The sequence below is a fragment of the Musca vetustissima genome, unplaced genomic scaffold (assembly GCF_032173495.1).
Source record: "Musca vetustissima isolate MV318-11 ecotype Yass unplaced genomic scaffold, APGP_CSIRO_Mvet_v1 utg2928, whole genome shotgun sequence".
Classification (NCBI taxonomy): domain Eukaryota; kingdom Metazoa; phylum Arthropoda; class Insecta; order Diptera; family Muscidae; genus Musca; species Musca vetustissima.
This window is the reverse complement of record NW_026872991.1, coordinates 72,852-140,365: the sequence shown is the minus strand read 5'-3', so window position 1 is coordinate 140,365 and position 67,514 is coordinate 72,852. Positions and strand designations below refer to the sequence as shown.

Sequence of the window (67,514 nt, the reverse complement as noted above, 5' to 3'; positions counted from 1 at the left end):
CGAAGTCGACTTTTGATCTATGAGAAAATCGTAAAGTCGACTTTTCAAGATCGACTTTCGATTTTCTTCATAAATACAAATTTTTAATCGATTTCGCAGAATTCAGTAAAAGTCGAAAATCGATTTTGAACAGTTTTTACAGAATCTAAAGATCGAAAAGTCGACTTTTTAGTCAAAGGCAAAAATCGAAAAGTCTACAAATTGACTATTTGGTCAGAGGCAATCGAAAAGTCAAAAAGTCGACGTTTACTCTCGACTACGTATCCCTATCCACGTTCAATGCGTTACGCGTTCAGTGCGTCTGTAACAGCTGTAACAGAAGGCGTTGGGCAACACTGAGTGGGTGGTTGCAGCTAACTTCACACTAAGTGAAGTTAGCTGCATTACCAAGTTTTCGAATTTCCGTCATAATTCGCATAATTCGCCATTGTCCCCCATTTTGTTTTATCTAAAGAACACTCAAAGAACGCTTTACAAACTTTTAAACTTACAAACTTTAAACGTACAAATTTGATCACCAGAATCACACTAAACGATTTCAGGTTTGTTAATTTATTTAATATTTATTATATACATACATGTCTTAACATTACGCGTTCAATGCGTCGTTTTCTATGTTTTCTATTGAGGAATGTCTTAACACTTGCAGGAAGGAAAATTACAATTTATTTTTTTATATGAGAGATTTATATGATTAATAATCTTTAAAACAGTCTAAGGACAAACACTTGTGCGTATACGTCAAAATCGTGAATCATATATATTTGTCATCATTGATGGACACCTGGGTCATGTCCCACATTTTAATACGGCATAATTCCATTCAGGTCTGTGTTGTCTGTGTATTGTAACAATCTAAATGAAATTTACATACATAGAACACGATAAAACATATTAAATACATCATAGGCTAATTTAGATAATTAAGGTTAATTTAAGATATTTTTTTTTATTTTATTATTATGTTTTTTTTTCATAGCCATAGGCAGATGTAATATCGCCACTTGTTCTAGTGACCATACATAGGGTAAGTGCTCCTAATGTCGGCATGTACCAGTACTCGCCATCCGCTATATATAATTTCAAATAACTAAAAAACTAAATATGAAAACTGCCTTAAATAATCTTCAATAACTTCTCTTTATAAAATTTCATCGATGAAATTTGAGTTTTTCTCAATCTGGTTCTTTCACCACTGTCGACAACACACGTTTCTTACGGAAAAAATAGTTAAAATTATTAAGAAGTATAATTATGATATTTTGATGCCGCCTTTAGGAACAAAAAATTGATGATTTTCCTATATTCGGCATATGGGTGAAAAATAACCACATAAATTCAAAATTTGTTTATGCCATCGGGAAGTAAACTAAATTTCGAATCAAATGAATCATAATACAAATAATACAATATAGTGGAAAAAAATGCACCCGGAGTGTCGAAAAATTTTACAGTTTAGATACAGTTTGTCCAAGGGAGCGTATAAGTTTGCAAAGTTCTAATCAAATATTGCAAATATAATTGGTATTGAACGATGCACCATTTTCAATGGTCTGGTGAATGATCTTCACTCACACTCACTTATGGATATTAAATTTTTCATTCCGTTTCATTCCACAAAGTATATACATTCTTAACCCTTTGTGGCCCAATGTTGCCCACAAGCAACAAAATGTTTTAGAGCTTATATTTTATATGCAGCTAACGTTAACACAGTGGGTTTCAATTGTCAATTTCTTTGCATATATGTCAAATAAATCCTGATAAAGTAGGTTAACCCGGTAAAAAGTTCTAATGTATATGCCGATTTATGGACGAAACATATCAAAAGAAAAATCAAAAAAATTCAAAGGTATAGTTATGAGCTTTTCAGTATAGAGAAGAGGGTGAATTAGTGTACAGTACTAATTTGTGTATACAGTCCAAGTAATTTGGCTGTAATTTGGTATAATGTCTTTATTTTTCAAGAATTGTTTGTATATAGTAAATACATATATTTTACAATCAATTTATTAATTTTATTTTGAGTGCTGGGGTACTGTACTGGGTTCTGCACATCTTCTAAATAGTTTAACTGTAAAGTTTGTCGTTGAGGCTTCTTACGTGTTTCCCTTTTATATCTGCATTTCGACATACACATGTCCCCTCGATTTACAGGAATCGAATTGGATTGTATGATATTGAATTTCTTATAATGTTTAAATTTAATGATATTGATGTCGACTTACCTATAATATAGGACGATGTCTCATATTAGATCCTGTTGTGTCCCTGATTGTGAAAATGGACAGAAGAAAACAAACCGAAATCCAGAGATTTCCATGCACGCAGTGAGGCCTTCATGGAAGGGAATGCAGGAGGACGTGTATGGAATACCAATAAAAAATTCGTCACATTTATGTTACCGACATTTCAAACCGGATATGTTTAGCGGAAGGAAAAATCGAAAGATGCTTCTAACTACAGCTTGGCCTTGCGTATTTTTACCAACTCCTCTGAAGCATTATGATCATAATTTAAATTATTTAGAGGACAAAAATGAATGTAAGTCGTCGTCAAATATGTAATTTGTCTTTTAAATGATCAATCAATATATGAACTGTTTGAAGACATCTGTACTAAATCTAAGCTTTCGAGCAGAACATTGAATTTAATTTTATAATAAAATGGTCTGTTCCCTTACTGCAAGAATATACTAGTTTTTACTATTTTTGTCGATATCATAAAGGCAAATTTGTTATCGTAGTAAAAAGTAGTAGATTCTTGCAGTACGGGAACAGACCTATAATATTTACTCACCCCTATTCCGTATGTCGACGACGTTTCGACTGTTTCTCAAAAAAAAAATAAAATAAATAAAACGTTTTTGAGTCGATTTATGGATTTATGCATGTCCCTCCGTTTATATATTTTTATAAACAAGATACAGATCACCTTATAATCCGAATGGGATGAAACTTTATTTGGCCCAAAGACGAGGGCTTTTGAAATTGTTCAAAATCGGTTTGGTGTGGTCTTCGGACTTTGGAATTGTTAAAAATATATATATACAGCTTACTAGGTTTTGTAGAAATCGATTTAGATTTATTAACGTATTGAATAGAGTACAAAATCATGTATCCCGACAGACCATTTTTTTAACTTTCATAAATAAAAAATCTTTCAAACCCTTCAGTCGTCAACTAAAATAACGACGAAGAAATCATCGACATCTGGAAAAGGGGTGATTAAATCCATAATATTTTTTTTGTAATATACTAAAAAATGCACTATAGACAGTCGCATACAGTTTCCCTATATTTTATATGTATATAATTAACCACTCTCCATTCCCTTACCAGTTTCTCCCTGCATTATTCGAACGCCGTTTCTATTTGCATTTAAAGTTATCGTTAAAAAAGAAGCGTATCTGATGTATTCCTGTTTCCCCTCTATTTACACATATTCCTTTAGTTGATACCACAGTTGCCATTTGTAAACAAGATGGCACAGATACTGGCAATAATAACGTTCATGCAGATATTTCAAATGTAGATCATTTCACTGCGGAAGATGTGACATTAGATCCAATGTCTGTTCTTGAAGCAGAATACGCCACTCTTCAAGAAAAATATGCTGCTCTCGAAGAAAAACATGCCATCGCTGTGGAAAGTAAAAATTTACTTCAAAAGAAATATGATTCCCTTCTTCAGAGTGCAATTTTTCCTTCTCAAGATGTCAGTGCGGATAGTGTAGCTTTTTCACGAATAATTTGCGGCTCCTCCATTGCACCATATACAGAGACAGAGATTGATGTTATTCGGCATGTATATCTTCTTTCGCACGAGAACTATGATCACATGATAAATGAACTAGGATTATCTCTACCCAGCGGAAGTACCGTACGAAGTTGGCGACCCAAACCCAGCCTAGAGCAATTTAATGAAACTGTATTGAATACGTTGACCAAAATATTCGAGGGAAAGGATGAAAGATACAGACAGTGTGCATTGCAATTGGATCAGCTAAAAGTTACAGATACGGATGATAGAGATGTATCAACATATTCATTGGGTGTAGAACTAATTGGGCTATGTGACGGCTGGAGGATATTTGTTGCGTTTGTACTCACGAAGGAGTACAACACCTTAGTGATAGATGACACAATTAAAAAGGTCCTGAAGAAACTGCAACCATTAAATGTAAACATTATTCTGTACATTTTTGACAGACACCCCGTCCAAGCAAAGTTTATAGACCAATACACTGACGGAAGAACAATGAATGTGATGTTTCCTTCCTATTTTGAAGATGGCATCCGGATAATTTATGACATTACCCACCTCCTTATTAATATCACAAACGCTTTTTTTGAAAATACCATATATATTAAGAGCAATCTGGGAAGACAAAGAGACCTTGCATCAACAACATTTCTTAAACTAGTCTTTGATTTGGATTCAGAGCTGGATGAAGATGAAAAAATGGCTCCACAATTGCTAAAAACGCAATTTTGTATAAGTTATTACAAAAACTACAACTATCAAACATCTCCCTTTAAACGAGTAGCTGCGATCTACAACCATGACGTGCTTGCCGCATTAGAGAACCTCTCTGTTCAAGATGATGAGCAAAATAGTTTGACAGCTACAAGAACTGTTATCGCTGCCTTAGCACCACATGTGACCATGTGTTCAAAAAATCTAAGCAGTGATAAAGTGCGATATTTGATTGCGGAAGCCGAATATTTTTTACAATTTTTTGATTCCGACAACCAAAAACTTCTCAGAGCACTAAAATATACTCTACTAACCTTAACGTCGCTTTTATATCGAATTACAGGAGTTTTGGAGAAACTGAAATTCCTCTTTTTATCCATATCCAGAGGAAGGAAAAACATTCATGCTTCAAGCTAGAAGTACATCAATAAGTTTTGTTGAATTTGATTTACAAAACAGTCTATATGGATGCAAATGTTGGGTATTCGAGATATATGGCTGATGTTGAATCAATTTTAGCTACTACCAACAATACAGTTCTCTGTTCTCAGTGTGTGTATTAAGTCTCCTTTACTTTACATTGAATTTGTGGGAAATTGCTGGCAGCCGGTTTAATTGTTCGTTTAGCCGGTCTAAGTGGGGCAACTGCCGTTATAATGGGTGCATATGGAAAACATTATTAAGTCAAGATTATCTATGCCCAAGAACAAATGGAATCAAAGGCCGTGTTCGAGACTTCTAATCGTTTTCAATTCCTGCATTCATTTGCACTATTGGCAATGCCATTGGCCTGACGTCCGGTATTGGTAAGTTGAATGTAATTGCTAATAACCATAAAAATGTAGGTACAAAAAAAATGCGATTTTATTTAATTCGAAGCTACACTAATTCAAGCTTATCCCTATTCAAATGAAAATCTCAACAACAAAGTGCTTTTCAAACTTTAAATGCGTTCTCGGAACAGTGGTTTCACGAATGGAGGGCCAAATTTCCAAATTTTAACACGTTATTCTGTAGATATCTTTCGTATGATAAGTGTAATCGATCAATATCATCCTTATTATCTAGCTTGGATTATGGTCAAAAATCAAATTTCATATCGATTATCATATCAAATTTATCAATATTAATAATTTAGTTCATATCGGAGCTACATACATATGTACTCATGGGATGCCGATTGAAATTTTGGATTCTAACGTTTCAATGCTCCACCGAAAACAAGGACATATTAGTTACAAACTACTACAAAATAATAACACCAAAATTATGTCAATTCATTTTGTATCCTTTAAGTCTTCATACACATATGTGCAAAGTTACAAGTCTTCAATACATACATCCAACTTGACACGATTTTCTGCATTCAATACGACGCAGTGTGCTAAATTTCGTGAAAATCTATATTTTTTTAATTTCAGCGTAGCTTTACTAAAAGAAGTTGCCGATGGCTTGCGTATTTATTTCAATTTCACGATTGCTGATTATTTGCTGTACAAGGAATGGTCCAACGATGCAACAAATGCAAATGCAGTTGAAATGTGACATTAGAAAATCCCAGTGGTGAAACACAACAGCAGCTCTCAACAAATATAACAGATGCAACCAAGGTAGATATACAAGGTAGCCGCATCGGCGAATTTCTACAACAAACATCGGATGTTGTATTTTGATATGTCAAAAATATTTTGCCAAAACAAACAGATTGGCAAGATTTTTTTACACAAATTCTTGTAGAAAATGTTAATAAAAGTATTGCCAAAAAAGCTCTTCGAAATTCGGAGATTTTCATTCATAATTTTGTTTTTTAATTTTTTGGTTCAACATTACAACAGCATTTTTGACATTTATTTGTCCAACAGCTGCGCCGATGCGGCTACCTTATTAAATATACCTTGGATGCAACCAAACAACAACACCACCACAAGAAGAACAGCCACAACGTAGAAAATTACGATCACATCGCAGCGAAGAATTGGAGAATTGTTTTGCAAGTATTGCTAGCACGAATGCGGGTGCAGCTACACCATTAAATACCAATATTCCGGCATCTGGATTAAATCACTTGAAATCCCTGGCAGCCATTTCACCACAGATACGTGATTTTTTACAAAATGTCTTATCATGGCGTATATTACCAGCAAATGCCCCTCGGCACACTCAATGATATTCGGAGCACCACATTTAGCCAGACTTATACGTATGTAATGAAACAATCTGGTTATAAATTTACGGCCTTAAATTTAATAAATACTCTTGTACCACCCCATGTATAGTATATATAGTTGAACTGCCAGAATTTCTTCTAAATGCATCTACAATGAGTGATGAAAAAATTTATTTTTATAATTTATTTTTTAGCCCCTTGGCTTGCATTTTCGCCTTTGTCAAAGAAAAACTGTAAAATGTGCCGAATTTTCTCTTTGTTCACTTCCATTTTTAACATCCTGTAACTCACAACTGAGTGCCCAAAAAAAAAACAGCAAAATAATTTTATTTACTGCGAAATATCACCCTTCCAAAGAGCATAAATCTGAAATTATTTGATCGATACTTTACGAGAAATCTATTAGTACAGCCATCTGCCGAAAAAATAATGGATTTCTTTTTCCCGAAACTAATATATTTACTAGCAGTGTATTAAATAGAGGCGCAGCACACATCAATTTCAAACGTTAAGTCTGCTTTTCCCCAGGCAGATTTTTATTTGGCAAATTTTTTAGTTTTCTCTTTTGAAATTTTCGATTGCTTTTCCATTAGCAAATATTTCTTTGCCAAATTTGCGAATCAAAATGTTTGCATTTTAAAGATTTGTTTAATATTTTATTTATTTTATTATATAAATTTCAAAAATTAAAAATTAAATTTCACTTGCACAAATTAAAGCAACAGGTTTGTAAACAAAAGCCGGCTGTGTGTCAGTAAAGCGAATAGGTTCAAAAGGAAATGTCAACAAAATTGTTTTCAACGAACAGAGCAAAGCAGAATTTGCGTGTACGGCAAATTCTGAACAGGCAAATTTTTGTTTTTCTTTCTCGCACCCCTCTCGCCTACAAACTCAGTATTTGCCAAATAAAAATTTGCCTGTGGAAAAGCAGACTGAGTAAATCTTACTGGAAAAGTAACCAGACACACCTATTTTCTTTACATCCTCTATTTCTAAGTTTTAGAGGCAGGGAACTTCAAAATATTTATAAATATAAATTATATTTCAATTTTTGCCACTGAACATATAATATGCGTACATTTAGAAGAAAGATATTTTCATTTAAATTTTGAAAGCTGGATACTGTCATAGGCAAATTTATGAAAAAAATTCAAAACATCTGACTGCATGAGGCTAGCTTGTATAAGTATGCCATGAATATTATAAAGGAAAAAAATATAAATGCGTTAACATTTTAACATATGTGTTTTAAATCACAACATTATTTGACAGCTCATTGCACCAACAGCTGTTCCGTTCTATCTACCTTATTAAATCTGCTTTGGTTCCGATCGTTCTCTTTGCGGAATAATAATTCCTCTGAACTAGCTTGTTTCGGAACGACATAACTCTACTCTACGTATATTTGTGTTGTTAATTTGTAAAGTGCATTGGAGTAATCCCGAAATTGAAAATCAATTTTAAACAACAACAAAATGGATAAAATATATTTGAAATTATTCTCGTGAAATATTAGTACGCTTTCTCCAATGAAATCAAATCAAAGTTAAATGGAACCTATTCGAAAATAAAAGCAACTTCCTGTGACACGAAAACACACAAAAGCAGCGAAAGTACATAAAAACGAAACGAAGAACGAGGAGGAACACACATACATTTTTTTTGGGTGGAGATTATCAGAAATTACACAGAAAATAGTGTCCAATCTGCGTTGTTTAGTTAGAACCGTGCTTAATTCTGGTCGCGTTTGGTGTCGTCGTTGTTGGTTGTGTTCTTTTTTTGTAGTATTACAGATTTAAATTAAAAAAGACGCCAAAATTGATTTAAAATTGTGGAAGCATACAAAAATTATTGATATGAACAAAGAAATTTACTATGAGGGCTGGTTGATCAAATCACCGCCCACGAAGCGTATATGGCGTGCGGTAAGTGAAGATATAATTCTGAGTTTGTTTTTTAGATTTAATATGTATTGTTTTTGTTTTTCGTTTGCTTTACTTAATCTGTTGGATATTTGGACAACAGGCGGAATAATAGCTTGTCACCAGGGTTTAAAATGCTAACGCCAAAATAGCAAAAACACAGAAAATTGACGCACTGCTAACTAAATTCATCCTCAAACTATGCAGCACAGCCAAGCACAACTGCAACAAATAGCAATACATTACGAATAATTTTAGCAAGCAAAACTAAAGCTTCTTGATCTTGTCAGCAACTACAAAATAGCAATGAACAACTACAACATAATTGTCAACGCGACTAACAACCAAAGCTTACAATGAAGACTAAGCACCTTGACTGTGGCTGCTTAGCAAGATTTTTAGCAAACAAAACCCGAGCATTTTTCGAGTTCAGTGTTGCCCATTGAAATTTTATAAATTAAATGAGATAATTAAAAATGGCGATTATGATAATTTCATTTTTTCGAACAAAGACAATTAGTAATACTTGCTAAAGAGTTTAATTTAATATATTATTTAGTTTTTAGTACTATTATTGACAGTTTTAATTGCGATTTGACAAGTTTAAATTAAATAAAAACGCACAAAATGAAATGCCGTTTTTCTAATTCTGCGTTGGCAACACACAAACATAAAAACAACCCTCGGCTGATTATTCGACGGCAGCGAAATATGAATATGTAGTCGTACTGCCGATTAGTCATAACAAAAAAAGCTCGCATGTGCAATACGTGCTTAGCACGGATGCTACGAACTAAAAAAGCTATCCGTTTGCTGATTTAGTCATAATGTCAATATTTTTTAGCAGTAGCTCTGTAAGACTAATGCTAATATTTTTTGATGCTGCATTTTAAACCCTGCTTGTCACATTTTATTGTAGAAAACACACAGATTCAATTCCAGATGTTACATTTGCAAGAAAATAAATCTAGTGCTTAAATTGTGGTCTAACAATACATGTATTGAATGTGTCCATTATATGGATACCTTTCTGCATATTGAAATTTGCATAGTTTGTCTTTATCCAAAATGTTCGTGTTGTTCTCTTGCCAATAGCTGTGAGAAGTGATGAGATATTATTATTATTTTCATTTTAGTAAATAATTATAATTATTTAATTGAATGTTTGAATATTTAATCATCACATTGCTACAGACAAACACAATGTTGTTGTTTTACCGCCACAACCAGGCATTTGGTATTGTTGGTATTGTTGTTTGTTTTTATTTTATAAACATTTAAAATTTATGAATGAATTTTTGTTGTTTTTTTTTTGCAATGAGTCAGCTTTGTTTTCTTAGAATTCTGAAGCACTTATTTATTTACAATTGTAGATAATATTTACATATTAAGTTTATTCTATGAATGAACATAGTTGTGGAGATAATTATTATTAGTGAAAGTATAATGTACTGGACATAGCCATATGTTGAAAAAAAAATCAATATATGTAGTGGGTTGGTGCACGTCTTGTGCGTGGTAGATTTGTTTCCTTATGCTTAACCCTTTGAGCCCCGAATTTTTTCCGCAATCTTAGAACAAATTTCTGTTCACAGATTTAATGCAACTATCATAAATAGGATATGCACAAAATTTGACATCGATATATCCTTGCATTCGGGAGATACAGTACATTCTTTCGGAAAATTTAATGTCAAGATAACCAAATGCAAAATCGTCAGAAAATCATTTTAAATTATTCTTTATATTCAATTTTACAAGAATCAACAATAATTCTGAGGACAGAATTTGTACAATTTTAATACGAAGAGATTTAAATAATTTGGGCTGTATACACAAATTAGTACTGTACACAAATTTACCCTCTTCTCTATATTGAAAACCTCATAACTTTACCAAAATTTTGAATTTTTTTGATTTTTCTTTTGATATGTGTCGTCCATAATCAGGTCTTGACATATGAAATCCAAATAATACATATCTAATAGCTGCATATAAAATATAAGCTCTAAAACATTTTGTTGCCTGTGGGCAACATTGGGCCACAAAGGGTTAAGATGGTTCATAGAAATTTCTCATGTCTCATCTCATCGGATTCGATCTTTTTTTTAGATTTTAAAATTCTTATAGAGAACAATAAACCCCGATCTCGGATCCTTTTTTAAATGTTAGGGTATAGGGTAAGTGCTCCTAATATCGGCATGTACAGTTTCGGTCAAAATAATAGCAGCGCAATAAGTTTTTATGATGAAAGTGGATCCGAACAATATATAAGACGTCCACAGAACAAATCTGATCCCTAAAACTATCGAAGAAAGTGAGTCACATATGACGCTTTGAGCGTTTTTCTTGTACTGCGAAGTTGGACCTAGATATTGGATATTAAATACAATGGATGCCGCTCAATTTTGCATCATATTATGGTTCTTTATGTTGAATATGAAATGCATATAAAATAGAAATTTCAACAGGAATGGTCCAACGCAAACCAATCAATTCAGAACAGCAATATAGATATTCAATTCAGAACAGCAATATAGATATTATGGAAGGGCCCGCGCAGTCACCGGATCTAAATCCAATTAAACATTTGTGGTGCAATTTCAAAAGGAAGGCCGTTATAGATAAACCCAAGAATAATAATTAGTTTTGGAGTGACATTTAAGAAGCTTGGTTAAAAAATTCCATATACAAAATTATTTGTTATAATTACAAAATATATATTTTCCTATAGTCGGCATATGGTTGAATAATAAGCACCTTTTGGCTCGAAATGGGAAACAAATTTTTAATACGGCTCTAAATACCGATTAAAAAAACTGTTTTGAGTTGTTTTACATAATGGAACCCATGGCTTATCTTAAATTCGTTAAAACTCTGAAATGCCTAATTTAGCTCGAAATGGGAAACAAATTTTTAATACGGCTCTAAATACCGATTAAAAAAACTGTTTTGAGTGGTTTTACATAATGGAACCCATGGCTTATCTTAAATTCGTTAAAACTCTGAAATGCCTGATTTAGCTATGCCGAGAATTGGATAATAACTTCCCAATATCGGCAACATATTTAATAATTTTAATAAGGTAACATCAAGTGTTGTTGTACAACAAACGATACAACAACCACATGGAAATTTGTTGTTGTAAATTATACTAGTGTCAACGTCATTTGACAGAAAAATGTAAACAAACAAACAAATTATCAAGAAATTATATTTATTTGGAAAATGAAATATTTTCGAATCCTCAAAATAAAATTGAAAAACATGATTGAAAATCTATCAAATTTATATTTCTATCGCTTCCACATCTTTCCTATTATTGAGCCATAACCACTTATATGTGTATAAGTATATATGTAACATATGAAAATGCAGGGAATTGCGAGTTATTTCATGAAGAATGATTTGCTACCTCAAACTTTCCCAGCAGGCAGATTGAGTAAATTTAATACGCTTTCCCAATTTTCCTGTTGGGTGATTTTTAAAAAGATAATTTGTCAAATTCATATTGACACTAGCATTACGTTGGAATCAAATCTGCTGGGATTTGCTGTTACCTTTTATTATTTACCATGAATAAATACATTTATTTTTTATAACATTTTCAATACATCTCTGATGTAATCGTCTGATAATATTAAGTTATAAATGTAAATAACAGTAAAATCGATTAAATATAACATTTTTAAACTAAAATGCGATATGCCGACTTTTGGAACATGACATGCCGACTATTGGCAAAAAATCACTATTTTACCTAATTGTCGATTTAACCAATTTTAATACAAATTAATTCAACGTTTAACGTTGCGAAAATCCCTAAAGTGCTGATTATAGGTACACTTACCCTATACACATTTTTAAAGTAAAAATGTGCCTCATCGATATATTGGTCTAAGATTCCATGTATCTTTGGACCATATCCGTTTTAGACTATTAGGAGTCGATTTCGATCAAGTTCGAATATGTGGAATATCAGCCCTCTTCTTCTGGACAAAACCTTCATATCTTCTCTTCTCACTTGAAGTATCATAATTCAATTAATTAAAAATATTTTTATAATATTACAATTTTTTTTATTTTTTCCTCTATTTGTGGGACGAGTTATTTTCAACTGACCAGATATTTTGACCAGCATTTAGCTAACTAACTTACATTGTTTCCTTCAATTAATGTAGTATAAAATTACATGAGGAACTAGTAAAAACGAATAATAAGCATCAAATTCTGAATTGGTGGATTTTTTGCTCTCAAATACCGGCAATTAAAACCAAACCAAAAAATCACATAAAAATAAATTTAAAAAAAGATCAAAAACAACGTGAGCTATTTAAATCTTAATAATTGATGATGAGAATACATGGCGTTGGTGAAACATTTAACTTTGTGCTGCTTAAATTTTTGTGTACATTTATTCAACGCAAAATAATCAACAATAAACAATTATATATGTACATTTATTGTATATACTTATGTGCATAATATTGTATAATACGTACTACATACATATATGGATTGTTGTGTTATCGCAATCAATGACCATTACGTCTGTCCGTGTGTGTGTTTGTATACTTTTTCAAATAAATAAAATTTAACCGCGACCGTCTATTTTGCATTCTTGGAAAAGCGTTATTAGTCATAAACAGCCGTCAGTTACTTTCCACAATTTTCCATAATTATTTGCATATATGCGGGGTAGAGTTACATTTTATAAGTACATACTTAGTTTTCAATAAGGTGTCGTCCATTTTTTTAACCATAACTTCATAATGTAATAGATTATTTTTTTCAATATTAAAAAGTAGAAAAATAAACATTCTTATTAGAAATTGAATATTTGAGAGCTTTTAACAAAATTGCAAAAATATGCAATAAGGCATACTTGGCAACACATAGGTTAGGTTAGGGATGTACGGTTGTTAGTAACAACTGTCCACTCGGAGACTATGTGATCATCCTTTTCTTACCTGCAAAGAAAAGAAAAGAGAAAGTGGATGAGCAAGGAGAAAAGATAGCGAGAGAAGAAGAGCGGAGAAAAGGTTATTTTAGCCATGTCAAATTTTCGACAAAGCTTAGGATCTGGTTTGGGTCTATTTTAGAGAAGAAGGCTAGGCTATATTTTCCAAACGGCTTATGTCTTCTGCTAATCAGCGATGGACATTTACAGAGTATATGTTAAATTGTTTCTAGTTCTTCTTCGTCCTCACATAGACGACAGTAATCCCCTCCACTGGAGTCCCACTTCGAAGTGAGATATATAATCTTGCAGTGACCTGTTATGATCCTAATATGACTATTCCCCTTAAAAAGGTCACATCCTGGGGTTATGTTTAGGATACTAGCATGACCATAGTTCAGCGATTTCTTAATCCACAGCTCTTACCTATGGAGTTCTTGCATGAGTAGAGAGCCAACAGTCCTTTCTTGGAGCGTTCCTCAACATTCCTATTCCACATTAGATTGCGGTCAAGGAGATGCCAAGGTATTTTGCTTCTTCAGAAAGGGTTAGATTCACTTCTCTCAGTGATGAAAGGCGGAAACTAGGAATATTACGTTTCCTAGTGAAGAGCACCAATTCTGTCTTAGTGGGGTTTACACCAAGACCTTTGGCGTATGCCCAGTTAGACAGGGTTGAAAGGGCACCCTCAAGGATGTCTGCAATTGTCATTAGAAACTTACCCCCAACCAGCAGGACTACATCATCGCATAGGCTACAACCTTTATCCTGAGATGATTGAATTTCAGAAGTATCTCATGTATCACCAGAAGCCACAAAAGGGGAGATAGTACTCCTCCCTGTGGTGTGCCTATGTTGTCAGATTTATTCACGGAACTCTCTCCTAAGAATGAGTAGATAATTTTGCTTTCCAGCATTCAATCCATTCAATCCATTCCGTTACGAGAGCAGAATGGATGGCTTTCGGGATGAAGGTCACTGTTACCTCATTCCATAGACTCTAATACGACAGAAGTAAACAAGCCCTTAAAATATCCTGCATAGATTCTAATACTCGTTCATCTGCTGTTGCAGCATTGCCGGTATTATACCATCTGGCCCATACCAGTTTTGGGTAGCTTATAGTATTTTCTATCAACTTCTCCGCGCGCTGCGCACCCTCCCTATTGTCCTTACAACCAGGAAAGTGGGTTGACGATAGAAGATCTAGAGTCTCACTGCCAGAGTTTGTCCACGTTCCAGATTTCGCTGTCGAAATCTGGCAACAATACATAAACTACAAGAAACGAAAATTAGTACTCTTTGCCTGTGAAGAACCATAAATATGGATAGCTGAACATAGGCGTTTATGTCTTATCACTCTGTTGTGACTGATATATTTTTTGGTAAAATATATTCTGTACTACTCGAACAAGCGATTTTATATAATAAATGTCAATATAAATCGATATTTCCTCACATACTACAAAAAAATTCCGGCGTTCTTCCATTAAGCCTTTCGAAATAGAATATTTCCATTAGGTTAATTCCTATCTTTTGATTTTTTATTTTAAATACTTATTTATGTTAGGAAGTATTTATTATTTTCTACTAATTCTAGCAATTTCTGGTACCTTAGGACCATTATTTTCTATATTCAGGGTGATTTTCCTAATGTTAGGTATACTGTAAGGTTTAAATTATGTTGCCACTTCAAAGTCGATGTTGCATGCAATAATTTTCTATTTTCACATTATATCTCTTAAGTGCAGCATATCTAAGTGTTTTGAATCGACGGCTATTGAAAACATTTTTACCACAGTTCATTTTTCAATTACGCTTTTTGTTTTTTATAATTAATCATTTATTCTAAATCTGTCTCAGTGCATTGACCAACGATCTCTTGACTACACCGCAATTAAAAAAAATTAACTATGATATTTATAAATCGGTTGGTTTGTTAATAAATATGCGTAAGTATCGCATTATTTACCATATAATGAGTGCATTTTTAATGTTTAATGATGTTTTGAAAAAAAAAAACCTTTTAATCTGATGAATAATGGTAATTTTGAAAAATGTTAGCAAATATAATAGAACTTTTACATTGTACTGGATTTCGTTAATCCAGTGGGTTTATAAATTGTCAATTACTTCGAAAATATGTCAAAAAACTCAGTACTCAAACGTGATGTGTAGAGTGTGGGGGCCTTAAGTAATGAGCTGTAAAGATGTCGATTACTTCCACAAGTATTTCAGTCCATCATTCGCAAATTGTTCAAATACGATTTGAAAACACTGTGCAACATGATTTGGTGGGAGGGAAATCCCTTTTGGACATGAACGACCCTGGCAATAGAGCACGATTTTGGGTTATGGCATAGCAATCTTCTTTCTAACAAAATTTTGATTTTAGTCAACTTTCTAGGTTAGCCCCATATTTCGGTATTTTGGGGAGAGGTTAGGCATATTTTTCGATCAAATTTAGTGTAATTTTATATTTGGGAATATCATTGGATAATTTTATATTTGGGAATATCAACGTCCAGGGTAGACCCCATATAACTGCACCCCCACTATTCGGTATTTTGGTAATTCTTTGAGAATTTCAGACATGTTTTTAAACTCGTCAATTTCGGCATGTTCAAGTTACTTGGTCAATTATATAACCTGTAGTTTAATATGAAAAAGAATTCTTATGGCAATAGTTTTGCCTTAACTAAAATCGATCGTGAAATTTATATGGGCATTTCCCGATCGGTTTTAGTTATTTCGAATGTCAACAAATTTTGTTCATAAATTTATAACAATTTGAAAGTATGAATAAAATTTAAGTATTATGATGTGCACGTTTTGCACCCTTGTGGAAGGGTACTCCATGTTCCAACTTTATTTAAGTTTAAATAAATCAAAAAGATTTTTTTTACGATTTGCAGGTACCATAACTCGAAAACTATTTATTTATTTATTCATTCAGTAATAAGGAAGCCTTCACGGCCAATATTATATTACAAGTTCAATATATGCCGAAGAATAATTCAATATTAATTCAAAATGTATACATTTATAAAGAAGAAGTTATGAACCAAATACTCACTGATCCCCACCATAAAAAGTAAACGAAAATAATATACAAACTAAAAACTAAGAAGGTCGTGCCAGTAATAGATTCTTCAAAATTTGACCTAACTTAGTTAAGAAAACGCATTAATTTCAGGCGGAAAACATTATTGGAGTGCGAAAAAATCCTCAAGTCATAAGGTAAGCTGTTTCAAATTTGAGGGTTTCTAGTGGATCTAGAAAAAACAAAGAACGAACGCAAAAGAGTAGGCTTACCTGTCTTCACAACTTTGTGCAACAATATTAATTTGCGACATTTGACAAAGTTTTTGAACGAGCAGCCAAAAAATTGTTACATGGCACAATAGTATTCACTACACGCCTTAGCTTAAGAGTGCAATTGCCAACAGTGCCTGAAATAACCTCTAAACCATATACAACTTGCGACAATCGGTTCCAAATTTTAACGCGTTATTCTCTACGTCTTTAGCTATCGTATGAGCTAAGATCTTACATATTTTCCAGCTTGGTTTTTAGTCGGAAATTTGCGATTTAAAAAAATCCTAGGTCCTCCACCATTTTCCTAATTTTTGAGCAATGCTAATAATCCTAGTTCATATCAGAGTCAGATATGTTGTTGTTGTTTTTGTAGCAGCCCTATTGCTTTTACACAATGGGCTGAGGTGACAGACTTGGCCGAGTAATACTCGGGTCGTTTCGGATCGTAGACCCCCCTGTTGTGGAAACGCGTCCAGTGAAGGCATTTTTCAAAAGATATTTTCTGTAATTACAAATTTTGTCAATTTATATATTCTTTAAGTCTTCAAATACATGTATGCTAAGTTAGAAGTCTTTATGGGCACATTTTTTAATAGTAGTTGCTCTAATTTGATATTTTATTTTTTTATTGGTTATCAAATATCCCTTTTAATAACATAAATATAGGTCCATATAACGGCATTGTCTCATCTATCGATGATTATACATCCATTAGCCATAAGGCTGAGGAGTGACAATCGAATGTGCCAAGGATAGCATATGCACATAACAAACCTCCAATCTGCAGCCAGCCAAACAATGAATTGGTTTCCTTTACACCTTTCATACAATTACAATTAAATTTGACATAGTTATTTTTTTCGGGCCAAGAAGAACTTCTTTAATGATACAATGGAAAATATTCGAAAAGTGTTATTATTAAAAGTTTTGCAGAACATTTTTAAGATAGATAGATGAAATTTCTGCGTTGATGTTTGAGAGAACCTTTCAGTTTTTTTTTTTGCTATTTTAACATGTTATTTATCTATAAACATTATGAATACCAAACATGTATATCATCATCTATTACCCCACCTTTGTGTTTATATTCCTCACACAATAATAACCCACCAGGCAGACAGGCAGCCATATGTTTTCCATTTAATATCAACAGCACTCCTAATTAATAGAATTTTCTTCGTTAGATATTTTATTATCTCTTGTGGACGTAACATTGTTGTTGACACATTTTTATTTACCGTTTTGTCCGTCCATGACAAGAAAAATGTAGTTTATACTCAGTTTACGTACCATCCACTATCAAATTACTTCAAATTACTTTGTTGTTGTTCCTCAAATTTTTTGAAGGCAAAAGAACAACGATTCGCTTGTGAGTATCCTGAAATATTATTGGATAGCTTTGTGTCTCTGGTGGTTCTTAGTGAGATTATTATTTTCACTGAGTCAGTTATATGGTGGGTGCTATACAATAACTTGAACCTATATTTCCAATTTTCAATACCAAATATCCTACAAGTACCATTGTATGTTTTCAAAGCTCTTTAAACAGACGGCCTGTTAATTCGATATAGAATTTAATTTTGATCTTCAGATACATTATGGGAGGGTGTTTTAATATAAACTCATATATTTTCCTTTATACACATTCACAAAACTCGGAAAAACCCGTTGGGGATTTAAGATCTTCATCCACGACGAAGATGATTAAAAATTTTGTAATTTATATAAAATTGAAAATTGTCAAACTTTGTATACATATTTGTCTATAGCAACATATTGGACATATGTAAAAATGTATGTATGTATATTGCTTAAATTGTAACATGAAACACCAACAACACTGTGTGCTAATTGCTTGATATTTCCCTTCCATTACTCTAATTTCATTTTTGTTATTGTTGTTCTTTATTTTCTTTTCTTTTTTTCGAAATAGCGTTGGCGTCGTCGTTGGTTTACTTTGAAACAAGGCGAGATACCGGAGCAGTTTTGCCTTGAATACTATGCGGATCCTAAGTGTCGCAAATTGAAAGGTGTCATCGATTTGGATCAATGTGAGCAGGTGGACTGTGGCCTACGATTGGAGAATCGAAAACAAAAGTTTCAATTTATGTTCGATATCAAAACTCCAAAGCGTACATATTATTTGGCTGCGGATTCGGAAACGGTTATGCGTGACTGGGTGAATTGTATATGTCAGGTGTGTCATTTGCATGATACCAAACAAGCACAGGGTAAGAACACACACACATGGAGAAAGACACTAAAAGAGCTATAAATTAATAATTATAAATTGTAATATTCCATTATAGATGAAAATCGCGCCCAAAATATAGCAGCCACCACTGTTCATACCAATACATCGACTGATACAACAACCACAACCATTAATTCGTCGAGTGGTACAAGTGCCGGTGGCAATAATACCCGTCAAAGTTTTAATAATGATATTCTACGTCGTCCATTGAATGTGGTCGAACAACAGCCTTTAATGACAAATAACAATGTCACCACATCATCGTCATCAATATCCTCCGCATTCCAACAACAACAAAGTGCTGAAGACAGTAGTCGGGCCTATGTCAATACAGAATATTCAAATCGTGAGACATTAGTGTGTGACGATCAATTTGAAAAACAACAATTGGCAAATGTGGCCAATATGCAACAACAACAACAGCAGATAAAATCACAACAACAACAGACAAATCAACAAAACACACAAACCGGATCGTCTTCGGCTTTATATCTAAATACGGCAGCATTCCAGGAGTCCTCTCGTCTTGCTGTCAGTGCAAATGGTGTGGTACGAAAAATCCCAGAAAATTTGGTGCTTAATAACACGCCATTGCCCGAGACGCAGCAGCATAGTGTACAACCGTCACCAGCATTGAGTACAGCATCCGGACCATATATACCCATAAGTGAATGTTATTCGGGAAGTCCGAAATTTTTGGTAAGTTTAAATACAGTTTTGCAAACGAATTAAAAATAACTTTTGTTTTTGTATTCTAGTTGGAGGCCACTAATCAACCTTCTACGCCCTTGAATAATTTGGATCCAAAGTTTTATGATACTCCACGAAGTCATAATAATATTGGCTTGAATTTAACTAACGATCAATCGTATTCACCGAAAATAACCAATTGTGGAACGGTAAGTAATATGGGATTAAAAAGCGTGTTAGTTATCATGGGTCAATATATTATTTTAAGGTTATCCCACCCATTCCCGATTTCGATTTTTTTACGAATCATACATAATCACCGGTAGTACAAAATGAAAAATTCGCGGTTGTAAACATAAATTTACAGTGGAAAAAATTCATTTCCCCCTGCGTACGTCCCTGATGGGAGCTATATCAAAATCTGAACCGATTTTCACGAAACTTAACACACATCATTCCAGACCTAATTCAATACGCTGTGTGAAATTTCATGCAAATCGAAAGATATATAGGGACTTTGGTGCACCATTTACATTAAATCGGACAAAAATACAAATCTGAACCGATTTTTCCAAATTTCAATAGGGTTTGTCCTTGGGCCAAATAATTGACATGTTTTCCGATCACTGGAACATCAGAATCTCACAATTCCAACGCAATTAGAAAGAATACATATCTGCCTCTTGATAATACATATCTGAAGAGTTGTTGAGATTTTCACTTGACATTTTAAGAAGACATTCTTGAGAAGTTATTGATTATTGGTCCCCTTAATTGTTTAGTTCTAGTAAAATCTGATTAAATAAAAATTACATTTTCTTTCCTTATATTTCCAGCAACAACCCATAAATGTTTCTAAAACTCGCAGTCATAAATCGGATTCAGATTCTGAAAGTGTGTTTACCGATGATGATGAATGGGCTCATCCTATGCCTCTCAGAGAAAACATGGGTAGGTTGTTCATACAAATATATACTACAACTTTTATGTTCAATGTTCTTTAACAAACATTTTTATTTGTCTTTATTGCAGATCGTAATACCAGACCATCCGATAGTTCGGTGGAAAATGAATCGTTTGTATTAACATATTCACAACGATTTTCAAAATTACCTGACGATGCCAATAGCGAGCTAAAAAACACCGCAACCAAGAGTGGTAGTTTACACAATTCCAACGAATGTTTGGAGAAATTAGCAAATGTATTGAAAAATAAAAATAATCTCATATTGGACTTTAAGGACAATGAAAAGTACTTTTATTTTGAATTTTAATTTATTTTATTATTAAAAATTGTTTTATACATTCCAGATCTTCAACACGTGATATGCCACAATTTTCAGATACTGAAAATACATCACCCGCTATTATCGGGCCACGTGATGCACGCTCCGTGGTCGAAGAAAGCTATGATATACCACGCTCTCATCAATTACCCTATTACAATATGACCAATATAATGGAAAAAGTTAATAGTCCGGAAGCTAATCCCATTGCAGCTTCAACACCAAATCTAATGAGTGGCTCCGATACGGTACCCAGTTCACCGGCTTCAGTGATTTCAGCAACACAATCTCTGGGACCACAAATGTCATCGAGTGTACGCACACTACCACGTCCACATTGCTATACAAATGCGGCGCCGTGTAAAGTGGAGAATAATGTATTTCGTTATGATTTTATTGATCAAACCAAAGTACCGCCAGTTAATCGTAAACTCAAACCAAAATTAAGTATTGAGGCTGATAAACCGCCAGAAGAGTTACCAGCAAAGCCTCCACAATTAGCAGCAGCACAAGTTGATAATTTGACAAGTCGTTTGCAAGCGGCACAAATTCAAACACCAGCCGGACTGGGAAATAGTGTTGGCGGCGGTGAAGGTGGCCAATTGGCGGCCACGGAAAATATTCCACTAAAGCCACCATCGGTTGATCGTAAAAATAAACCAAATGCTTATAAAGTATGTATGATTTTTTGTTGCTGGAAAATTATATCTATTTCACAACGTTTATATAATATTGCAAAAAAAAGAATTAAATGTAAAGTACAGATTTTTCCAAATGTTGGTATATTTTGAAAATATTAGTCCTGATTTACATTAGACAAGTTTACTTGCAGCAATTGTCAGTTTTTGGCAAACCCCAGAATTGAGGCATTTAAATGTGCCAAATATTTGTAAATTAAGACTTTATATGTATATTATTTTTTTCTTATCGTATAAAAATATATTCTTTTTTTACATTCTAATTTTATACATATATTCTAATTTTATACATATTTTTTTTTTTTTTTGCTTTGCAGATTGGAAACTCAAACACACTGGGCAACAATACACGTCGAACAACAGGTGCTCCCCTATCAATGGTTATGTTATCATCTGAAAATGAATTACCCCTCTCATCCTATAACATGGAATCACGAACACTACCGCGACAGCCCAGACCAAATTATGCTCTGGGACATGCTAGCAACACTTCACAATGCAATACACCGACAATGATTAATCCCGCCCTGAGCAGTGGTTTTGTCATACAACATCAACGAACTGCATCGGCAAATGCAGCAATGCAATTTTTGAACTCGAATAATACTCTAATATCCAATAATACAACATTACCCATACAATTACAATTGCCACCTAAAAATGAACATAAATTACAATATTTCGATTTAGATGTTGCCAATGCACCGGCCATAAATCGTCAAAGTACCAGTGTTGGTAATTTGCATAGTGGTGGTGCCGCGGGTAATCGATTAGGTTTGGCGGCTGATCCCTCAGCCAGAGCTCCAGTACAAAGTACAGTGGTCTACAATTCAGTGGATTTCGTTAAAACAGAGGCCTTTAAACGTATTCGCGAAGAAAGAAAAACTCAAAACGAAGGTGTTACCCAAAATACCAACAGTAGTAATAAGTAATCAACGCAAAGTGGTTTCAAAAAATATACAAAATAACAACAAACGAAATTATTATAAATTAATAAAAAATATGACGCATACTACATTAATATGTAATGAGAATTTAATTAAGAAAAAATAATTACTATATAATATATTCAGAAATTACATTTTTATTAAAAAAAAATAGTATTTCATCAGTAAAAAAATATAATAATTATTTATTACAAAAAATATTAGAAGTTGTGAAAACCGCTGACTTGAAATGGTATCCTATTCATTTAGAAGCGTCCACATCCTCCACCAATGAATGTACATTCCTTTTGAATATACCCACATGTAAACACCGTGTTTAAACCTATGTATTGAATATTTAGTATCACGTCATCAAGTGCATTTGGTGTTGTGTGTGTGCGCCATGCTTTGCTTAATCATTAGACAACAAAAACATACCATTATCTTATTGTGTAACACATAATATATACCAGGTATATGGTATATATTATGTGTTACACAATAAGATAATGGTTACTCTAATCTTTTTATTCTGTAAGTTCTGATTGCAGATAATATATATATATATACAATTTGTAGATTTTCCAAACATGTTTTTTAATACAAAAGTCCAAGCAGAGGATTCCCCACATTTTTGATTTCAAATTTCGACGATTTTTAACCTTGTATTTTTTTCTAGAAGAAGAAACGACCTTGTTATAATATTGTTGTATTTGTTTTTTGAGAATAGAGAAAAAAGTCTCTGTTTTTGACGACGGGCGTGATTTCGACGACTTTGGCACATCGGTTTCCTAGTCTATAGAAAAAACTCCTTGAAGTAATTATGCAAGATGTAATTCACATATAAGGATACATTTCGATTTCATAAATTGATTGAAAAAGTTTATAGTTGTTAAAAATGATTTCCCCCGGGTTTGCCATTAAATCAGACATTTCAAAATCGAAACTAGGATTGTAATTAGGGATATATTTATATAAAAACTACAACGGGCAGGTTTTGATAATAGGAAACAGTTCTTCCCCGCCCCCATTAACCAAAAGTGCAATATCAATATAAAATATATAAAATTAATAGCAGTTAAAAAAATAAAACATATATACATAAAGTTTTTATATCAACGGATACAACAAATAGTAAATCTATATATTTTCTTTAAGATATATATGAGTTCCATTTCAGATGAGCCATTTTTTATGGATTCCCTAAAAAATTTAATTTTAAAGACACAACTGATTGGTGGTTTCGTAGAAATGTGAACTGTCAAAATTGAATTGATGTCCATTAAACATTTAAAGGTGCTAAGTGAATTCAACTAAGCAATCATGTTCGAGAAAATGGATTCTACAGCGATTTTATATTGATTTCAAATTTAATATACATATGTATACATTTGTATTTAGAAATAAAGTCGTTGTTGATTTATAGACAAATAAAAATAAGTATATATAATGTGCCTAGTTCTTGAAACAAAACAAAATATAACAAATCCTTTAAAAGCATCAATGCATATTGAAAATTTGGTACAACAACAATAAAGTAGTATGTAGTTAGATATGCTTTAAATTTTATTTAACAAATGAACAAAACAATACAAAATAAAAATTTCACATTTTCGTTCGTAATTTGTTTACACATATTCAGTGCTATAATAGCGCATTTATATAAGAAATATTTATAAATTCAAACTACATACATATTTACATTCTATATACAGTAGACAAAGAAATCAAAAGAAATATTTTTTTTTTGTATACATTTATAATGATAATATTATATATACAATATATATTTATATATACGAAAATATCAAATGTAGAATGTTTTTAAAAAGAATTTATGTACTGCATAATAAAAACATATATAACGCTTGATGTATGTAATAGACAGTTTAATAAAATGCTCCTAGATTTGTATTAATAAAAAATTTAAAAAATTGTTTATTTTTATTATTTAAACATATCTAAAAGAGACTTGTTTAGGCCAGGCGTTTGCTTTACTTCTCGCCGTGTCTGATGGATGGGGGTGTACAAATGCTTAATTCTGTAAATACATAATTATGCTAAATGTAATCGGTCCGTCATTTTGTTATTTTTTGTTCGATGTTAATACATAATTCTAGTTCATACTAGAGCCAGACATGTACTCTTTCGAATGCCGTTGGAATTTTGGGATTCGGACGTTCCAGTTGTCGGAAATCATAACAGCTATCGAAAAAAGGATTTTTCTTTAAATACATATATGCAAACCTACAAATCAATATAATGCGCGTTCATTTGCCAATCGTTTGAAAATCACCAAAATTTCAAATTACATAGGTGGAAAAATGAAGCCATGGTTACAACATGTTGAGTCCTAATAAATATGTTACGACATGGTAACCTTTTATTTTTATTAATAGTATATTCAGCCATTGACGTCGGGAGCAATAGAAAACAACAAATTTTAAATAACAAGAATTTAACATTTTTTTTAATATGTCTCTGGTCTATATAACCTATCACGATGAGAATATTTTCGATGTGGACAATGAAAAGGATTCACTTACTACTCAACGGCAACGTTTGAAATACAAATCGAAATTCAATGAAATGGTTAAGGAACAAACAAAAGCTCGTCATGTCATTGATATGCCAGATCATCGGAAACTATTGACAAGTTCAGCGAAAAATAGTCATCAAACAATGGGTTATGCTATTACACCATTAGAAATGCCAAATAATTTCTTAAAAAAGAATCATGGCATTAAATGGCAACGTTTAAGAGAACATCAATGTCCACCGAAAAGAGAAATACCACCGGTTCCGCATTTTGAACATGTTCCCCATTCAGTGCATTCAAAATCCGCTGCGGTAAGAAAAGATGTCAAAGGTGGTAAGCAATTGTGTCCGCGTACACGTTACTTTCAGGATCATAAGCATCGGGCAAATTTTGTTGCCCTTAATGTGGAATTAATTAAAAAAGCTGAACCCAAACGACCACCACCACGATTTGTCGATACACCCAAAGGAGATCGTCATAATCTTCTGAATAGCGGCTTAATTCCTCAATATATTTGTTCGAAAAATTTCGGTCGAGTTCCCTGCTACATTGATCATCACAAGAAACTTTTGAAGCATTTGAATGAACGTTGTGCCCAGGCAAAAAAGCAATCGGAAAATGCTTGCGTTCGCTATATGGATCGTATGCCAAGTGTTAAGAAACTATCTGCAGAGGAGCGTAATGAGATATTACAGGTAAAGAAATTAAAAAAAGACGTATAAACCGAATATATTAAGCAATGCATTTAAAATACTTTTAATATATATTTTTTTCAGGGTCTTCGCACAAACTTCGCTAGTTTGTTTAAAAGATATCAAAGTCTTTCGGTGTGCACGGATACTGTGGCCAAACAGCTCAAAAAAGGAAAAATGGAAAACGAATTGCGTCAATTGGAACAGGATATTTATCTAATGGAACATAATCCGGAAATATACGTTTCAGCTTATTGAGATACGATTTAAAAATTCAATGAATGCACAAATATAACATTTAAATATACAAACATTTTGAAAAGTCTATTATTATTATTTTGTTAATAATCCGTAGTCATGGAAATCCATTTGAAAACTAGATAAATAAAAAAATATATAATAATAAATACAGAGTTGCATCAAATTCAATTGTCTGAACCATCAAAATGTATAAAAGGTGGGCTATGTGTGATATTAGTGCGGATATGGATGTTTTTGATTCTTTGAATGATTTGCGGCTGGCAAATAAACGGGTATTATATTGAAGGCTTTTAACTTTCCATATATGTATTTGAAGACTTAAAGGATAAGAAAATTAATTGACATAATTTTGTTTTTGTTGTTGTTTTTTTTTTCTTCGCACAACTTACGAATATTTCGCACAACTTAGAATATTTTCTTTTCGATGGCACTGGCATGTTCGAATCCAAAAATTTGAATGGAATTCGAAAGTGTAGATGTCTGGCTATGAAGTAGGAATATGAACATCGCACAAAAATTAACAAAATTGCAGACCTTTGCAATTTGATTTTTGGAAAGTAAGTAAAAAGTGTATGTCAAAGTTGCTTATGGCGCGGTGTTGTGTTGCAGTGTTGCAGTTTTTGGCTTATGGCGCGGATATTTTAAAGAATATTTTCTGAAGCATCAAAAGAGGCGTGGATTTTTTTAAAGAATATTTTCGGAAGCATCAAAAGAGGCGTGGATTTTTTTAAAGAATATTTTCGGAAGCATCAAAAGAGGCGTGGATTTTTTTAAAGAATACTTTCAAAAGCATCAAAAGAGGCGTGGATTTTTAATGAATATTTTCTGAAGCATCACAAGAGGGGAGGTGCCATAAGGAGTTGACCAATGGATCCCATTTTCGGACTTAATATAGGCTTCGTAAAGATAATAGGTTCTGCAAACTTTAGTTCAAATCGGGCATCCCAATCGCCTTATGTTGAATTTATAAATATTGAAAATTTCGATCCGTTGTGGGGGAGGTACCAGAAGGAGTGAACCAATGGATCCAATTTTCGGACTTGATCTAGGCTTAGTAAATATAATATGTTGTACAAAGTTTGATTCAAATCGGGTAGTCTGTTCGTATTATATTACAAAATTAATTTGTTGCACCGTTTTGACCATTTTGTAGGCAGGTACTAGAGGGAGTCGACCGATATTCCCCATCTTCGAACTTCAACTAAGTTTGGAAGAAATATTACGATGTGCAAAGTTTGGATGAAATCTCTTCTAGAGTTATCGTGTCCATCAGCCGGCCAGACAGACGGACGGACATTTGTAAATCGACTTCAAATTGCCTGATACCGATTAGTTCCAAAGGTACATTTGGATCAGGCACATTTGGAGTCTCCTTAAATGAGAAACAAACGTTTTGCAGATCATCTGTTTTTTTCTTAATGAATTTTACTGGACTTTGATTAAAAGGACAACATTCTAATAACATTTATGGTCTGTTCCAGAACCTGCAAGAATGTACCTTTTTTACCACGATAATTTTTTTTTTCCTTTATGATATCGAAAAACAAAAATATTACAAATTAGTAGATCCTTGTAGTATAGGAACAGACCATTAGTAACAATATTAATACCAAATATCTAGTAAACAGAGTGACTTAATATTCCTAGGATGTTTGGTACTGAAAACATCGGTTCACTTTTTGCAATAGTATGGTGGCAATTCGTCCTCTTTTTTAGAGAACTATCATCTATTTTAACTAGCTGTCATCTATAAAATTTATGTCCACTATCTGTCATCTATTTCTATAATCTGTCATCATTGTCATCTATAGTTTTAAAAACTTGATCAATTTGTATTTTTGTAAATTAAAACAAATTAATAAATACAATTAATAGTAAATTCATAAATATAAAAAAATCTGAATCTTAGCAGGAAAAACCATATAACTTCCCTCATTTTCGGTATTTTCAGACACATTTTCCAACCAATTTATCTGTTATTTTATATTTTGAGTATTTTAATTATTAAATCTTGGAATTTTCAGGGTTTCTGCACACGTTTTGAAACCGAATAGGTTGCAATTTGATCATTTGGATTCTATGTTTCTAGGAGTCCTCAATATAAAGAAACCCTCCCTTTAATTTCCTTTAAATTTTACGAAAATTTGCCGTCAACGGTGATTGCAATTTACTATTTCTTATTACATATGAGTTGCAAATTATCGTTGGAAAACATAGTCGACATAGGTCTTCTTCTTTGCTATGTTCCGAAGATTATTCGCTTCGGAAAATTTGGTCCGGTCGTACTTAGCGATTTTTTAAATCTAATTGTACGTTTTATACACATACTACAACTTTTTATTAATAATATATTTTTTTCTTTTTGTTCTCCATTTTAATTCTCAAAATCTGGTCGTCTTACAATAGTCCTCAGCTAACGGTTACGATCTATTTAAGACACTTTAAATAATCGTTTATCGATTGTTAATGTTCATTGGTTTGGAGCCTTGGCCGGGTTTTTTGTTTTTGTTTAAAATAGTTTATATTTAACGCTAAATTGATAAGTCTGGCAGCTACAAACATAATCATTATCTCTTGTTTATGTTTGTAGTTACATACATATAGATGTTCCGTAGATAGATTAAACTTTTTGTTGTTAGTTTATAAAATTCATTCAGCCACATCAGTTCCATTATTTCTATTAAAAATTACTATCCCAAGATGTCAGCTAAGCGTGGAGTGGAGTTTTTAAAATCTATTGCTGAATATTATGGAAAAGCTGGCGGCCATGATTCCCTCACCAATGTGGTAAATTAAATGGTTAATTTTTTTACACAGAAATTTCGCAAATGTTTCACAACATGTTTAATATTGAAAACGATCAAAGTGCTAGATCATTATGTAGCTATGAGTTTGTCGAACAAAAGTGAAAGTAAAAACATGTGGCAAAATCAAAACCATAGGCAAAATAAACTGATAAAAATGTGTGTTCTGATAAAAAAACATATTGGCCCATAAACGTGTTTATCTATAAAATTATGATGAATATTAAAAGATCATTGCTAAATTTTACATGAAAATAATTAGCACAGAGTTGATATGTGTACTCTATAATAAAGTTTAATTTAATTTAATTATGCTGCTTCTGATTTTATTTGTTATTAAATATTTTCTTTGCAGTTCAAAGTGACAGGTGGTGGCGATGGCCGTTGTATTGGTGAATTTCGTGTAGCAAAATCCCATTTAAATGCAGCCGGTACCCTGCATGGTGGATTTATTGCAACCATAGTCGATCATGTTACAAGTTATGCTCTAATGTCGGCCGATTCACATCCTGGCACAAGTGTCGATCTGCGCGTTAGCTATATGTCACCAGCCAAGGAAAATGATGATGTAATTGTCGATGCCAAAACATTAAAGGTGGGCAAATCTATGGCATTTATTGATTGTGTTCTAAAGAGAAAATCAGATGGTTCGATTATTGCTCAGGGTGGACAAACGAAATATGTTAATTTTAAAAAATAAACGTATATAATGTTGATTTGTTATTGTTAATAATGTGAATAAATATTGCATTTATATATTACTATGAATATACACGTTAATATGAAATAAACATAATAATAAAATAAATATATTTGTTGAACTGCCCTGAAGTCCTTCTTGCATCAAATATATTTACACATACAACAATAACAACTGAAACTTTACGACATTAATACTTATAATCAGTCGGTACGCTTACATGGGTTTATATTGGAATCATATCCATCAATAGTTTATTATACAGGATATATTAATTTTGTTTGTAACTTACCTAATTTTTAATTTTCGACCCTATAAAGGATATACTTAAGGGATGCCCCCTCCTACGATTTTTTTATTTTTAAAGTTTTAAATGGGCTGCTAACTTTGCTCATATAAATTTGAAGATTTAAAAAGCAAAAAAAAATCCTTATTTATGATGGCGGGCATGATAACTCCTCACTGGAACATCGGAATCCGAAAATTCCAACGGTGTTAAAAATAGTAGATGTCTGGCTCTCGTATTGATTTCGCACAACAATTAACAAAATGACGGAACTTAAAAAATTTTTTTTTTAGAAAATCGCCTATTTTTACCACAAACTAAGTTAAAAAATAAGGAAGTTCTTCACCGATTGACTTTATCCTAGTTCATACGATAGCTATACACTCCCAGAGAAACGTATCAAAATTTTGAACCGATTGGATTATTAGTTTTTGAGTTATCGTGTCCGCCATTCGCAAAAGAGAAAAACGCGTTTGAAGTTTGAGAAGCCCTTCAGCCGTCACTTGATGCTGACACAATAAATCGGCTATATTTTCAAGAGTTCTTGAGATTTTCACTTTTTTTTTGTGAATTTTCGTTTTGTAGGGTCTAGAATTAGAGTACATTCGAATTAAATAAACAAAATTTAACACCGAGAATGTGGGGGGTCCCTTTAATTAGCTTAAAATTTTATGTCAACATAAGGTTCGTTCGCTTACTTTTTCAATAAAATTAACTCAGTAAGAATTTGCAGAGAGTAAATACGATTTTTTCGTTCTCAAGAAAGAACAATTATATCGACACAGCTGATTAAAACAATAAACAATTTGGCGCGGCAAAAAGCAGAATTTTTATTAGAAAAATGGATAACAAACCTTGCATTACCTTTATTTATAAATACTTACGTTTTCTTCATCCACTTTAATGGTTAATGATACCAAATTAAAATAAAATTCACAGAATAATCAATTTGATTGAGAACAATTTTGTTGTTTGTTTACAAAACATAACAAAATAGCTGATTAAATATCAGCTGATGGTACAAAAAAATCTTAGTGAGTACATTTTTCCTTGTAAGAATTTTTCCTTGTACTGTCAAATGTGCTCTTTCAATTCACTCTCTTTTACTGGACTTTTGGGTAAACTGGTTACTTGTCCAGTAACATTTATTCAGTAAGTTCTAGTTCAGAGAGTAAGCCGTTTTTTGTCTCTTTTGCTCTTTTACTGAGAAAAGTAAACAGACAACATTCAGTAAGATTTAGCAAATAAACAGCTGATTCAAGAAAACCTTTGATTTGCGCCAAAATAAACAACAAACAAAGGACGAACACAATTATTTGTATTTGTATATCAAAAATAAAATGAATAATAACACAAAAATTGATTTGGTATGTTTTCGGGAACATTTAAGCTTCCTGCATGAATACATTGCACTCTATCGGGAACTTGCCTAAAATATATATAAGGAATTAGTTTCTAATTTAATGAACCTTTGCATTAATTACGAAATTTCTTTTATTTTCTGTAATTTGTATACAACTTAACTTCAAATTGAAATTTGCAAATTAAAAAAATGTTTTGAATAATTTTTTTGTTTGGTCATACAGCTGATCCAAAAATGGCTGAATTTGCAAAATCTTACTGCATAAAATTCTTTCAGTAAACTCCAGTAAGTTTGTTGTTCACCTGTCAAACTTGCTCTCTCACTTTACTCTCTTTTACTGGATTTTTGGGTAAACAGACAACATTTACTAACATTTGGTAACAATTGTTACCAAATACCGAGTAAACAGCAGAGTTATTTTGTAATAATTGTACAAATTATTGGGTAAACGAACAAACGGGTTTTAAATGGATTATGTGTAGATCCGATATTACGATACCCCAAACTCACACTCAAGACGCTGATACTACCCGAATTGGTGTATGGATCAGAAGCATGGGTACTTGCGCAAGGGAAAACATCTTCGATCCGATCTGCGACGACGGTGAATATCGTCGTAGAAAGAACCACAAGCTTTACCATCTATACACGGACATCGACATTGTCAGTCGTAACGAGCTGCAGCGACTAGGGTAACACACCTATTACGGTACTTCCAAAAGTTGTGTATTTTTGGAGAGATTGGGAACGTTTTCTATAATTTGTAATTTTGAATAAAATATGTTGTAGTATAAAATGTCCATACCAATAATATTGGTCCCCTTTTTGGGTAGCTCCTATATAACGGCCCTCCCTTTTTGTCATTTTATCTATTTTGAGGATTTGGAACACATCTCCCAGCTGAATTGGCTGTATTACGTTACCCCTTTTATATTAAAAGAGGTACATTTTCGTGCTGAAAATTTTCACTTTAGATCCTACGTTGTATTTTATAGTTACCAGTGGAATTTTCCATTACTTCGGAAGTTTTAACCTCACTTTTCAAAATCATTTATTGTAGTATAGTTTTGTATGGGTATGGAAATTTAAATTCAATTAAAAAGTTGGCCTTTTCCATTCATTTATCCTTCAAGAGGAAAAGTTACTAAATCGCAGATAATAAAAAATACAGATTAGAAAGTTGGCAGAAAGGGGTAGGTTTCTTTATATGGGAACCATGTCCAAGTTCCAAAACAATATCAGTTTACCAACCTGTTGATGAGCTTTAAAAATGGACCTTAGGGCTTCTGCTTTTTACAGAACTTAAAATTCCAGGAAGGCACTAGTGATGGTAACTACAATGTGTGTTCATAGCATAAAAGTGTACACTTTAAAATTAAAAAAAAAAACACATTTTTTTTTTGAAAATGTTCTACACTTTTATTTCAAAATTGCACCTGTATAATTTGTTTTGTTTATTTTTAAATATCATTTGTATAAATAATATACAACATATTAAATATAGATATATTACAAAGTTCATTTAAATACACATAATAAATATACTTAAAATCTAATTTATGTTTGGGTAGTTTATAAATAAATGTAATATACGTGTATAAGAGGATGTTGGGAGGACTTGGGAATAAAGGGGCTAAAAATAAATATTGATATTAGAGCGGAAAAGAGAAACCTTAAAATTTCCTTTTGGTATGTCCAAATCACTATTTTATACTAATATTGGATGGATATTTTAGCAGAAAGGTATTTTTAGTGTATATAAAAAACATGTAACAACAATAATAGTTTTAAGATAAATCAAAACAATTAACGGATGAAAAAATAATATTCTAAAAAAACATAAAGGATGCCTCAACAATTGTCAAATATAAATTAAGTATTCTATGCCTAAGGAAATGGTTTGGCTAAGGTAATGTCTTTAACTATCACTGTAACTCTTATTATCTAAGAGATTTTCTAAAGTTTTCCATTTCGTAAATACTATTAGAGAGTCTGAAATAAAAAATAAATAGGAAGAATATTAGTAAGTAATGAAATCAAGAAATAGTTTCAATTATGTTTGCATACCTTCCAAATGCATTGAATAATGCAACAATTTCGCTGCGCTTCAATCGGAAAATGGGATCAATTTCAATATGTGGTTTCTCCCATAAACCGCTTTCGGTGGCAATGTTTAATTTTTCTGAATATAATATTTTTAAAGCTGTACCCAATCCCTGAGTCTGTAATTGAATAATAAAAAGTTATCATAAAAAAATTCATAATCTATCAATATTATTTATTTTTTTTAATTTCAATATTTTTATTTTGAAATTGTTTAATTGTGTAATTAAATTAATACAAATAATAAAAAAGTGTACATATAAAGTTAAAAAATATTAAAACAATCTTACCTGTAATTTGCCCCACAATTTACACTTATCACAACCAACACAATCCATAATGCGAGAAATATTTCTAAATTTCTCTTTAAATTCATACTTAAAACGTATGCCCTGAGGGCTGTGCGAAAACAAGGCATTCTCATCAAAATGATTTGGGAATGACCTAAAAAAAGATGGATCACATTTGTATTTGTATTATCAATGTTGATAATATGATTTGTTTTACTTACTCTATCACGGATAACAAATCATTAATGGCCATTTTGGTCTCCTGATCCTCCTCAACAATGCCCGTGTAAAAATTCTCCCTTCTCAGATAGGGTGCTGCCTTTTCCAAAGCCCTCAATTCCACCAAATAGATAAAATATAAATTTCTCAACCAATGTGGTCCTTCACCATTCGTTGTCTCCGGACTAAATCTACGTTTAAACTCTTGAATATTATGCCCCCATACACCTTGCGGTGATAGGAAATCTTTCGTTTCCGAGAGTAAATATTTCGAACATAAATGTATATTAATACTGGTGTGTAGACCGGAAATAATACGATAAAAGGCACGCTGTTCCAAACACATTTTGTGTAAATCGATTTGAGCCAAGTAATCGGAAAATGTATTGCTACGATTTTGTACACCAAAACAATTCTCCTTATAGATGCTATTCCAGACACGATGTGCCGATTCGCCTTTATAACCCGTATAACGTTCTGGATTTAATAGTAAATCGACATATTGACTGCCTTCATCATTTTCATCGATAATACAAAAATCTTCTTCGGCTTGATCATGTTTGGCCCATAGTTCGAATTCTTTGTGTGCCTGATCGCTAATACTGGTATCGATAATGCCAAGTACGCTGCTAAAGTCATCGGCATCCGAACAGTCTGCATTTTGTGCTGCTTCAGAATACTAAAAAAACAAAATAAAATGGGTGTAGGTATTAAATTAAAATTTTGTTTGTAGAATTGAACAATTATATATATTGGAAGATATATCTAAATCTGAACCGATTTTAACAATACTTCTAACCTATACTTATAGGCTCGATTAGATACGCTGCACAAAAGTTCGGACAAATCGAATGAAAATATACATGGGAGCTATAACTAAATCTGAACCGTTTTTTTGTATCCAATACCCAATTTTTTTATATGGAAGCTATATTTAATTCTTTGCCAATTTCTTCCCAACGTAGCAAACGTCATTTTAAGCTCAATTCGTTAGGCTATGCAAAATTTTATGTCTATAAAATCGATTGAAAATATGTATGTCAGCTATATCTAATTTTTAACCGATTTCGACAAAATTCAACTCACATAATAGACTTAGATCTGTGTGCTGCTCAAAATGTTGCCTCAATCGGACCAACTTTGTGAGTTTGGTACACCATTTACACAAAATCGAACGAAAATATTTATAGGAGCTATATCCTGTTCTGAATTGCGTTATTTTATACTCCATTTGGTACGCAGTACAAATTTGCATGTCAATACGACAAATGAGATATATCGGAGCTTTATCTAAGTCTTGACCGATTTTCACCAATTTGGTGCAAATAAATGTGCTGTGCCAAATTTCTTACAGTTCGGATCATAAATGCGACATAAATGTATAAAATATTACATCAACAGATGGACATGTATAAAACAATACATAATATAGTCAATCAGGAGGGACCCTGCAGGTCTGTATTAAAATGTCTAGCAGTTAAATTTACTACTTTCAAAATCGGTATACCCAAAAAAAGGCTAACATATAATACGAAAACAATATTGGTCTTATGGTATAAAAAGCAATAAATCAATCAAAGATTGAATTCAAGTTAAAGACAATTTGATAAGAGGACTGACTACCAGTCAACGTAATACATACTCCAATTATGAAATATAAATACGTACATATATATATTCAATTGAAGTGGGGAAATAACACAAATAGATAACAAATAATCAAAGCAACGCACGTTATAAAAAGACCAGATAAATTATAAAAATACAAAACATTATATAAAATTAAGCCACGCTAGCAAATTAACAGAAGAGTTTTATTTTCAAACAAAAAATGGGTTTACGTGTAATTGATGGCCTTTGGAAATAAAGAAAAAAACACAATACGCCCACAACAACATTTAAATAGATATCAAGCAATGGTGGAAGCTTCAGGAAAACTACTGTATAAATATTAACTTAATTAATGGCAATAATGTCAAACATACACGTATGTATGTCTATGGTAATGAAGCTGATGACACAGTAAACTAAATATATGAAGACACTTACCTTATATGCCGTTGGTTTCATAAATGGATGATTATCTCCATGTTCCATTAAGCCCGGTGGTATTGTCTGTTCTTCACAATTTTCCACTTGGCAAAAACGCATTGCACACTTACTATCATCTGGCCAAAAGGGGCAGTCTCGATTTAAATTCACTCGGAAGAAGCGGAAATAGTTTTTCACCAACAGACTTTTTAGTCGGGGATAGATTTTAATGTTATTGAAATGATCCACCGTATCCACCTCACAGCCACAATCATTTATAGAACCCTCCAACTGTAATTTGTTAGAATTTATTAGCAAACACTTATTCAAATATGCCATTGCATGCATTGTGCGCCTTACCTCACAAAAACAATTCTTGTTATTTTCGTCGGCAACATATGAGGTGAAATATCCACACGACAAATGTGTTCCATAGAGGCACACAAGCAGCAAAACCACAAATAATGGTATTCTATTCGCTGTACAGAGCCACAAAGCCATGACTGGTATCGAGGTCAGTTATTAACTAGATTTCAACAGTTTGTTTGTGTCCTTGTTGACGGTCACAACATTGACCATAGAATCGAAAATAATCCGATTGAGAGAAAGTCGGGAAACTAAATGGAAGGTGGTGCAATAAATACAACAATGTCAAATCACAACAAACAATTTATACACCCACCCCCCCTCACAACAGAGTAACAGCACAAACAACCGACGTAAACGAACGAATTAAGATCAACTAAACTGAAAAAAACACGTCAGTTTTTTATCCCCTTCAAGGGCTACACTTGTTTACAATTCGAATTTTTTTTACTTTTGTTTTGAACCGTAATTACCGGTTAGAATGCATTCAATAACATTCACTTTTTCACTATTCACCTGAATTCCTAAACACTTTCATTTATTTTCACAAGAGTTTTTAGTTTGGGGTCTGGAAATTGTGTGCCCTGGCGTAGTCGTGTGTGTACGTGTTTATTTTCATGCGATTTGTTGATACAATGATGCCATACTGCTGTAATGTAGAGTAAAACAAATAACAGCTGTTACAGTGGCTAACGAAGGAAAGAAGAAAGTTCAATGGGATGGTTCATTGAAACGAACAACTGAACTAGTTCATCGAATGTAATGGTGTGTGTCGAACATTGAAAATTCTGGAAAAGAGCAAAAGTTGATTATATGATTTTTTCTAAAGGGTGATTTTTTAGCTACAATCTTTTTGTAGTAAAAAGTGGTTTAAACAGCTTACGCACGTTTTTTTTTTACTTTCAAACACCTTCAGTTTGGTTTATACTTTAACCATATGATACCCTTATGAGACCCTTCACAACTACCACGAAAATCTAACTTTCTCCGATTCTATATTCAATATATATATATATATATTCATATATATTCTATATTCAGAGCCTGGACAATATTTGCAACCTCTAGATCGATTTTATCCTGGCATATTTTCCAAATCCTGTTTTCCCGAAGTGAATATTTGCGCCATAAAATAAAAATTTGTTCACTTTAGGTTTTGGTTGATTTGACCCTCCCAATATTGACCGATCATCATCTAAACAGATTTTCTAAGTATTTTGTCAGATCTCCCCTAGAGCGTCTGGAAAATCTGACAACAATAAAGTTGTCGGATCATTGCAGCACCTACATGTCATCTTAACATCACCGAAAATTACAGGTGTCGTCCTTGACCATAACCGGAACTTTATGTAAAATTTTAAAGCGATCAGCGTGACATTTGCGCCATCTAGTGAGGTAGTTATAATACTAAACCATATCATTACACATATAGACCTTTAAATATTTACGTATAACTCCCACACCCGAGCACATACAACAATATATTGGTATCAATTTAAAGGCCAACCTCCTCTTCGATATTCTATCAACTTCCCGGATCTATGTCTTCAAGAGTAAATATATACGCCACAGAATACAAATTTTGTAATTTTTCATACAAATGTCTGGGTCTATTTGATCCGCTAAATATTGACCGATCTTCATCAAACAGTTATGCTTTTTCTTTGACCATATTCCCTTTCTCTAGTAAAATTTCGTGGTGTTCGGGTCATAATCGATTATTTTCGTCCTTCGTTATAGCCCGAATTCATTAAACTGAAACCGAGCGTTGACTATATACCGATCTCAATCAATTCATCATATGTCAATCGATAATCTATAGACAATCTCATATTAAACGAATATATTTATACACATTATTGTTCCCTTTATATGAAATCGGAATTTTTATCGGACAGAAGCTGATCATTAGGTTCATAATTTTGGTAAATTCTTGGGTCAAATAAATAAGCTGTGTCGGAAATGAAACATGTACTTTATTTACAATATTATATTAGTTTATATATTCTCAAAAGTTACTATGGGTCCATCATGATTTCTTTTGCCTTTTGTGAACATAGGCACAAAAACATAGTACCCTTTAATACACCCTGTTGTGTAAGGTATAATTACGATATGTCACTTTTGTGTATGGCAACGCTACATAAACAAATATTCTTGACACTACTTGCCACAAGATGTCGCCAAAGAACAAAGCATGTTCACAAGCCAAATGAGTGTTTTAGATTTCCATAAAGTAGATCAGGTTATAACAGCTAAGTAATAGAAATGCCATAATATTGTAAAAGAGAGTGTATATGAATATTTAATGTTAAAAAAATAACATGAAATTATCACAAAATGTAATTCAAAAGGTTTGTAAATAATTGAAAATAAATATATCTGGGGTTTTACCAATAAGTTCAATCAAGTTTAAAAAACTGTGGGCGTGAGAATATACAAAAAAAAAAAAAAAAAAAAAATACAGGTGTCATTTGAAAGCATGTCAACGGGTATTAATATCGTAAAAAAGCTAACAAATCCTACGCTACCAACTTTATTGAATGGTGCCAAATTCATTACATGCTTCAATCTGAGATTTTTGGATTACAGAATGGAATATAGAATAAATAAATACAATTTAGGGGTGGGGAACTTCCAAACGACATTATTCCATTCCATTTTCAAACGTCCCCAAAAATTCGCAAAACGCTTTTGGGGCACAATGCTCACTTTTTCTTTAAAGCTCTGTAAAAGTATTAATTCAACAGATATTAAAACTTTATGGCTGACTATTTTCCTCTGATACTTAATTATAAAAGCTAGTACCAAAACCATATAATAAATTAGTAGTATTTAAACATTTTTACAGTTTTGGGGTAGCTTTCATGGGACACATTCGGCACCATAGTCATAGCCTGGTAATTATCACCGCTATCAGTCTGGTTGAAATTTAGATCCTCTTAAACTTATATTTTGTGTTAATATGCGACTTAATGTTTAACTTTTGATGCTATATTTTCTAGATTCGGGCGTTGACGTCTCAAAGCCACACGCACCATCAGAAATAGCCTTTTTCTATCGCATTTTCACAATACAGTCACGTTTGGTCTTATATATGTAATTAAAGGAAATTTATAAAGACAGACTCAAAAAATTTTTGAGAAAATAATGTAGCACTATCTGTATATGGTCAAATTCTTTCAATCTTCTAAAAACATATTTGTTATACCCTTTACCACACTGTGATACAGGGAATTATGTATTTGTGCATATGTTTGTAACATGCAAAAGGAAACGAGATAGACACATGGTTCCTTTTGAGAATATGCATAGAATCACTTTCTAAGTCGATTCCGTCTTTCTGTCCATGTTAAATTGTAAACAAAGTACAGGTCGCATTTATGATCCGAATTGGATGAAATTTGGCACAGCTCATTTGTTTGGCTCAAGGACGAACCCTTTTGAAATTGGGAAAAATCGGTTCAGATTTAGATATAGCTCCCATATATATATATATATATTCGTCCGATTTAAGATAAATTGTGCACCAAAGTCCTTAAATAGCTTTCGATTTGCACGAAATTTGGCACAGCATACTGAATTAAGCCTAGAATAATGTGTGCTAAGTTTCGTGAAAATCGGTTCAGATTTCAAATATAGCTCACATATATATTTTTGTCCGATTTAAGACAAATTGTGCACCAAAATCCTTAAATAGCTTTCGATTTGCACGAAATTTGGCACAGCGAACTGAACTGAGCTTAGTATGATGTGTGCTAAGTTTCGTTAAAATCGGTTCAAATTTAGATATAGCTCCCATATATATTTTCGTCCGATTTAAGGTAAATGGTGCACCAAAGTCCCTAAATATATTTTGATTTGCACGAAATTTGACACTGCGAACTGAATTAATCCTAGAATGATGTGTGTTAAGTTTCCTGAAAATCTGCTCAGATTTAATGTAAATGGTGTACCAAAGTCCGGTTCAGATTTAGATATAGACCCCATATATCGAGCCATATTCGCAAAAAAAAACTTAACCCTCAAATTTGAAATTTTTCAGTAGAAGGTTTGTTTTAATAAATTCAGATTTAACAATGCTATTATTTTGAAATTTAGAACTATAGTTTTGTTATAAACTAGAATTGTTTCAAACTATAATTTAAAATTTCAAAATAATAGCTTTATTAAATCTGAATTTATTAAAACAAACCTTCTACTGAAAAATTTCAAATTTGAGGGTTACGTTTTTTTTTTGGCGAATATGGCTCGATATATTTTCGTCCGATTTATTGTAATTGGTGCACCAAAGTCCCTATATATCCCTCGACTTGCACGAAATCTGGCATAGTGTACGGAATTGAGTCTAGAATGATGTGTGGTAAGTTTTGGAAAAATCGGTTGAGATTTCGATATAGCATCCACATATCCGATTTTACATAAATGGTGCACAAAACTCCTAATGTTTGTCCGATTAACACGAAATTTTGCACAACGTATCAAATTGAGACTTGAATGGCGTTATTGGGTTTTGTTGAAATTAGTGCAGATCCAGCCATAGCTTCCACGTGTATTTCGAACGGGCGTCTGATAGAGATTAAATTTTTAACAGAGATTTAATCTCTAGAGATTTCATTTTTAACAGTACCGAAAAGCGTGTATCAATTTTGCTATAAATCATTTTAAATAAATTTGTCCAATGGTACGCAGACGACTCTAAATATGCAAGGTTGCAGAAAGACATAAGTATGTTCCTTCGATGGAACATTGACATACAATTGTAAGGATACATATGTACAATATACTCAAGTGGTGAAGGGTATCATATAGTCGGCCCAGCCCGACTTTACTACTTTCCTTACAGGTTTTAATTATTTTTATAAGAATATACATTGACATTAACTACTTTTTAATAATATTGCCTTTAATTTTGAAAACTTTTATACATGAAATACTTACGAAATAGAATAGAAATATTACAAAAACGTGTGTAAAAATACAAAAAACCGTGCATCTAAATATGCTTATTAGCTAGAGATTTCAAACTTTGCGACAGTTATTTATTTTGATATTCGACGCTATTGCCGAATGTGTCCCCATGCATAAGATGCCCCAGTCTCCTCTACTGTGAAGCTGTGCCATTCAAAGCCAAAATATTACATACCCAAAATATATATATCAAATTACTCAGGTTCGTGAGTACAACAATCCTATAATTGGATATTGGAAATTCATTAAAACTAGAAGTCATATTAAAAAAAAACACTGAAAATAGGGCATCAAAATGTCAGCATCGTCGGCTTTGGCTATGCTAAAAAATTAGCAATACTGCCAATAGACATTTTTTAATTTCCCCTTTTAGGCTGAAATGACTTGGTTTTACAAAAATTATTAAAATTATAAAAAGTCGAATCTAGAATGGGGTTCCACCAATTTTAAATGCATTCCTTGCAAGCTTCAAAAAAGCTCCAAAAGTACATTTTGCCTCAAATCATAAATTTTGCAGCACATTTATCGCAGCCATAATTATCGATAATAAAGAAATGAATTTCCATAATAATATCAATATCCAAAAGAATAGCTAAACAAAACCTCAATTCAAAGAATATTGAGATCATTGTCTCTGTGTCTGTGCCGATTGAAAAAATCTCACATTTGATTGTTTGCATTGATTGTTTGTTAAGTGTCAATTAATAACTTTATTATATTTGTTCATTAAATATTGATGCCCGAAACAAAACGATCGCAACAGATCGATAGAATGCCAGATACAAAGCCAAAGGTATTGTTTCCCAGGGAGCAGGCGACAAAAGGTCTCATCAACACACTCACTTTTCTTTCTTTCGATCGTTCGTTCCTTGTTTTTCTTAGGGATTCCTTTTTATGCAAATGAGAATATTGGGCTAACAAGAAGCTGAGACTGATGAGCGATGATTTTCTATCGGACAGGAAAAGGGTTTAACAGACTGACTGTCTGTCCGTAAGAGGTAGACAAGCACACACACAATATTTTACCCCTACCTTGGTGTGTGGACGACGTTGTATCGCTTTGACGGTCCCATTTCGTGACTTACATACCAAAACAATGCTTAGTGGTGAAAGGACTGCATTGTTTAAACCCCACAAATGATAAAAGGGTTAGTTTTTCTTTCTTTATTATCCTCTCCCGTGATAATAATAAGAAGTAGAAGACGAAGAAGAAAAACATTTCCCTACAAGAATATAAAAATTTACCATACAGGCAGGCCTACCTTAAGAAATTTCCAAATGCAAATGAGTTGCTACCAAATGACCTTAAGCGGTTTAAATGCCATAAAGTAGAGGAATTGATGGCTGGTTGTCTGACAGATTTTAGCCCAAAGCTGTCGTAATTTCAATCAATCATCCTGCAATTGGAATATTGTTTGGATGATGCATCATTACCTAATGATTTGAGATTTTTTTAATTTTAAATTTCAGAAGGACATATGCTGTGATCTTTTAAAAATAAAAATTGAAAAAATTATTCACGTACATTTTTAACGGAATTTATATTATAAAATTATGTTTTAAATAGCTAAGAAATAATATTGTAAAACTATTCATTTTAAATGGGTTTTATAACGGAAACCCGAAATGGAGCGTAAGATGTTGTATTACCGATTCAATATAGTAAATACCAAAATAAATACCCACAAATGGGTATTTACCCACTGCCCATTTCTATGAATGTCCGATATATGCTGGCTATACCATAAAAAAATACACGCTTAGGGCATTTTCTTTGAAAAATATTCTTTAAAATCCACGCTTATGTTTCTGATGACCCTTTGAAAAATATTCTTTAAAATCCACGCTTAGGGCATTTTGTTTGAAAAATATTATTTAAAATCCACGCTTAGGGCATTTTCTTTGAAAAATATTCTTTAAAATCCACGCTTAGGTTAGGTTAGGTTTGGGATGTGCAGTCACATGTGTGACTAAAACACTCTGAGACCGGTTAGGCCCGTTGTGATCATCCACAAGAAGAGATACAGCGAAGACAAGAGACCAAAGACAGATCTATAGGGGAGAGAAGATTAGTAAATTAAAGGAGTGAAAAGTGAATGAAGGTCGATGGCCCTATGAGTCAGACAGAAAAAGCGTTACGTGTCAAGGTTGTATGCTCCTAACCATTTTAAGTTTCTAATTATGCTGTATATTAGAGCAGGTTCGGTTTTTGAGAAGAAGCTGAAATTCGGTAAAAAATGAGAACCCATTAGTTTGTGCCGCTTGTAAGCCAGGGCTGGGCAGTGACACAGGAGATGCTCACATCAACACAGAGTCTACAGTAATCAATTGCATCAAGATCCCATTTACTAGTGAAAGCCCTGATGTTGCAGTGACCAGTGATGATTCCCGTCATCACTCTAATTTCAGCTTTGTTCAGGTTCAATAGTGAGTGCGTTCTTTTGGTAGACAGAGTCGGCCCAATTGATCTTGACACGTTGCACCTAGGTTCGTTGTGCCAAAGTTCGCATGCTGTTTCGTCAAAGAATGCCTTAAAGTTCCTATAGAAAAGACATATGGGTGGTTTGATTGAGTCATCAGTTTCTAGATCGGTGGACTGAGATCCTCGTCTAGCTAGTTCGTCCGCTCTTTCATTATCCAAGATGTCACAATGTCCTGGTACCCAACACAGCCGATAGCTATGGTTAAGTTCTTCCAGAGCTGCTCTACACTTGAGGACGGCTTCGGATTTGATGTGACAAGATTTGATGGCTTTAAGAGCCGCTTGACTATCCACAAAGATAGTCACCGGTTCAACGACCTCAGCATCCAGATTTTTTATCAATTCCGCTGCCTTCCAGATCGCGAAGATTTCTTCTTGGAAAACACTACAGTTACTATCCAGCTTGTAGGTAAGGTCAAAGCCTAGACTTTCACAGTAGACGTCAACCCTTGCACTTTCTTCCATCTTGGATCCGTCTGTATAGAGTGCCAGACCGTCCAGAAGAGAGTTACTTCGTTGCCAGTCGTCTCTACTAGGAATAACGACATCTACATCGTCAAATCTAAGGATTGGTGATATATAGTCGCTTAGTTTAGCGCGTTGGTCCAATGCTATACCTGGTTCATTAAGAACACTACTATGCCCAAAGGTACAGTTCCGCCATAGTTTTTGTTCCTGCAGCCTTAGGGCGCTACGCGCAGCCTGACACTTGATGTTGAGGCCCAAAGGCTTGAAGTACAGCATTGCGTTCAGACGATCCTTTGAAAAATATTATTTTAAAAATCACGCTTAGGTATTTATGATCATTTAAATAATGTTTTTTTTTTAAATTCCCGCTTAGGTATTGATGATGATTAAAAAATGTTTTTTTTTTTTAAACTCCCAATTAGGTTATTGACGATCCTTTAAAAAATATTCTTTAAAAATCCAAGCATAGGGTATTAAAGATTCTGCGAAAAATATTCTTTAAAAATTCACGCTTAGGTTGCTGAAGATCCATTTAATATCAGGATATTGACGATTCTGCGAAAAATATTCTTTAAAAATTCACGCATAGGGTATCGATGATCCTTTAAAAAATATTCTTTAAAAATCCACGCTTAGGGTATTGACGATCCTTTAAAAAATATTCTGTAAAAATGCACACTTAGGGTATCCATGATCCTTCAAAAATATTCTTTAAAAATCCACGCTTAGGGTATTGACGAACCTTTAAAAATATTCGTTAATAATCCACGCTTAGGATATTGACGATTCTGCGAAAAATATTCTTTAAAAATCCACGATTAGGGTATTGGTGAACCTTAAAATCCAGGCTTAGGTTATCCTTTAAAAATTTACGTAAAAAAGTGTGTAAAAATTCACACTTAGGATATCGATGATCCTTCAAAAAATATTTTTTTTAAATCCACGCTTAGGGTATTGACGATCCTTTAAAAATATTCTTTAATAATCCACGCTTAGGATATTGACGATTCTGCGAAACATATTCTTTAAAAATTCAAGCTTAGGTTGCTAATGATAATTGAAAAATATTCTTTAAAAATCCACCCTTAGGGTATTGATGATCCTGCGAAAAATATTCTTTAAAATCCAGGCTTAGGGTATCCTTTAAAAATTTACGACCCTTTGAAAATTATTATTAAAGATGTCCTCGCCTAGTGTATGAGAGTTCGTTTAAAATCATATATAATCATATAAAATCATAAATATATTTTTCTATAACTAGTATCTTTCTACAACTACATGTTCATGCTTTCAATATCTGCCAAAATGCCAAAAATGTACAATAGTTCCCAATATGCCACGTTCTTCACCCCACCCACAAAGTAATAAATATGCAACATTTCTTCCCCCTCCTCCTAAGGAGTAGAACACTCAGCCTCGTTTCTATTTCCACAAATCATTCCTTTTTTGTTTGCCAAACAAAATATTTCGCATGCGTGTCATTCGCAATCCGTATTATCGTCTTGACTTTAGCCAAAGTAAATAACAAGAGAAAAAAAAACACAATGATTCGAATCGTATCGAATTTCTCGATAACAATCAAAGATCAATAAATTGTGGGCATTGTAATCGTGTCTTTATTTGTGTGTTAAACTGTTGATTCAACACACACAAATAAATGCCACACTCCAAATATTTGTCAATATCCTTGATGATAAGGTTGCAAAAAAATACCTTTTGTTTTGGCAATGTTGTAGAACAGGGTATAGGGGTGAAATTTGCAACAATGCTAAATGGGAATGGGTTCGCTGCTAATTTGCTAATATCATTAATGTTGACGAATTCCGCAATTCATCCCTTGTGCATTTGATGTTATTTGCAATTGGGTAGGGCAGGATCTCCGTTGTTAAGTTAAAGATATCAAATGCCAATGATCGGGAACATTTATTTTGCAAATTTTTATAATGAGTCAATAAAGTAGTTTCGTATTATATTTGAAAGTCGTATTTAATATTGAATTGTTGGTTCTAATCTTTAAAATTCCAAGTTTAGGTTCATTTGAAAAATATTCGCAAAAATGTTGAACTTTGCTTTGAAACTTTGCTTTAAAAAATATTTTTTAAAAGGATCTTTGAAAATAATAATCTAAAAAATATTTTTTAAAATGACCTTTGAAAATAATAATTGGTGCTTTGAAAATTATATTTAAGGGTGTTGAGGGATTCTTAATTGGAGGACTTTTGAAAAAAAAAATCGTTAAAAATCCAAGTTTCTGTTATTGAGGGACCACTGAAAAATATTCGTTAAAAATTCAAGTTTCGGTTTTTGAGGGACCATTGCAAAATATTTTTTAAAAATCCACGCTTAAAGTATTGAAGGACCGCTTATTCAATGACCATCCCAAAAACATTTAATTAAAATTCAGGTATGGGGTATTGATGGTCTTTTTAAAATCTACGCTTAGGCTATTAATGTTTTAAAATAAAGTACTTTATAGTATGTGGTTAACACATGCTGACTTCTCTCCCTTTTCCTTCTTTTTTTATGGTGAATTCTCAGTTACTCTCACATACTCCCTCTCTATTTTGTTCCGTACACCAGTGACTAGGACCCATTAGATATTGCACGAAAGGCTCCGCGCAATTTGAAATTCCGCACAAAAAAATTAAAAAAGAGCATTGATTCAAAATTTGAATTCAAAATGTATTATTTGAGCCCGAACAAAACAGAAATCAATTGAGTGGGTTTTCTAAGACGAGAAAAGTTTTTTTTGATGAAGAAGCACTTCAATGAAAATGTTTTAATAACTGTTCCGCTTGGACAACGTAAGGCTGGTCATTTAAAACTCCGAAATGTTCTTCTGAAGTCTTCGGATAAAAACGAACGAAGATAAATCAACCTCTCACACATCGGCTCAAAACAGTACAATTTTGATCGACCAAAAATACACACATAAGTATTCTCGATTAGAATAAAATTCTATGTCGATTTAGTTATGTCCGTCCGACTGTCTGCTGGAATCACTATATAGCTCAAAATATTTAAAATAGAGTTTTAAAATTGTGTAAATAGGATGTTTTTTTTTATTGAAAATCGGATAATTCTAAATTTCAGTATTCTGGGAAATTTCGGTAAACTTTTTATACCCTACACAAGTCTGTTGTCAGGGTATTATAATCAGCCCCAAAAGTTTGTAAATATACCCACTTTTAAGATACCGATCGTCATATCTCGACTAGCTGATTCGATCTAGACATGTGTGTGAACACGATACAGGCCACAGTTATGGACCAATCTTCACGAAATTTTGCATGTAGGACGGGTTCTGGCCCATGAAGACCCATATTATTTTTGGTAAAGATCGGTTAATATTTATGGGAAGAAATGGACCAAATACTAAATTTTTGTCGATTTTTCTGGTCGCTCCAGAGGCCGTACTTATAATCCGAACATGGTGAAATTTTACATGGAGAAGGGGTTCCGGCTAAAGTATAAGCATGCATGTTTTGATAAAGATCTGTCAATATTTGGCGGGTCAAATGGACCCTGACTTTTGTGTGAAAAATTACAAAAATTTTATTCTAGGGCGTATATACTTGCTCCTGATGGACATATGCCCGAGAAGTTGATAGTATATCCAAGAGGTGTAGTTGACCTTTAAATTGATACCAATTATAATGTCGTATGTACTCGGATGTGGGAGTTACACTTAAATATTTACAGGTGCTTACGTATTCAGATATTATTTAGAAACACATTGCCACACTAGAGGGCTGAAATATAGCGCTGATCGCTTTGAAATTTTCCATGAGGATCCAGGTATGGTCAAGGACAACGCCTATAATTTTCGGTGATGATCAGATAACAATTTCGGGATAAAGTAGACCGAAAACTTATTTTTCTTTTGTCTTTTTTTTCGATTCAATCTATAGGCCAAAATTAAAAGCCGAACATCCCAACACAACCCACGGTGAAGAGAATATGGACAAGTAATTAGAAGGGTTGTACTGAATATTGGTAATATTCGGAAAATAAGTCCGTGTAAGGAAGAGGTGCTGTTGACCTCTTAACGGCAAGAAGGTAAACTATAACGAAATATTACCCAGGCTCGGAATAAAAATCCGCAGAAAGATAGAATTCTGTGGTAGTTGTGTAGGGTATCGTATGGTCGGCCCCGTCCGACTATACTGTTCTTCTCACTGGTTATTAATTTAGTTGAACTATAGGACTTTATTTAAAGTGCTTCGGAATATGCACCGTTTTAAAAGTAACTTCATAATGCCTGCCTCATAGAAGTCCTGCTCTCTATTTTCAATAAAACTCTTGTAGTCGATTTTCACAATCCTCCCTAGATACCAATTTTTTATCATTAAAGAAGTTTTGCAGTGCAAGAAAATGATGATAATCGCTTGGTGCCAAGTCCGGATTGTATGGCGGATGCATTAGGATTATCGTATGTGATCCATTTCTCATCTCCAGTCACCATCCGTTTCAGAAATGGGTCTATCTCATTCCGTTTGGCCAAGGCTTCGCAGATGGAAATTCGATACATCCTATTTTTTTCTGTTAATTGCTGTGGCACCCAAACATCGAGCTTCTTTTTGAATCCTGCTTTGTGTAAATGGTTTAAAACAGTTTTATAGTCGATTTTTAGCTCCTGGGCGATGTTACGACTGCTAACATGCCGGTCAACTTCGATAATTTCTCCGATTATATCGAGATTTTGGGCACAAAACCCCGTATAAAGACGATCCTAGAAACAAATGACTATATTTTAGCATTACGAAAGGGCTATAATTTGTCATTTCGGGATCTTGGTGGGTAAACAACGTGATTTGTTTCTACATACTCCTCATTCAAAGGTCCAACGTCATTTTTGGTATGTTCAGGCATCTGAGTGCCTGTAGTTTGTTATTTTGTATTTTTCTGGCATCAATTTACCATGTAAGACTTTGAGACCCAGCTTAATCCATTATGAGATCTGTATGTGTATGTTCATTTATTTTTATTAGAAATAAAAAAATAATAGAAAATAAAAATAAACAGAGGACGAACTTAACATGTGGCTTTTTTTTATCAATTTGTCTACTAAGGTTAAAAGTTCCCATATAAAGATTCGATTCCGATCGATTACATATATTTTTAATATCCACCTCATATAGATTGTATAAAAAATGAGCTTAGGCAGAACTTATTGTCGTTTTTAATTGTTTACACAGCAGTCTAGTTCCATTTGACTGACCAAAAATTGAGTCGTGAATTTTTAATTTTTAATTTTTTCTTATATTGACATATTTAAAGGTATGGGTTTGATTTGTTTCAAAAATATTGTTAAGTGGTATTGATATAATATTTAACGTAATATATTAGTAAAACTTTCTAGAAAACCAAGATTTGTAACAGAACCTAAAATGGACTTAAACCACTATCAAAATAAACGACTCAATTCACTCGATTATAATTTTAACGGAAATGTATATTTATTGACCAGATCCCCTTCCAAGGCGTTCAGATATGGATTTGACAAAAATTAAGTTCTGTAGAGTGATCACATTTGTGGTCCATAGGTGCCGTTCTTGTCTTGGATCGGAACTTCAAAAATAAATCTTTAAGATCGTTTCATAACTTCGTCAAATAATTTAATAACATGTTATAATAGACTGCGTTTGATAGATGACTCAAATGTGTCGGAGGCTCTAAAAATATTCCCATAGATTTGATATCCTTTAGATTTCAACTCTATTATAACCTAGGGTTTTTCACCATACGTGCGATCTTACATTCTCAGAGATTTTTTTCTTTAAATTGGATATATAAATGCAATTCACGTACATATATTACAATTTCCATAGGCATTTAGAATATAATTTTTTTTCCAAAATTTAACCAATTTTCAAATGATTGATTGAAATTCCTGTGGCATGATTTCGAAAAATGTAAATCTTCGGAAAATGTCTTCTAAACCTCTTAAGGTCATTTGTTATAAATGTAAATTTGCATCTCTTAACCCAATATCGGATGTTGTGTCTTCTTAACCTTGGAAAATTTACATATTCTTGGGCAAGCCAACCGCTCACCCCTTTCACCCTTTAGTGTGTGTAGGTAAGGAGGTTACAACTGTAACACCCTAAGACAGATAGATAAGCAGGCGTTCGATATGTAAGTCACGTTGAGGGTAAGGCACCACAGAGATCATCATCATTCATTTTTTCATCTTTAATATCTTTGAGGCCAAGGGAAGCGAAGAAAATTTACATAAAATGTAAAGGATTCCGTGTTTAGAGGACGAAAATTACAATATAAGTTTCTAAACAGAATGTCATGGGAACAAAGATCGCATTGTGCCAGGGAGAGAACAATGCTAAATTGAATCAATATTTGATTAAACAAAAAATAATATAATAAACTTATTAATTGACACTTAGCAAACACAAAGCAAAAATAGGCGACAGATCGATGGGTAGATATTTTCAAAGGTTCAACTATGAAAGGAGATAAGTGAAGTATGAAATTCATAAATACATATAAGTTGGGTATTTTTGTATCCTACACTACTATGTGGGTACAGTTTAAAAATTCCGATAAACCGCCAACACTACATTCCGATATATTAATTTTAGATTTAACATTTATTTTACCGAATATGAACTATGGTCGATTTTTAGAACCTCCTACAAAAGGAGAAAATGATAAGAATCTGGTTCCTCCAATATTATTAAAAGAGTCGTAGCTTCCATTAGAATTCTCTTTGACCAAAACGTTCCGCCACTATTAAAATATAGGACCCTTCCAATAAAGTGTATTGTGCAACAAACCTAATTTTATATCTAAGTCCTTACAACCTTTAAATATTTGTTTTCCAAAATTTTTTTGCCCATGTCTTTCTTCTATCTTAAGAAAATTTCTCACGATCTTTTAATTTATTTTTTCTATAAAAAATTACAAAAAATGAAAGGGTTTTTGGGTGAGTTTTTTATGGATATCCCAAAAACTATATGAAAAAAAAAACGGGTAGTATTATCATCAATTCTCCTCGAATGATCCCATGAGAAGCAGAAGAAGAAGCTACCCTCCCAATTGTAGAGAATATCTTAAAAAAACGAAATTCAAAACAGACAAATCATTCACGGCCACACATTTGCATACGAACATCTTAAGGACATCCAGCTAGCCGACGAAAACTACCACCTTGAACACAAAGAAAAGTAAAAAGATTTAATCCTTTTATCTATGAATAGGCACACACACACATAAATATATGTGTATATGATTGTGGTATTAAGGATGTGTTTAGCATAAAAAATAGATTTTTTTCCTTAAAAATTCTGAGATTTTTGTTTTTTTGGTTAATCTGAATTTATTCAAATTGATTGTATCGTGAGAAGAAATTTCCAAAGGGGATAGGTTTCGTGAAATGTTCCAACGATGCTAGGGACAACAGCAGCTGGATACTTGCTTGAAATACTGTAACAAATTAATAAGAAAGTGTTGTTTTTTGTGCATTTTAAAATGAGGATTATTTTGATGATAATTTATAAGATTTTGATTTTTTTCTTGAAATTAAATTTACAGAATAAAATTGTTTCATGGGCATCGATTAAAGGGTTGGAAATTGGAGTAAGAACTTTATTTAAAAAAATCAATTACGAAATAAAGTTTCACATTTTTTTATTTAGTCTGCTGATTTTTGCTTTAATGAAGAAAGTCAACTTTAATAAAGAAAGTCAACTTAAGTCCTCATTAATAAAATATATAACATTTTATTAATGAGTATTGTGACCACATTTATAACTTTTTGGAAATTTTAAAAAAGACAGTGAGAGGAGCAGAGTAGTCGGACGGGGCCAGTGTTGCCAAAACTTTGTTCATAAAAAATGCTGCAGGGTTTTTGTCCAGTGAGAAACGTTTTTCAAACGAAAGCTCCAATGGCTCCAATTTTATATATTGGATTCTACTTGGCAGAAAACCTTCCTACCAAAAATTATCAATGTTGGTCCAAGTTTCAGGGTAGCCAATTTTGGGACATATTTCCCATAAAAAGGTTCCATCCTAATTGTGTAATTTTATAGTTTAAGAACCGAAGTGGCTGTAATTTAAACAAGTGAAAAAGCGTTAAGTTCGGGCGGGCCGAACTTTGGATACCCTCCACCATAGATATACTGTCAGATACTAGAAATGTAAATATAGGGAATATACCAAAAAGTGGATTATGTAAACCATAATACAAATTTCAGAAAATTTTAATGGATAAATATACCCTCAGCCTTTGGTTAATGAGAATGTATACACATTAACACGGTGAAAATGTGCCTTTTCGAAATATTGGTTCTAAAACCCATCCGTTTCAGAAAATTTAGATTTCATCCAAACTTTGCCCATCTTATTATTTCTTCCAAACCTAGTTCAAATTCGAAGATGGGGAATATCGGTTCACTCCTTCTGGAACCTCCACACAGGGCTAGATCTAAATGCGGCTATAGTTCATTATCGAACCTTACGTTCTAATTTTTAATCTAGCTATCCTCCACAGGTGAAATAATTACAACAGAGTCTTAGAACCAATTTCAATTCGCGGAACAAATCAGATAACTATTTTAATATAAATCTGATAACTATTTTAATATAAAAAAGGGGGTTATATGGGGACTACCCCAAAATGGGGGCGAATATTAATAATTTTTGGTAGGGAGATTTGTTACCATATACGACTACAAAATACCAAATTGCAGCGAATTCAGTTGAAAAACGCGCTCAAGAACCCCAAAATACCGAAAATTGGGGGTACCCTTATATGGAGGCTATCCGAAAATATGGACCTATATTCATAATATGGACCTATATTCATAATTTTTTGTGGAGATATTTTGTACCTATTAAGAACTCAAAATACTAAATTACAGCTAATTCGGCGGAAAAATACGAGCAAAACCCCCAAAATACTGCGAATTAGGAGGTACCGTTATATGGGGGCTACCAGAAAAAGTGGACCTATATTTATATTTTTTATGGTGATATTAAGTACCCAATAAGAACCCAATGTAGCAAATTTCAGCGAATTCGGTTGAAAAACGCGTTAAGAACCCCAATATACCGAAAATTTGGGGGTACCCTTATATGGGAGCTATGCGTAAACGTGGACCGATAAAGCCCATCTTCGAACTTGACCTGCCTGCAGACAAAAGACGATTCTATGCAAAATTTTGGCGATCTATCTCCATTCGTTTAGACGCTAGAGTGATTACAACAGAGGGACGGACAGACAGACGGACATGGCTATATCGTCATAGAATTTTGCGCTGATCAAGAATACCTATATTTTAAAGGGTCAGAAATGATTATTTCGATGTGTTACAAACGGAAAAACAAAACTAATATACCCTCCATACTATGGTGGAGGGTATAAAAAGTAAGTTTACTGAAATTTTGAGTTAGGTCTATTATTGACATGGGCCGGCCGAACTTTAAGACTATAAGTAAGTTTACTGAAATTTTCGAGTTAGGTCTATTATTGACATGGACCCGGCCGAACTTTAAGACTATTTTACTTATTTAAATATTTTCTGGCATTTTTAACATGGGAAAATCAAACTAATAGCGTGAAACATTGGTAAATTTCAACGCAAAAACAGCATTTATTTTTGAATGAAACCAAAAATACAGAACATTTTAAAAAATTCCTGGAAAAAATAAAATTGCTAAAAAAGAAGCTAGGTGCTACATCAATATTTTCGATGCTAAACGAATTTAAAAAGTGCTAAATCTAACACAAAAAGTGCTAAATTGGCAATTCGGAGTCTGGACCATACGTCCGCAATATTTAACTCCTCTTAATCGATTAAAGGTTAACAGCCCCACTTTCTTACCCTGGCATACTTTCCAAATAATTTGCGCCGTACAATTCAAATTTGGTTATTTTACACACAAACGTCTTAATGCTTACCGACCATTTTTAAAACAGCCAATCTTTATCCGTGTAAAATTTGTGACTAAAATTTTAAAATGTGTGACAAGAGCGACCAGACAATAGTAAGGCTTTAGGTCCATTCCATTTCCTAAATATCATCACCGAAAATTGTATGTGTCGTCCATCACCATAACGGGAACTTCCTTCGAAATTTCATAAAGATCCGCGCGACATTTTCATCTTCTGGTCTGGTAATAATACGATAGATACGATATAGAATGCAAATTTTACAATTTTCACACGAAAGTCTGGGTCCATTTGACCCGCTAATTATTGACAGATCTTCATCAAAACAATCATGCTAATATTATGGTCAGACCCCTTTCTCTATATAAAATTTCTTGATGTTCAGGCCTCAATTGTGGCCTATAGAGCGTCCAGAAAAACACACAAAAATAAAGTTTTTGGTCCATTTCATCTCCTAAATATTAGCGGATCATTACCAAAAACAATGGGGTTCTTCTTTGGTCAGAACCCGCCCAACGTGTAAAATTTCGTGACGATTGGTTCATAACTGTGGCCTGTGTCGTGTTTACAAATTATAATGGACAGACGGACGTACACACATGTCTAGTCGAGATTTGACGATCGGTATACTTAAAGGTGGCTCTAGGACCAATATTTCGCGCCGTAACAAACGCATGGGGGTGCAGGAAGCTATATTAATACCCTGACAACATACACTGGAACGGCTGGAACGTTTGGGGGTCATTCCACGCGAACTGTTGATTGGAAGTTATTTTCGATCAACTTGAAGTTATTGAAGATAGAAGTTATTTTCGATCAACTTTTGACACATATTGTGCGGTATCTCAGCCATAATATGACGAATTTTTGTTTTTAAGTGCTCAAGAGTTGAGGGTGTATCTTCATAAAAACGGCCTTTCGCGTAGCCCCATACAAAATTCTACGCCACGACGAGAAATTACGCGGCTTGGAAGTATCAATTGCAATAAAGTCTCATTCAAGTAAGGCCGATCACACCTTCGGACCAAAGAGCGTACAAAATAGTGTTTTTTCTGGATGTAATTGCCTTCCTTCCATTAATTATGATCGAAAAATTGCCGTACATCGCACGCACCATATCGCGAGTTTATCCAGAGACTCTAGATCTCCCCGAGTTCTGCCGGCTAGCGACTTGAGAACATTTTCCCTTTTCCTGACTTTATAGCAAATAGCTATTGCATGCGCGGACGACTTATAAAGGATATCGAATATTACCCCTAGAACCTTGGGGTAATTGGTGGTCGGAACAGTTGACTCATTGAGCTGCGCATTCGACGGTAGCCGGATCTCCGCTGTCCATGTGGTAAGCGGTATGGCCTTAGATTTAATGGTGGATATTTCCATATTCACCGAAGGTTGAAGGTCAATCCGGCGCCGTGGGATTGTCCTAACTATTTGTGGCATGACTATATAGCATCTTGTGAAAGTCACCCCAAAGGTAATGTACTGCACTTTACACATCCAATTAAACTACACATCCAATGCATTTTTTTTTTATTTATTTATTGTATTTCATATATACTTATAAACAAGTTACAATGCGCTACAATGGGCATTTATTAAATATACATAGATTATATATCAATAGCATTTCATTTTGCAAATATTTTATGCAAATATTTCTTCGATATGAATTAATAAGTATTGCTTTAAAGCTTTTTTAAAAGATGAAGTATAAGCATTTAAGCATTTAATAAGTATAACTTTTAAACTAGCCTAATCTAATTCAAATGCAACCATGTCAACTACTTTGGATAACATTTTCACTAAGTAATACCAAATATTGCATGATTACTATTTTCTAGATGTCATATTTTTTTACTAAGGTTGCCACTTCAAAATAAATACATTTTAGGCCGCAAGCCTCCGCATCTAAATTTTATACGTTGAAATACACTTTTAACAACTTAACAAAATATTTGAGCTCGCATTTTTAAAACATTATTTCTACTGCATAAATTCTAAAATTTGATTTAAAATTTAGATAACGTAAGTACTGTGGATAACTGTGAACATCATACGATCCCTATTTACATACAAACAACGACTAATTCTAGTATATAACATCCACAGTATCTGGTATTGTCTATTTTTGGTATCGATCATACCACATCCACAGTACGTGGTATTGTCTATTTTTGGTATCGGTCATACCACTGTGCGATATTTGAAACCGCACAAGTCTCTTAAAATTTCTTAAAAATTTAACCAAATGCACCATAACTAAAACTGAAAAGAAACAAGTGAAAAAGCGTTAAGTTCGGCCGGGCCGAACTTTGGATACCCTCCACCATAGATATACTGTAAAATATAGGGAAAATATTAAAAAGTGGACCTATATCGACATTTCCACAAACCGGTTATATAAACCACAATGTAAACTATAAAACAAATTTCAGAAATTTAAATGGACAATTATTCTCTCAGCTTTATGGATAATGAGAGCATATACACTTTGACACGGTTAAAATGGTTCTAGATCCATGTTTCTTTGGATCAAATTTGTTTCAGAAAACTTTGATTTCATCCAAACTTTGGCCATCTTGCAAACTTAGTTCAAGTTCGAAGATGGGGAACATCGGTCCACTCCTTCTGGTACCTCCCACACAGGGGCTAGGTCTAAATACGGGTTATAGTTCATATATAGTTCATTATCGAACCGTTCGTTCTAGTTTTTTCTCTCGATATCCTTCGCAGGTGAAATGATTACAACAGAGTGTTAGAACCAAACCCAAAACGCGGAAAAAACAGATAATTATATTAATATAAAAAATGGGGTTATATGGGGACTACGCCTAAAAGGGGTTGACTATTAATAATTTTTGGTAGGGAGATTTGTTTCCATATACGGCTGCAAAATACCAAATTTCAGTGATTTCGGTTGAAAAACGCGTTCAAGAACCTCCAAATGCCGAAATTTGGGGGTAACTTTATATGGGGGCTAACAGAAAAAAATTGACTTATATTTATAATTTTTAGTGGAGATATTTGGTACCCAATAAGAACCCAATATACCAAATTTCAGCGAATTCGCTTGAAAAAGAACCCCAAAATACCCAAAATTGGGGGTACCCTTATATGGGGGGCTACCAGAAGAAGTGGACCTGTATTCATAATTTTTTGTGGAGTGATTTGGATCCTATTTAGAACTCAAAGTATTAAATTACAGCCAATTTGGTGAAAAAATACGACCAAAACCCCCAAAATACTGAAAATTATGATGTACCGTTATATGGGGGCTACCAGAAAAAGTGGACCTATATTTATAATTTTTTGTTGCGACATTTAGTACCCAATAAGAACCCAATGTACCAAATTTCAGCGAATTCGGTTGAAAAACGCGCTCAAGAACCCCAAAACTCCGAAAATTTGGGAGTACCCTTATATGAGAGCTATGCCTAAACGTGGACCGATATATCCCATCTTCGAACTTGACCTGCCTGCAGACAAAAGACAACCCTATGCAAAATTTCAGCACCCTATCTAAATTCCTTCGGAAGATAGCGTGATTACAACAGACGGACATGGCGGAGATCGGACATGGCTAGAATTTTACCCTGATCAAGAATATATATACTTTATAGGGTCGGAAATGAATATTTCGATGTGTTACAAACGGAATGACAAAATTAATATACCCTCCATACTATGGTGGAGGGTATAAAAAATGGTTTAACAACCTAGTTTGACAGGCATCGAATTCCAGTCCAATACTTTTGAAACCACGAAATAGATAACTCTATATAACGGCATCTCGGAAATTTTTGGTATTTTGCTGTAATGGGCTTTACATTTGTAGTAAAATTACCCTACCAAATATGATCAATATTGACTTCATTTGTGGGATAGTTTATATATGAGTCGTTTATTTTAAAAGTGATTTAAGTCCATACAAACCTTGGTTTACTAGAAATGTTTACAAAACATATTACAAATCAATAAACAATCAAACAAATCAAATCCAAACCTTTTAATATCTCGATTTAAGAAAAACATGGACTTAAACCACATCCAAATTAAACCCATATAAGACTCATATAAAACTTACTATGTATATGGGTAATTAAGGGAGTTTTGGCATATTTTCTCAATCTCGGTAGGTCAGGGTCGTAGCCCAACATTCCAAACTGATTGTCTGTAGTTTTGTATAAATGTCCTTGTATAAAATACTCGGCCCGACCTTAAAGACGTTTTTACTTGTAACTTTTTTTATTTATATGTATTCATATAAAACCGTTAAAACCACGTATACATATTTCAATCCTGTTTCATAAATTGGAAACCGTTACATAACCTTTTTGAATTAATTGCATTTTTTTTTCTCCAAAAAAAGTTTCTATTTTCTATTTAATTAAGAAGATGTCATATCCTAGGAAAAAATGTTCTCACGCTAAAAAGTGAAATGATTTGTTCTCCTTCTTCTTTTGAAGATTCATTTTTTTTTGGTAAAAAACAAACCCAAAATTTATAAGAAATTTTATATTGGGTTCTACCTTTCTATTTGTGTGTTTGTCTATTTTTTATAAATAACAAAAATTATTTGAAAAAAAAATCAACGAATCTTTTAATGATCCAAACAAACCCTTTTGTTTTGAACGAAACGAAAGACAAACAAAGGATGTCTGCCTGTGCGTCTTTTTTTCGACGTCCATCACTTGGTTCACATTCATTTGCATATGACGTGGATGATGATGATGATGCCGACGAAGAAGAATTTCTTAAAGGATGCTCAGTTGAGATACCACCACCAACAACAGCAGCAGCAACATGATCACAAGGACTAGAACTAGCCTAAGGGTAGTAGTGAAGAAGAAAGGATTTATCTGTTTTTTTGTTTTTGTGTGTAAAGGCTTTGCCTATTGCATATCAAATTAGTTTTTTTTCTATAATTTTTTTCTACGATTTTTTTTCGATGTCTTTCAACCCAAAAATTACTTTCATTTTTCATTTGAAGAAATTTTGTGGAATATTCAATTTTTTTCTTTACGGTATTTTCTTACGTGCATGGAAAGTGCAATGAAAGGGTCCTGGGAATTTGTATTTTTTTTGGTTTGGTTTATGGTTGAAAACTATTTTTTTATCTGTTTAAGTGTTCACAGCTGGATGTAAAAAAATGTTCGTAGTTATCTACATGAATATCCCATTGAGATGATAACTGTTTTGGAATTTCTTCTTCATTCTAAATTTGCATATTCAAGTATTTAAAATCACATTTTCAATTTTATTAGAAATATTGAATTTGCATAATGCAACTAATCTTTGCAAAATCGTTGATTCCGTTTGTGTGATTTGCCCCTAAACTTGTTCTTAAGGTTAACGAGAAGAACATCATTAAATACACATATTTTGCAATAATTCTGCCGGGGGTTTACCATTCAATTGTAGTTGTATTTCTGCGTGAACCATCAGTAGGCTCGCTTGTATATCCCTTCATTTCATTCGCTCATTTCACCGTAGTCGCTGCAGCTCAATACGACTGACTTTGTCGATGTCCGCGTATAGATTGTAATGCTCGTGGCTCATTCGACGCCGATATTCACCGTCGACGTAGATCGGCCGGTAGATCGGCGGACCCCCTGGCTCCCCCCCTGCGTACGTCCCTGCTCGAAGCCGTAGTCCTCAAGTACCACAATTGGTCCTAGTCTACTGGATGTCGTGCACGTTGATACCATCAGCTTGGTCTTCTCGTTATTTACTGCCAGACCCACTTTGGCAGACTCCTTCTCAATTTGTTCAAAGGTTGCAGTTACCGCTCGCAATGTTCGACCCATTATATCGATGTCATCGGCGTAGGTGAGTAACATGTGTTGTTTGGTGTACAGAGTGCCATTTCTGTTCACCTTTGTGCCTCGTATGACCTTTTCCAGTAGGATGTTAAAAAGATCATACGACATACTGTCATCTTGTCTGAATCCTCGTTCGGTATTGAAGGGCTCCGATAGGTCCTTTACGACTTTAACTGCTGACCTTATGCCATTTAAAGTTATCCTGCATAGCCGTATTAATTTTGCAGGAATGCCGAACGCAGATCTGGCTTTAAACACCTGTGAACGGATAGGGCTGTCAAATGCGGCTTTATAGTCGACAAATATGTGGGATGTGTCGATGTGTTTTTCGTGGATCTTTTCCAGGATTTGGCGCAGAGTTAAAATCTGGTCAATTGTATGGTATTGGTATGGTCCAATAATGTCATTGACCATTGGCTTCAGTCGTTCACACAGTATGCTGGATAGCAGTTAATATGCGATGGGAAGGAGACTTATTCCTCTACCGTCTTGTCTCCTTTTTTGTGTACGGGACACAGTATGCTGAGGTTCCATTCATTGGGCATGCATTCCCCTAGCCAAATTATACTAATCAGCTGGTCCATGCTCCTGACCAGCATCTGACCACCAGTGTCGAATAGTTCGGCTGGTAACCCATCGGCTCCTGCTGCTTTATTGTTCTTGAACCGATTAATTGCTTTTATGACCTCATCTTGGCTATGTGGTTTACAATATTTACCGTCATCTCTTATTGGTTCTGGGGTATCTTCTTCACCGTCACTATTTGATATCAGAAGCTTTTCAAAATGCTCCTTCCAGATCCTCAACACCGTGTCTTTATTTGTTACCAGGTTTCCTTCTTCATCTCTACAGGAAGATGTGCCTGCACCAAAGCCTTTGGTTTGATGTTTTACTCATTGGTAAAATTTCCGGACTTCATTCTGACTCCTGTACATCTCGATTTGCTCACTCTCGCCTTTTTCTTGTTCTTTCTTCATTTTTCTGAAAATACTTTTCTCCGTCTCTCCTTTTCTTACCATAATTCTCCATAGCATTACGTGTTGATTCTGTCTGCAGGGTTTTTCACATCGATAGCATTACGACACTCCCGATCGTACCATGGGTTTCTTGATGGTGGTTTTTGGTACACAAGTGTTGCTTTTGCTGCAGTTTGTAGGGAGTGGTCAATTCTTTGCCATTGTGTTTCTATACTATTATCCGGACAAGAGGTGCTTTCGTCAAGCAGGTGGGTAAGTTGAGCGGAGTAGGCAGCTTTTTGACGTCAAGTTTCCGTGTTGTGTTAGATCGCACCTTTGCTGCTACATAAAGACGAGTGCGAACCTTGCCTGCTACAAGGTAGTGGTCCGAATCGATACTCGCTCCTCGTATCGATCGAACGTCTAATACACTGGATGAATGCCTTCCGTATATCACAACATGATCAATTTGATTTCGCGTTATGTGCTTACAGATTCCACATCGAGAACTTTAATTTTGCAACAAAAAACAACAATAAAAAAATGATCATCAATCGATTGCCAATATAATTTACAAGGGGAGGTGTCAACTTGAGGTTTGTCTTTATTAACTGATCGGATATTTGCGAACCTTTTCAACCCCTGAGATTGCTGGTGGTAATCTTGATTCCTGCTGAGTGCTTGGATTTTTGGCAAGGAGAAAGTGATTAATAATCTAGGGTATGTGCGAGCGTGTGCTCCTTAAAGAATTTGCAGATTAGTTGCATTATGCAAATTATGTTCTTCGTGCAAAATTGAAATGCGATTTAGAAATATTTGCATATTCAAATACCAGTTGTGTATGCACGGCAGGCAATTTTTGCATACTCGTCCTTTTTTGCAAAAAAAGGAAAGGGTTTTCTAATTTACAACTTCATTATAAGGCCATTTACAAGTTTGTAAACACTCGTAATGAGTTCTTGACTGCATGTTGTGTTGAAAAGAAAACAATGGTAATATTGATGGTTATAAAGATATGCAAATTTTTGGCCTTTTCTCAGGATTGGCAAATAAGAAAGTATTGTGCTTGAACAGTTGTTGTACATGTTAGAGACATTTGGGAATTTTTGTTTTTTTTCTTCTATAGTAAGAAATACGTTTCTTCAACATCCAAAACCAGACGTGAGTTTTTAAGAAATACATTTTTTCAATATTTTCAATAGGGCATTGAAAAATAAAATAAAATAATAAAAACCCTGTAAGGAAAGTAGTAAAGTCGGACTGGGCCGACTATATGATACCTTTCACCACTTTGGGTATATTCTACATGTGTATCCGAACAGACGTCGCTGCACTGCTTAAAATTTAATCTCAATCAGACACCCATTGATTATTTGGTGTACAATTAACATAAATAAGTCGAAATTATACGTTATATCTATATCTGAACCGATTTCAAGAGATTAATTTATATTAACTTCAGTACGTTATGTCAATCGGCCTAGCTATGGATCTTTAGTGCACAATTTACTTAAAACCGGACGAAAATATAAATATAGGAGGTGAACACATAATTATATACTTAATTTAGAACGCTATGTCAAAATTCTTGCCAATCAAAAGATTTTCAGGGACTTTGGTGCACCATTTACCTAAAATCGGTCGAAGCTATATATGGGAGCTATATCTAAATCTGAACCGATTTTCACGAAATTTAGCACACATCATTCTAGACCTAATTCAGTTGTTTATACCAAATTTCGTGCAAATCGAAATATATATAGGGTCTTTGGTACACCATTTACCTTAAAACGGGCGAAACTACATATAGGAGCTATATCAAAATCTGAACCGATTTTCACGAAACTTAGCACACGTCATTCTAGACTTAATTCAATACGCTTTGCCACAATTGTGGCAAATCAAATGATTTTCAGGGACTTTGGGGCACCATTTACCTAAAATCGGTCGAAGCTATATATGGGAGCTATATCTCAATCTGAACCGATTTTCTTGAAACTTAGCACACATCATTCTGGACCTAATTCAGTACTCTATGCCAAATTTCATGCAAATCGAAAGATATATAGGGACTTTGGTGCACTATTTACCTTACATCGGACGAAACTATATATGGGAGCTATATCAAAATCTGAACCGATTTTCACGAAACTTAGCACACATCATTCTGGACCTAATTCAGTGCTCTATGCCAAATTTTGTGCAAATCGAAAGATATATGGGGACTTTGGTACACTATTTACCTTAAATCGGACGAATATATACATATATATGGGAGCTATATCTAAATCTGAACCGATTTTCTCGAAACTTGGCACACATCATTCTGGACCTAATTCAGTACTCTATGCCAAATTTCGTGCAAATCGAAAGATATATGGGGACTTTGGTACACTATTTACCTTAAATCGGACGAATATATACATATATATGGGAGCTATATCTAAATCTGAACCGATTTTCCCAATGTCGTGCAAATCGAAAGATATATAGGGACTTTGGTGCACTATTTACCTTACATCGGACGAAACTATATATAGGAGCTATATCAAAATCTGAACCGATTTTCACGAAACTTAGCACACGTCATTCTAGACTTAATTCAATACGCTTTGCCACAATTGGGGCAAATCAAATGATTTTCAGGGACTTTGATGCACCATTTACCTAAAATCGGTCGAAGCTATATATGGGAGCTATATCTCAATCTGAACCGATTTTCTTGAAACTTAGCACACATCATTCTGGACCTAATTCAGTACTCTATGCCAAATTTCGTGCAAATCGAAAGATATATAGGGACTTTGGTGCACCATTTACCTTAAATCGGACGAAACTATATATGGGAGCTATATCTAAATCTGAACCGATTTTCTCGAAACTTGGCACACATCATATAATATATATATTTCGTGCATATATGTATGGGGACTTTGGTACACTATTTACCTTAAATCGGACGAATATATATATATGGGAGCTATATCTGAATCTGAATCGATTTTTCCCAAATTCAATAGGGTTCGTCCTTGGGCCAATTAAGTGACCTGTGCCAAATTTCATCCAAATCGGATCATAAAAGCGACCTGTACTTTGTTAACAAAAATACATGGACGGACGGACATACAGACGGACGGACAGACGGACATGCATAAATCGACTCAGAAAGTGATTCTATGCATATTCTTAAAAGGAACCATGGGTCTATCTCGATTATTTTTGCCTGTTACAAACATATGTTCCACACTGTGGTGAAGGTTATAAATATTTTTTAACACTAGAACGCCGAAGGCAGTCATTTTGACCGCTTTCCAATTTCAAGTACAAGAGCAACTGTGCATTTTTTTTTTTAAAAAAAATTTTTGACCTCATAGAATTACGTTTATTATAAAAAATTCACCAAATTTTAAAAAAAGTGTCATTAAATGCATTTGCTTTGAAATAAAAGCATAAATGACCGCCTTCGGCGTTCTAGTGTTAATATTCAACAATAGGCGTGAATTTATAAAAAATATTTTTTTATCACAAAAAAATGTGTGGATATTTTAGCAATACCAAAAATAGGAGTGGATTTAATAAAACATATGCAGATGACATTCTTTTTATTTTGATTAATGTTTCTTTTTAAAAAATAATTTGTGACAACATCTTTATTGTATTAAAATTGCATGTATGTTCTATAACAGATGTCCTCTTTCCTGAGAAAATATCAAAATTTGCATATGATCTTCATTAAGACCCCCTTCTTTTATCAGCACAACATGCAGTCAAGAACTCATTACAATTGTTTACAAACTTGTAAATGGCCTTATAATGAAGTTGTAAATCTTAAACCCCTTTCCTTATTTGCCAAAAATTGCGATTATGCAAAAATTATGTGTGCCTTGAATATGAAACAAGGATTTGAATATGCAAATATTTTTAAATTGCAATTCAGGGTTTGAACAAGGAGTATAATTTGCATAATGCAACTAATCTGCAAATTCTTTAAGGAGCTCACGAAAACACACACACATACATACCAAAGATTATTAATTACTTTGGTTGCCAATAATCCAACCACTCAACAGGAGACGAGATCACCATCACCACCTATCACAGGGGTGAAAGGGTGTTTGCAAATATTCGATAGGGACAAACCTCAAGTTGGCACATTCTTTTTTTTAGTAAATTATATTGGCAATTTATCGATGATCATTTTTGTTCTTTGTTTGTGTGTGTGTGTGTCAATTTAGGGTTATAGCGAATTGAGTGTCCTTGTTGTGATCTTGATAAACGAACATTTTTATTTGTTGATACAACATTGATGCTATTCACAAAAGGCATTTATAAATGATAATGGATAAAACGACAGTCTGTATATATGCAAAAAAAGCAACGTATAATACTGACTAACATTAAAATATTTATTTTTAATTCACGCTTCCAAAAATATTAGTTAAAAATTTTAGCCTAGTGTAGGATGCTGATAAAGTAGAAAGTAGAAAAAATATATATATATTTTTTTAAATCCATGACTATTGTTGGATGTTAAAAAAAATATAGTTTTTATTATTGACCCGTCAGTCACAATCCCACGTTACTTTTCTATATATATAAAAGAGTTGCGTTATAAGTGACTGACTGATCATCAACGCCCAGACGAAACGGCTAAAGCTAGAAACTTGAAATTTGGAATGTAGGTCGGGTTTGGTGAGTAGGCGTGTGATAAGGCGGGGTTTTTGGAAATTCGTACTAAAAGGTACTAAAAAGTACTAAAAACTGTATTACGCGGGAACGGTTAGATGTAGAACTCTGAAATTTGGTATGCATCTTTGCGTAGGATGAGTGAAGTGGTATGTGTGCAAAAATTTTGGAATTTAGTACTAGAAGGTACTAAAAAGTACTAAATATTATATTTCAATGGAACCGGTGGAAATATATATCTGAAACATGGTACGTAGCTTAAGCTATTACAAAAAGAATAATGTGCAAAAATATTTTTTGGAAATTAGTACTAAAAGGTACTAAAAAGTACTAAAACTGTATTATTACGGAACGGTTGGAAGTAGATCTCTGAAATTTGGTATGCAGCTTTGTCAATGATAAGCAAATAAGAATGTGCGTGGAAATTAGTACTAAAGGTACTAAATGTACTAAATACTATACTACGATGGAATAGGTAGTGATAGATAGCTGAAACTTGGTACGTAGCTTAAGCTATTACAAATAGAATGATGTGCAAAAATATTTCATGGAAATTAGTACTAAAATGGTACTAAATAGTACTAAAACTTGTACTACGTCGAAACACTTGGAACTACAAGTCTATAAATTCTGTATGCAGATTTGCAAATGATAAACAACTCAGAATGTGCGAACAATTTTGGAAATTAGTACTAAAAAGTACTAAATATTATACTACGTAAATATTATACTGTGTAACTTAAGCTATTACGAATAGAATGGTGGGCAAACATATTTTTGAAATTAGTACTACAATATATTAAACAGTTATAAAAAGCCTAAATGTTAAACTTCGCATATAGCTTTAACTATTACAAATATAATTTAATGCATAACATTTGGAAATTATTGCTAAATAATAAAGTACAATAGAACTGGTATAAATAGAAATCCAGAATTTATGTTGTAGCTTACTCTATTGCAAATAGAATGCTATGCATAATTCTTTTAAACTTAGTAATATATACTGTAGTATAATGAAACCTGAGGGAATTGAAATTACAAATAATATGCTATACAGTAATCAATTTTTGGAACTAGTACTAAAATAGTACAAAATATTAAATTATAATGGGAGAGAAAAAGATTGAAATCTGAAATTTAGTCTGTAGTTGAAACTATTACAAATAGAGCGATATGCATAAGTATTTTTGGAAAATTGTACTAAATATTGTACAGTGAATGGTAAAAAATATAAATGTAAGTTTAGAGTGCAAAAATGTCCAATTCTTAATACAAATAAGAGGCTTGGTTTATTGGAAATTCGTACTATATGGCACCAAAAATACAAAATATTGCACTGTGTAGGGAAAAGTATAATTCTGAAATTCGGCATGTAGTTTTGTATATTATAAACAAATAGAGTACGAATGGAATACAAGTACTAAATATTGTGTACGTAGAACGGATAAATATAGGAACTTATTATTAGATACTTATCTAGAACTATGTCAATAAACATTTATACACAAATATTTTGTAGAATTAAGTTCTAAAATGTATTAAAAAGTACACCACATTGTATACGGTGGTACGGGTAGATATAGAATATGGGTACAATACTTTTTCTATGAAAAACAATGATTTTCGCAATGTATGATATTTGTACTTAAAGTACTAAATATTGTATACGACAGAACGAGTAGAGGTATAGTCCCGAAATTTTATATGTATATTTAGCTATAACAAATTAAAGAAGGTTTTTTTGAAAATTGTTAGTAAAAATTACTAAATAGGAAACGAGGATATACTAAAAATACCGAAAAGTTTTTTCATTGGGGATTTTCTAACACGTAATGCACCAGAAATACAAAATTTCTGCAA

General features: G+C 33.3%; 4 protein-coding genes across 4 annotated transcripts; 3 read left to right on the top strand and 1 right to left on the bottom strand.

Annotated features, from left to right (window-relative positions):
* Nucleotides 1-8,454: 8,454 nt before the first annotated feature.
* LOC133321802 (protein daughter of sevenless) lies at nt 8,455-22,705 on the top strand. The gene is made up of 9 exons (XM_061530879.1): nt 8,455-8,570; nt 18,779-19,079; nt 19,155-19,495; nt 19,547-19,798; nt 19,858-19,998; nt 20,626-20,740; nt 20,822-21,041; nt 21,101-21,749; nt 22,091-22,705. The coding sequence occupies exons 1-9, from the start codon at nt 8,502-8,504 to the stop codon at nt 22,703-22,705; spliced, it is 2,703 nt and encodes a 900-aa protein (XP_061386863.1). The 5' UTR covers nt 8,455-8,501.
* A 2,469-nt stretch (nt 22,706-25,174) lies between these two features.
* Nucleotides 25,175-26,202, top strand: LOC133321836 (enkurin). The gene is made up of 3 exons (XM_061530910.1): nt 25,175-25,595; nt 25,662-25,933; nt 26,015-26,202. Exons 1-3 carry the CDS (start codon nt 25,175-25,177, stop codon nt 26,186-26,188), a joined length of 867 nt encoding a protein of 288 aa, XP_061386894.1. The 3' UTR covers nt 26,189-26,202.
* A 2,686-nt stretch (nt 26,203-28,888) lies between these two features.
* Nucleotides 28,889-29,696, top strand: LOC133321825 (acyl-coenzyme A thioesterase 13-like). Its single transcript, XM_061530899.1, has 2 exons — nt 28,889-28,978; nt 29,351-29,696. Exons 1-2 carry the CDS (start codon nt 28,892-28,894, stop codon nt 29,693-29,695), a joined length of 432 nt encoding a protein of 143 aa, XP_061386883.1. The 5' UTR covers nt 28,889-28,891; the 3' UTR covers nt 29,696.
* A 3,570-nt stretch (nt 29,697-33,266) lies between these two features.
* LOC133321812 (ero1-like protein) lies at nt 33,267-36,537 on the bottom strand. The gene is made up of 6 exons (XM_061530888.1): nt 36,348-36,537; nt 36,006-36,278; nt 33,959-34,635; nt 33,738-33,891; nt 33,412-33,566; nt 33,267-33,336 (listed from the first exon to the last, which is right to left on the bottom strand). Exons 1-6 carry the CDS (start codon nt 36,486-36,488, stop codon nt 33,285-33,287), a joined length of 1,452 nt encoding a protein of 483 aa, XP_061386872.1. The 5' UTR covers nt 36,489-36,537; the 3' UTR covers nt 33,267-33,284.
* Between the last annotated feature and the right edge of the window lie 30,977 nt (nt 36,538-67,514).

Excerpts from the sequence above, each read along its gene's own strand:
- LOC133321836 (XM_061530910.1), top strand. The coding sequence starts at position 25,175 with ATGTCTCTGGTCTATATAACCTATCACGATGAGAATATTTTCGATGTG. Across the intron at positions 25,596-25,661 it reads GCAATTGTGTCCGCGTACAC|CTGAACCCAAACGACCACCA; the intron begins GTTACTTTCAGG and ends TAATTAAAAAAG. Across the intron at positions 25,934-26,014 it reads AGCGTAATGAGATATTACAG|GGTCTTCGCACAAACTTCGC; the intron begins GTAAAGAAATTA and ends TATTTTTTTCAG.
- LOC133321825 (XM_061530899.1), top strand. The coding sequence starts at position 28,892 with ATGTCAGCTAAGCGTGGAGTGGAGTTTTTAAAATCTATTGCTGAATAT. Across the intron at positions 28,979-29,350 it reads ATGATTCCCTCACCAATGTG|TTCAAAGTGACAGGTGGTGG; the intron begins GTAAATTAAATG and ends TTTTCTTTGCAG.
- LOC133321802 (XM_061530879.1), top strand. The coding sequence starts at position 8,502 with ATGAACAAAGAAATTTACTATGAGGGCTGGTTGATCAAATCACCGCCC. Across the intron at positions 8,571-18,778 it reads CGAAGCGTATATGGCGTGCG|CGTTGGCGTCGTCGTTGGTT; the intron begins GTAAGTGAAGAT and ends TTTTCGAAATAG. Across the intron at positions 21,750-22,090 it reads ATAAACCAAATGCTTATAAA|ATTGGAAACTCAAACACACT; the intron begins GTATGTATGATT and ends TTTGCTTTGCAG.
- LOC133321812 (XM_061530888.1), bottom strand. The coding sequence starts at position 36,488 with ATGGCTTTGTGGCTCTGTACAGCGAATAGAATACCATTATTTGTGGTT. Across the intron at positions 36,279-36,347 it reads ACAAGAATTGTTTTTGTGAG|TTGGAGGGTTCTATAAATGA; the intron begins GTAAGGCGCACA and ends AACAAATTACAG. Across the intron at positions 33,567-33,737 it reads AATTGTGGGGCAAATTACAG|ACTCAGGGATTGGGTACAGC; the intron begins GTAAGATTGTTT and ends ATTCAATTACAG.